This window comes from Triturus cristatus, chromosome 6 (assembly GCF_964204655.1).
Source record: "Triturus cristatus chromosome 6, aTriCri1.1, whole genome shotgun sequence".
NCBI classification, from domain to species: Eukaryota; Metazoa; Chordata; class Amphibia; order Caudata; family Salamandridae; genus Triturus; species Triturus cristatus.
In genome coordinates this window covers 677799803-677871891 of record NC_140589.1, presented here as the reverse complement: position 1 = coordinate 677871891, position 72089 = coordinate 677799803, and positions in this window count along the sequence as shown.

Here is a 72089-nt window from a genome sequence, read left to right as displayed (position 1 = left end):
AACAAGCCATCTTTACATATTCAGAATATGTTTACTTAGGAAATGAGAATGGATTTATGTAATGTGTGCACTAATGATTCATATATTTGTAGAACAAAATGTAGTTTTTAGCAATACTTGCCTATGAGTATTAAAGATGTTACTATATGCCACGTGCAATATAAATCTATTTACTGACAAGTTTATATTCATTTGTGTTTGAATGTGCACACACATATCGAAGGTGCACTATTGAATTAATATTGTGAAGTTTCCTTAGTTAGACCTATTTTCCATTCAGCATAAAATACTGTTTTCCATTTCTACGTGTGGGACTTTTCCATTGTGGGTGCATTCACATACATTGTTCGTTTGAGAATAGATACAACACTGTACTTGTGATAGAGAGCGAGAAAGAGGTTTAGGCAAATTCCCCTGACCCAAGAATACTCTTTACAGAGCTTCTGCAATGCTGACACCTTCACTATTCCCCTTATTTCCTCTTGTTTCATATTTTTCTGCATTTCCCTGAATTTTGAGATTCCTCAGACAAATGAACCTTCCTCTTTGTTTGGACTTTAGCTTAGATGATTTTAGATTTTACTCATAATTTAAGAGCGGACCAGAAACTTTTCGGGGCACCAGATATTATTATTGATCTTTTCTATTGTTGTGACTGAACTTCTTGTTTGTCTTCTACTGGTATGCCTAAACGGTTTTAGGATGTTAGGTTGCCCAGTTGTTATTCTGTATCTTTATAGTATATTGGTAACATTTGTGTACTTGAACTTGATTGTTAATTTGAAATAAACCTTCTGAACTACAGCTACTGATTCCTGGTCCTTATTATGTAGCCAAATGGGTTACACTTTTAATTGAGATTGATTGATCACCTCTCAGTTGGGAACAAAAAGGTCCATCAGAGGACAAATGTTAAGAGTGTTGGCCCAAAGCGCTGCATCAACTTGGTAGCACGTTGGATGGTTTCCCACTGATGTGAGGGAGTCAGTGTGTCTTATTTAGACACTACCCAAGCCCAGCCCAAACCCAAAATCGCATTATTTGGTCAAAGGATTTATAGTGTTCTAGCAGTTTTGAAATGATTTGTAGAAGCGGAGGAGTGTGATCACCGAACAGAGAATTGGGGGTAAAAAATCATTTCCTGGTTTAAAAGAAAAGTCATTTGCGAATTTTGTATATTTTGACAGAAAACAAAATTCTTTAAAGCACTACAAAGTCTAATGAAGGTAGGTGTGACAGTGCATTTTAGAAAGGGGTAAGAGGCACCACCCGAAGGTTCACCAGGTCATATTATAGCAAGAGACATGGGTCTTCACACGTATATTTGGCTCAAACAATGTCATACGATTGCTAAGAAAGATGGTCCCTTGACATTTTCTTGTTATGGGACATTTAATTTGAGAATTATTGAACATTTAAGGAGGACATTGTATGAGTTGAAACTGTCTCCTAGACCAACACAATATGAAACACTAAGGGGTCGATTCCAGTCCTGTATTTTTTATTTTGCGTACGACTCGTATCCGTAATTTTTTCCATAGGAATCGTACAAGTCTCGTCTGACCCGTGAAGTACGATTTGTACGGGAAAAATACATACGGATCGGCCCAATCCGTACGAATCGTATTGGGAAAAGTTGTACGAGATGGACCCGGACACTTTTCCGTACGAATCCTAAAAATACTGTCCGACCGTACAAGTACGATCCGGACCGGATTTCTGATTTACGAATCGTACGGAAAACGTCCCGTACACGGGGAATGACTTTATCCGCTATGAAGCGAACTTTGTACGGGAAAAGTTGTTCCCGGGGTGCGAGTCGTACAGGGGTACGAGACGTACAGGCCCCCCCATGCATATGTACGCACCTTACAACAACATCACGTATGTACGCACCTTACAATAACATCGCGTATGTACGCACCTTATAACAACATCGCGTATGTACGCACCTTACAACAACATCGCGTATGTACGGTGCATACCCCAACATCGCGTATGTATGCACCTTACAACAACATCGTGTATGTACGGTGCGTACCCCAACATCGTGTATGAACACACCTTACAACAACATTGCATATGTACGCACCGTACATACGCAATGTTGGGGTACGCACCGTACATACACAACGCATTGGGGTGTATGCCTGTACGACTCGTACCCCTGTACGACTCGCACCCCTGGGAACGTGTCGGAGTACGACTCGTACCGTGGAGAACATCGCATATGACCGAGTCGGACACACAAAAAAACAGAAGCAAATACAACGAAACTAGTCGTACTGAACCACGGACACTGTAAAATAGCACAAGGACGGTCTATTCAACTCGCACAACACCACAAAACACGTCTACAGTGCACAAAACATCGAAATGACTGACCTGGCCACATCCAAACAGGCAAACAGAGGGGCAAACTCACAACCACCCCTTATAACACACCCACCAAAAATTCTAACTGAGGCCCACCCACAAATGGACCAATAAAAAGGGCCCACACACAAACCATGAGCCTTTGCAACAGACTCACTGCAGCCAGAGAGCACACACCAACAACGGCACCCATCCACCTTAACATATACACCTTCACACTACCTCCTTCACACATACCCCCTCTTCACATTCTGATCCACACCTTCGCATTCAGACCCACTCACCCACAACCATCCACACCCTCACTCCACACCATGCCCACAGACAAGAATCCAAAGTTCACAAGGGAGGAGCTGGAGATCCTTGTCAATGAAGTCATCAGAGTCGAGCCACAGCTGTTTGGAACATTGGTCAGACAGACCAGCATAGGCGAAAAATCATGCCTGTGGCAGAGGATCGTCGATAGGGTGAATGCTGTTGCACCCATCAGAAGGACCAGGACTGAATGCCAAGCCAGGTGGTACGATCTGCGGAGGTCAGTCAAGCGAAAAATGAATGACGACTACGCCCAGAGCAACATCACTGGAGGTGGTGGGCCCCGCAGACCAGTACATTTCCGTCCCTGGGAGGAGAAGGTGATGGCCCTGCTTCCGCCGGTGGGAGTACAGGGACTTCAAGGACTTCCAGAGCCTGGTGAGTACACAAACAACTTATGTAACATGGGGTAATGGCATCCACACCCCAACTACACAAAATGCACGCAACTACCCCCAAGCCCTCACCGGCCAGAACCACAGTCAAAAACAACGCTAATGCCACTAACATGTGTATGCCCCATTGAGAAAGCAAGGCCATGCTATGTCCCATGCTACACGAAGCACTAACCCAAGAATGGATGTCCGGTATGCTGGGAGGGTGGGTGTCACAAAATGCAATGTTGAACTCCAAATTGCCCTCATCCCATATGGCCCAGGTACATACCCATGCACCATGCGCAATGCACAGGGACTGGGAAAGTACTGACAAGATAGCTGACATTTGGCCCTGGTGTAGGCTGCACAAGGCCCTCCTGTGACCAGTGCAAACACAAACACCAAGACAACAAGGTCAGATATCTAGGACAGAAACTCACACTCACTGTCATGGCAACATGCTCCATGGGGGACAGCTACATCACCTGGGAGCCCCAGTGCCAAATCACAATACACCCACCAGCAGGCCCTGTCACACACACCCCTTACACAAGCAGACACCCCCGGGACAGGCAATGGATTTACCCACTGTCACAATGGACATGTAACACAACAAGACCAATACATAGCCGAAGAAGCATCCTAGCCAAAAATCTACATGTCAAAGACTCAGGAGAACATATCAATCTGTCCCCCGCAACATACCCATCCACAAGTGAACATTGAGGAGAATGCACATACAACTACTTGGAGGAACAGTGCCAACTTGAATGTGTATGAAACATGGATGTTGCATTAAACAGCATTAACATTGTCTGTCTCTCACACACAGGGCAACGTGATGAATCTCCCCCCAACAATGGGGGTGAAGAATCACAGTCCCAGGCTCGGGAGGAACCTGATCCCACCAGCAGCAACGCCTCTCAACACTCCGCGGGTGACCCCGACCGACCTGGACCCTCTGCTGTCCAAGCCCCTGCAGCACCTGGTTCAGGAACATCTGTGCCAACCACCACCCCCATTCCTGCCACATCCCAGGAGACACCGAGGAGCCGTGCCCGCAGTGAACAACTGAGCCAGTCTGACCAGGAGGGACAAGGTGCACCGGGCACCCAGAAGGAGGCAGACAACACTGCCACTGCCATCCCTCAGGGGTCCCGTAGACCCGATGTGCCCACAACGGCAGCCCAGGCTCGTGTGGGCAGGGGTGGTGAGAGTGTAGGCAGGCGGAGGCAAGAACCTGACCAGCCAGCTGAAGGGACCGGTATGTCACACATACACAACATCATGGACGCATACCGGCGTGACACCAGGGAGTTCAGCCAGGTAGTGGGGACCCTCACAGAGATAAAGGGGACCATCACAGAGATGAAGAACCAGCAGGCCGAGCAACACGCCAGTCAACAAGAACACCAAGGACGGATGGAGGCAAGACTGGTTGAGCTCCTGGCGGAGCAAAGGGACATAAGCCATTCACTCCGTCGGATCGCCAACAACATGGGCAACCCTCCCTGTGCCATCAGGCGAAGACCACCACCAGCCACAGGGAGGGAGGAGGAGGATTCGTCCGACGGAGCGTCCCAAGCATCGTCAAGGCCTGCATCTGAGGGTCCCTCGAGGAAGGTGGGTCGTCCATGGAAAATACCGTGAGAGGCAGCGGCCCATCCACATCTCCCAGGTCACCTGGCCTGGCACCTGGCCTTCATGTGCGACAGCATCACCTCATTGACTGACATTATCTGCCACATGGACTTGCTGGTCACAGTCTGACCAATGATGCCAAACACTGTGGTCTGGACTCTGCTGACTTCAAATGCCAAGGATCCCATCTCCCCCTGTGAACTTTGGATTCTATGGTCCCTGTATTGCACCTTTTTCTTTGCACAAATCATGCACCAGACCTATAATACAAAAAAGAATAATTGAAATTTTATGTTGCAGTCATTTAGCATGAGTCCACAACATACGTGTGGGGATATGTCAAAGTATGCCTGAGTGTGGAACTAACTCCAGCCATCCATACACTGGGATCTGAGTCCGGTCGAGGACACACATGGGTCACAATGTATCATCAAATACAGACATAGAGCCCAATACTCACCCGTGATGGCCTCAAGCTGCTGAGGGGGGGCTGGCAATACTGCTCGGACAGACAAATTTGGAAGAGTATCATGAAGGCGTAGAGGTCATGGGTCATGTGGAGGTGCCCGGGGAGGGAGTCCCAGGTCGGTTTGGCGAGGTGGGAGAACAATCTCGTCCATGCAGTTGTTCTGTGGATGTGATGAATGGTGGCCAGGGCAAGGTTGGCTGAACGGAGTTGGGCCAGCGGGGTGTTGGATGACAGACGTTCAAGGTCGGTTTTGGGTCTGGGGTTGTGGACTGCCTCCTGAGTGTGGTTGAGGAGTCTGAAGGTGATCCTGCAGCAGACAGTGAGCCATTGTAGCTATCTCAGGTGGTCGGTAATGTGGCTGGGGTGGGGGATGTTGAAGATGAGGTGTGCGGATGCACCCTGGATGTGGACAAGTTCTCCTGCAGTTTTGCTGTTGTTCCTCCGTAGAGGGCGGTGCTGTAGTTGACCTGGCTGGTGTCGTGGACCTGGGGGACGGTCTGTCTTGCCTTGGTGTGGATCTATCTGTGGATCATTTGCAGCATGCGGAGGGTGTTGCAGCATGAGGTACAGATGGTGTCGTGTTGCATGGTAATTGTGAGCGATGAGTCCATGATGAACACCAGCTTGCGTGCGTGGCCACTGGGTGCTGGTGCGGTGCCCAGGCCAGTAGGACACAAGGAGTTGACCCAGTCGTAAGGGGACAATCCTCAGATGATGACCTCAGTCCTGTCCAAGTCCAGCCTCAGGTGGCTGATGTTCAGCCATTCGCCAACGGATCTCATGCCTTCTTGAAGGTTGGATCTGGCAATGGCTGGGTCTTTGGTGAGGGTGAGGAGCATCAGGGTGTCAATGGCATACGAGATGATGATGAGGTCGTGGGCGCATGTGATGGTGGAGAGGGGTTCATGGAGACATTGAAGATCGTCACGCTGAGAGATGAGCCCTGGGGCATGGGCCAGATGACCCCATGTGTACTGCATGCTGAAGGGTGGAGGCCGACTCCCTGGGCCTTGCTGGTGAGCTACTTGTTGATGTAATCCTGGGCCCTCCTCTGGATACCAGTGTTGGAGATGTGTGAGCTGACAGTGTGGTAGCACATGGTATAGAATGCCGTTGAGAGGTCAAGGGGGGTGGTCTCACCATTGTTGAGAAGGGCAAAGTTGTCGTTGGTGGTGGCAATTGTGATGGTTGCAGTGGTGTGATTACTGTGGAAGATGGTCTGGTGCCGGTTGCCTGGAGGTGTTTGCGTGGAGGAAGTTTGTCAGTTGCTTGTTGAGTGTCTTCCTGATGACATTTGCTGGGGAAGCAGGGTGATGTTCCAGGAGATCCTGCGGTACTGCCGTCCGTTGTTTAAGAAGGGCCTGGGTCTCTGCATGTCTCCATCTCCCATGGAATGTGGCAAACTCAAAGAAGACATTCATGACGTGCTGGACGTGGGCTTCAAGGATGGGGAATTATGTGGTTGAGATGTTGTGTGGGAAGGGACCTGATGGAAAGCCAGATGGATGGTGCACAAGAGCCAGGTGGTGTATTTGCTGCTGACGGGAGTCCAGAACCTGAGGGTGGTTTGTCCCGCGGATAATAGTGCTGTCTGCCTCTGTGTGCCAAGGCTGTTGTGTATTGTCCATGAGCTTGCATTGGTAGAAAGATGCAAGGGATTTGATCTGCCATTGCAAGGGTGTGGTGTCTTTTGGATGGAGAGCTGCTGTCAGTTCACTCACAATGCTGATGAGCTCCTTGATGTTGTGTGTTTTGGTGCCTCGGCCCTATCTGAAGGATCTCCACTTGTCCTTGCTGATGATATGGTGATGGCTGTGTGTGGCGTTTTCCAGGGCTGTAAGGTAACTGATGGTTCTTTGTGTTGCAAGGTTTGCACAAGAGTCCGGCTAGATCTGTATGAGTCCAGTAGGTCTGCCTTGTCCCAAGTGGCTTAACTGTTGTTGTGCTTCACAGGAAAGTCTGTCAATGTGGCAAGATTGTTGGATCAGTTGCTGATCCAGTGTGTGAGGCTGCAGGGTGTGGTGGGGGTGTTGGTTCGAGTGTCCCACACAGCTTGTCTGTGGTGACTTACATCAAGCATCTTTGGGGGATCGGTAGCGGGGTGTGGGGCAGTGTGTTGCTTGTCGGAGACGTGGATACAAATGTTGATGGACCAATGATGGATGGTGGTGTGGTTCTCCTCCAGCAAGAAGTTACTGGCCCCCAGCCACATGTAGCCTGTGGAGGTGAGGGCATGCGTGCAGATGTACGTGTTGATGGCTTTGCGGAATTGTGGATGTAGGCCTGGAGATCTGTAGATGAGTGTTACTCTGAGGGTTGCCAGGGGGTTGGTGCGAAACCGGATTTGTGACTCTGAGGGTGTACTTGTGAATAAATTGGAATTCATCTTCCGGGATTGTTGGTGCCGTCCCTGCGGGTGATCTTGTATCCGTCACAGATGGCAATGAAGATGTTGTGTGCTGAGGATGCTTTTATCCAGGTTACTGTCATGAAGGTGATGTGTGGGGCTGTTGTGTTGAGGAGGTAACAGAGTCCAATGGCGTGCTGGTGGACGGAGCGGGTGTGGAGTAGGAGGCACATGACCTGGTTGTTCTGTCAGGGTCTGGTAGGCGGGGCAGCGCTGTGTAGGCAGTTGGAGTTGCACACTCAGCATGCGCAGGTGTTGTGTGTGCGCTTAGGGGTTGCCTGATAGCAGGCGGTTGATTGTCTGGTGGACATTGCTTGGAGGGTGGCTGCAGCATGAGCCTGTTGTGTGACGTGGGTCATGCAAGGACCAGAGGGTCGTGCAATGTGCACGTTGCAGGCGCCGACGGTCCTGCGTTGGCACGGCGTTGGCGCAACAGTGGCACAGACAAGCTGCTGGCTGCATTAAGAATGGGTGGAGGGGGGAAGGGAGGAGAATTTTGGAGGCGTGTGGGTTGCAGAATCAGGGCACTCGGTGGGGCGGTGCCGCAGGTGAGGCAGCAGCAGGCGGAAGGGGTGAGAAACTAGACAAAAAGTAGCACACAAAGACAAGCAGGTCAGAAAGGCATAGTGCAACAGGTGTATGTAAAGGAAGGAGTGTCAGGTTACTCATGGGTCACTCCGAGAAAATGTATGAACAATCACCAAAAATGACGGCCACAGGATCAGGCAACAAAATGCGTAGCTGCGCACAGGAGACACACCGTCAGCAGGCGTTGACGTCCCGTTGTGGGGAGCAACCTGCACAAATACATACACAACCAGGTACTTCATGCACAATAGAGATTATTAGCCATGAAGAACTGCATGCATGTTGCCGAAGTACACATGCACTCATATGCTCAATCTTTGACAATTATGCCATAGATGATGCATGCAAACTGGCAAGAGATCTGCAGTGACAGATATGAGGCACTTTGGATTGTGCTGAATACCTTTATTATACAAACTCACACAAAGGGAAATGCATCCATATGAACAGACTCACAGGTCAGTTGACATAACATGTGGGACATACGCTGGACCCCCCCTTCACAACACGGATGTTGTAAATCCCAATGAACTGTCACACAAGTTAAGGGGATGAGCCAAACACATCCTGCTGCACACGGAGAGGCTGCAATTCACTAGGGGTGGGCGGAATTTGCGAAAGCGACTTTCGCAAATTATCGCGAAAATGTTTAAAATCTCCGCAAACACGAGGAAATATCGCCAAGATGTGGAAGGTTTTTACCCGCCCGTTCGCGGTATTTTCTGCGTGTTCGCAGCTCGCCAACTTACCCATGCGGTTGCTTGCGGGCGCGGCCATCTTGTTTTCACTCTTCTCGTAGTGCATGATCGCGAGAAGATAGACGTGATCGCGCGAAGCCTGACGTTTCTGCGGGCGCGAACTGTCGCGAGACAGCGCAAATGGCTACCAACAATCCAACATCTTGTGGAGAACGCGACCGGATCGGGAGAACTTGTCAGCGAACGCGGGGATTCAGGTAAGGCGATTGCGCGCGCGCGAGAATGTATTATTTTACAGCGCGAGCAAGAACCAAATTATCGCTAAACTGCGGAATGCGGGAATTTTGACATTTTCGCGCTCGTCGCAGAACGCGAAAATGTCAAATTATCGCAATTTCCGCGAGCGGAACGGAAATTTAGCCCAGGCCTACAATTCACCATAGAGCCTGTTGTTGTGATGTCCCACACTATGTCCACCCATAGCATCCGCAATGTTTCAGAGGCAAGGTTTACACACGTTGATGCCTTCATCAGACTCCACACTCCACTACAGATGACTGTCAAGAAGGGTGACTATCATGTCATGGGAGTGATGCTACATGTTATATGCTCCATGGTGAGAAGACATGTATGCATGGTACCACAACATACACAGAAGCAGTCCCCACACATTCCCAACCCATACCACCACCAAAAATCCTTGCTGCAATCCTTACCCAAACTGACATTTCCACATGTCCGTACATGGAACGCTGATTCAGCACACGTTGCAATCCTCATGAGGAATAGCAGGAGGACAAAGATGACTCGAGCAGACAACAGGCGCAAAAACCTGGGAATGACAGACACACAAGAAGTCACCTAAAACATTTCTCGCCACACACATGGTCAGTTACGAAATGTTGGACACATGCAAATTTCACAGAAAGTCTCTCCGCAAAACTGCATGGCATGACATCATCACTCGAGTGACACATCAGAACACACATCAAAGTCACTTTGCATTCAGTCAGCTGGACACACACATTGCAACACATGCCACTCAATGCTGCAATCTTGCAAGCTTGCACCCAGTGACTTACCATTATGAGAAGAAGTTGCGCATGAGCTGACTCCGGATATCATCCTCCTCCTCCTCATCACTTGCCTCGTGACCAAGTCCTGGATCCTCCACGGGTGGATGTTCCTGCTCATCCGGATCCAGGATGAGTGGCACTGCCTTCTCAACTGCCATGTTGTGCAGCATGCAGCACACAATGAAGATTTTGCAGACCTTCTCCAGTGCATATGGGAGGGACCCGCCTGTCTTGTCAAGGCACCGGAATCGGCTCTTCAGGAGGCCAAACGTCCTCTCAATCACTCACCTGGTCTGCCCGTGTGCATTGTTGTACCATGATCTGCAGCTGTTCTTGGGTTGCGGAAAGGTGTCAGTAGCCATTGCATGTTGGGATATCCAGAGTCCCCTACATGGAAACATCATGTAAATAAGTGTGTCAGGAGATGCCGTAAGAGCCAAAGATACCGCAACACACAGGACAAACAGAGTATACCCACCAACAAGACATGCTTGTTCGTTGTGCAGCCATAGCATCATTTGTGGCACCCTGCTACGCCTCATGATGTAGGCATCGTGTGCTGATCCTGGAAAATGTGCACAGACATGGGAAATCAGCATGTTAGCAAGACACACCACAAGGGCATTTATTGAGTGGTAATGTTTTTGGATGCGATAGGCTTGCTCCTGTGCCTGTGGTGGTACCAAAGCCACATGTGTCCCATCAATGGACCCAATGACATGGTACATCCCTCCCAGGGCATATAAATCACCCTTGACATCTGTCAACTCCTCAGGAGTAGGAAATTTGATGAATTCATCAAGGTGCTCCAACATGGCTGCCAAAACATCACGCAGGACACGGCTGAACATTGTCTGTGACATTCCACCATCAGCTATGGTCAATTGAAACGTACCTGTGGCAAAACAATGTAGGGCTGCCATCACCTTCATCTTGGGGGTCAGCGCAGTAGGATACCTGTGTCGCGGTTGGAGGTGTGGTGCCAGCTTGTTAGTCAAGTCCTCAATCAACTGTTGAGTGAATCTGTAACGTCGGATGCAGGCACGTTCCCTCATGGCAGCCAAGTCTGGCACTGGTCTTGGGACAGGCGGTGCCCTGCAGGACATTGTTAGGAATAATGAAGATTGAGAGTCTGCCAACATCAATGTCAATGAACATAGCACATGCTAAACTGCTACTAAACATCAGGTAACTATGGAGTCTGGTGTGTGCAATACATCCAGGACACATAGGCCAGCTTGCTGGCACTCCTACGAAAAGCCAGATATACCTGTTGATTGTCAAGTCTACATCAAGTCTGAAATGAGCTGGGGGCAAGTCTGAGTGAACAGCCAGAGATATTACCGGAGTGACACACATCCACATAGCTGCATTGGAAGGATGTTATCTCATCCAGACAGCTGACTGCAAGGCACACACACAGGTCACATAGAATGTCAAATGTACATATCAAACACATTTCGATGAAGGGGTACACGTGACAACAAAAAAACACAGCCATTGAGAGGACGCAGACATGTATGCCTGGGAAAATATGATGTACGATGCACACAGACCCTACAGCCGTTGGAATCCACATGTGGCATGGTGTGCGTAGATGTGTGCCATGCCCATCTCCACACAGACCCATGCTGGATGCACCAACAGCAGATGCAGTTGACGGAACACTAACAGCAAGCTCATGGGAACACATGACACACACCTGACATAATCACATAGGGGCACACTGATTGTGACATCTCAGTTGATAGAGTGTCCCTGTCCCTGGCATCAGGAGACAGGTGTAGGTGGTGATGACTGTGCCATCCCACTTCTGCTGTGCATGACACAGTTGGACTACAGACACACATGTGGCAAGTGTCAAGGTGATGTGTGCCACATAGTGCCCCATCACACATGACATGTGTACACAGATCATCACACATCAATTGTGCAACTAGATGAGATGACCTGTGCAATATCACTGGCTGACACACCTAGTGCCTGCACATGAAAGTATGCAAAGACAAGTACTTGATGGACATCCTTGTGCGACTCATAGCCCTCCATTCCTGGCGTGTATACGCCTCGTATCACCATTGTAAGCGTGTGTAACGCACCGTACCCCCACATTCATTGCGTGTGTACGCCCCGCATCACTATTGTACTGGTGCTGTAGGGGTATGTGTGAAACGCACCGTACACACGCATTCATTGCGTGTGTTCACCCCGTATCACTATTGTAGTGGTGCCGTGGGGGTACGTGTGAAACGCACCGTACACCCGCATTCATTGCGTGTGTACGCCCCGTATCACTATTGTACTGGTGCTGTAGGGGTATGTGTGAAACGCACTGTACCCACGCATTCATTGCGTGTGTACGCCCCGTATCACTATTGTAGAGGTGCCGTAGGGGTACATGTGAAACACACCGTACACATGCATTCATTGCGTGTGTACGCCCCGTATCACTATTGTACTGTGCCGTAGGGGTATGTGTGAAACGCACCGTACCCATGCATTCATTGCGTGTGTACGCCCCGTATCACTATTGTAGTGGTGCCGTAGGGGTACGTGTGAAACGCACCATACACATGCATTCATTGCGTGTGTACGCCCCGTATCACTATTGTAGTGGTGCGTGTGAAACGCACCGTACCCCCACATTCATTGCGTGTGTACGCCCAGTATCACTATTGTACTGGTGCCATACGGGTACGTGTGCAACACAACGTACACGTCCACTTCCGTTGTTGCAGTACGCAGGGGTTGCTGGCCATACCCCCCCAAGTCACCAGACCCTGGTGGTAATGTATGGGCTCCATATTATAGGATTGGCTTTGGGTATGGGGTATGTTTCCTGCCCTTCACCCCCACCCTGGCCCCTGGATGTTGTTCTCACCTTCTGCGGCGTGTGCGTCGGTTTCGGTGCACCAGGTCGTAGGCTAAGAGGACCGGGATGACACGTACAATGGGGTTCATGGCGTGTACATCGCGTACCGGGGCTCCGTTTGTAGGACTCTGCTTTTACGGCTGTTTTTGGCTCCCGTACGAAAAGAGCCGTACGGAGTGCCGTAGGGACGAATCGTACTTGCTGGGCCGGAAACCGCTGCTTAAATACGTCCGGACGTTGCGTATAGGCTGTTCCGGATCCTAATCCTTGTTTTTTTTTACCCATACGGTCTTTTGTACGATTCGTACGGATATAGGCTTTCTGTACGAATCGTACTTCCTAGGTTGTATGGAAAGTTTACCGGGTACGAGTCGTACGGAGAAAACGCTCCGTGCAACGATTCGTACAGCCTTTTTCCAGGATTGGAATTGGCCCCTTAATGTCTGGAAACATGCAGCTTCTCTTAGGCACAGAGAGAGATTTCAAGGAAGGGTCAAGAAAGCCATATGCACTTTTGCGGATGCCAGATGCGATGCAGAACAGAAATCTTGGAGAACTGCTGTGACCAAAGGAGCTAGATAATATTCTGCATTAACTAGTGAGGAAGAAGGGAAAAGTAAACAAAAGGATACGAATAAGAAGAAAGAGACAGATGATACAGAGAACACAGCTGAAAACAGTGATAGTGATTCTAATAAGGATTTTATAAACAAATTATTGTTAAATCATCCACCACCATACAATGGGGCCCAGACTGGGGGAGCAAGTAATGTACATAATGGTGGGAATTTTTATTTGCCTATGGTTCGAGTAAATCTAAATTCTGTTTAGATGGCAGAGAGATTTCAGAAATGATAGCCCCTTCAAATTCACTTGCTCTAAATGCCCCAGATTCACTGACTGTTCTTGTTACAATTGATCCTGTAATTGTGTTGTGGAACCCTGGTGTGGTAGGATACTTTAGCTGTTCCTACAGGATCATTCCACAGTACCTTAGATAGAAATCCTGTGGGCTCGACAAAGAGTCAAATTAGATAGAACTGTCTCCTTCTGGAGCTGAGGAAGAGGATGAGGATATAGACATGCTTCATTCTCCAACACCAGTGGTGATGATAAAGTATCAGCAGGTGATTGCATAATTTAAATTGAAAATATCCCCTAAAGATATTAATTTAGTCAATATTGATAGAACAACCCAAGAGTCCAAAGAAACAATACATGCTTATTATGAAAGACTGTTTCAGGCATTTAAACAGGATGGTGGAACAGAGACGATTGAGTCTAAAGACATGGGATATTTTGTGTACAGATTTGTTCATGTACAAATGATGATTCAGCAGCACTTGATTTGTTGGCAGAGAGAAATTGTGATATGCTAAATATTGCAGCAATGAATTGGAAATGAAACATAAGAAATTGAAGAAGAAGTTAATGATGGCACCGATAAAAGCTGCACAGTGAGGTCTGAATGCACAGTTTGCTGGGAATGTTGGTCCAATGCAGGGAGTGAATTAAAACGAAGTTCCTGTGATGCAAGGTGGTAATGGGTTTCAACCGCAATCTAGAGTTTGTGATGATACAATTGATCCGAGTACAGGGATTGATGTGGTGACTTTCCAAAGTTGAAACCTTGCCACGTCTGTGGCAAGTTGGGGCATTAGAAGCAGAATGTTGATTTAATACTGATAACATGGCAAATAGGAATCAGGTTCAGAATGGTGGATTTGTGCAATCTCAAGGTAATAACATCGCACAGACATAGCAATTAAAGAGAGTACAAAATTGCAAAGTGCCTCAAGATCCGAAAATGCAGGTTCCACAAGTCCCAATGCCACAACAAAATGCAAATGTTCAGAGAGATAGTTCAAATCAAGTTCCCAATGTAAACACAAATCTTTTCATGATTCTGGGTACATCTCAACAGTACTCCATGATACAGACAGATGAGGCTTAAAGCTCAGGCCTGTCGCAATGGCAGGGCCTGAGAGGGGAGGAGGATTGTGTGCTTGGAGCAATCTTAGAGTTATACCAGAGTGGTCCATTCATGGACGGTGTGGTGAATGGTTATCCATATCACTCTTGATTGACACTGGTTCTACCTGCTCTTCTCAGAACAGCAGACTTACTGAACCTACCCCTCTTGGGTAAAAGAATCTAAGTTGTAAGAGTTCCAAACAACCAAAAATGACTAGCCCCGTTTCAGAAGCAGTACATGTCAAAATATGGTCCTTCGAGGAAAATCACTGATTTGTGGTGTGTGATTTAAGTCTTGTAGATCTTCTTGGACGAGACCTTTTGTGCAAACTAAATTGTTCCATTTACTGTACCCCAAACGGCATAGAATTTCAGACCCATGATGAAGACATTACCTTCACTTTTCATGATCAGAAGACAGAGATCGGACTTTACCCCATGTTGACAAAAAATGATTTGCCACCAGAGCTTAGAGACACAGTGATACCTGAAGTCTGGGGCTTTTCCAGATAGGATATAGATCTCATAAAAGGTGTTGAACCAGTCAGCATAACAGTGAAGCCTAATGCTGAGTACAGTATAATCTGACCCCGGAAACCATTGCTGTGATTACTCCTGTCACTGACTTAATGATTGGTCAAGGCATTCTGAAAGAGGTTATGGGCAGTGCATGTAACTCACCCATCATGGGCTTACAGAAACCCAATGACAAGTAACCCATTGTTCAAGACCTGCAAAAGATCAACTCTGTAATTGTTCCTTGTTGCTCAGTGGTACCAAATCCAGCTGTGGTTTTATTTCAGATTCCATGTGAGGCTGAGTGATTTTCTGTCATTGATTTATGGCAAGCATTCTTTTGCATACCATTGCACGAGGATAGCCAAATCCTCTTTGCATTTTGGTTTGGCTGCCATGTTGTGCCTAGTCCCACAAGGGTACACGGAGAACCCATCAATCTTTATCCAGACACTTAAGAATATTCTGGAGTCCTTGGTAATGCCCTATCACTAAGTTTTGGTCTAATACATTGATGACCTATTGGTGGCATCAAATACTCAAGAGACTTGCAAATGAGACGCAAATGCTCTGTAGAATCACTTAGCTGAGAATGGACATAATGTGTCCCAGACCAAACTGCATTACTGTCAGAAAGAAGTCCTGTAACAAGGACATCACATTGAGAAAGGAGCGAGGAAGGTGTCACAAGAGAGAATTTTGGTAATTCTCTAAATGAATCTGACAACTACCCAGAAAATCAGGATGTTTTTGGAAATGGTGGGCTATTGTCTACAGTGGATTACCGACTTTGTCCTAGTGGCCAAGCCTAAACAGAGGCTGATATATAGAGACATGTTACATCCAGTACCATGGGATGACACCTGCATGTTTTCCTGCTTAGAGCTGAGGGAATGTCTCTGCAGTGGCCCGGCACTGGGAATGGCTGATTATAATACATCCTTTGCTTTGTTTTGCAGTAGGAGGGAGGGATACACTCTCTCAGTGCTAACTCAGATGCACAGGAATGCTTGCAGACCCATTGCCTATTTTTCAGTCACACTTGATCCAGTACCTGCTGCTTTGCCATGCCGTCTCAAAGCTGTGGCATCCACAGGTATCAGTATTGAAAAGTATGAGAGCATTGTTATGAGTCATACTTTGACAGCCTTCGTACTCCATTTGGTCGAGGTATTGTTAACTTGTGCCAGAACCCATTACCTCCCAAACCATCATATCACTAAGTATGATCAAGTGTGGGAATGTCACCCTGAGGAGATGCACGTCACTTAACTCTGCCACACTTTTGCCTGTACCTGGAAACAATGTTACTGAGGGTTAAGTTCAGCATGACTGTCTTGATGTTACTGAACTATGCACCAAGTCGAGATCTGACATACAAGATGTGCCACCACCTGAATCAGATTATGTGATATTTGTTGATGCCATCTGTTTACGAGACCATGATGTAATCCTGAGAGCTGCCTATGCAGTCTGTACTGTTTCAGGTGTGGTCAAAGCCTCCTGGCTTCAAGAAGTATTTTCTGCACAAGTGGCTTAATTGAATGCTCTACTAAGGAATGCCTAATTGCAAACCAGCTGAGAGTGACCATTTTCACTGATAGTTAGTATGGCTTTGATGGTGTTCATGGCTTTTGACAGTTATGGTTGTAACACAGATTTATGTTTGAGGTAACCAATCTGAAATTGTGCAATTGTCCTCAACCTCTTAAAGGCATTACAGCCACCTGCCCAGATTGTGGTTGTGAAGTGAGCTGCACACTGAAATGGCACTGAATATATTACTGTGGGCAACAAATATGCAGATGAGACTGCTAAATATTGTTCCCTGAATGCTTGCACCTTTAATGGGGAATATCAGAATCAACCCCATGATAAAAACAAATTGAAATCTATTGTTTACTACAATTGACACTTGGAAGGAAGAAAAAAGGCAGCAGGAGGAAGTGTCTGAAGCAGAACAGAAAGGCTGGATGAAAGCAGGATGTATCAAAAGAGATAAAGATGACATTTGGGTTGTAAGATAGCTTGTTACCTCCAATGGCAAGACATTATCATGTACCTGCACATGTAAGCAGAGATGCCATAGTGCGATTATTCAAACAAATTTGGCTCAATCCAAAGTTCAGATTTACGACTGTAGGATTCTGTGACAGATGTGTTGGGTGCCAACAGCATAATGTAGGTAGAAAAACAGCAGTAACACTGAGTCACATAGGGAGATCAGGCTGCCCCTTAAATGGGATACAACTGGACTTTTTCAAGATGCCTGTGTGCAATAGGCTGAGATGTGTCTTAGCGGTTGTGTGCATATTTTCACGTTGGGTTGAGGCTTTTGCAACCAGAAGAGATGATGGCCTCATAGAGGCTATGTTTTGTTGAGGTAGTTAAAACAATGTTTCGGTTTCCCGTCTTCTCTGGAGTCAGAACGAGAAACTAAACTTAATAATGAGGTCCTGAAGATGTTGTGCCCAGCATTGCAAGTCGAACAGAGGTTACATTGCCATTGTGGAACAGGTCTACAGAACTTTGAAATCCAGATAGGCTAAAGTGTGTGCTTCTGCATCTCTGAAAAGGTATGATTCTTCACATCTTGTGTTGAGGAGTCTCCCCGGTACTCCGGATAGGAAACAGAATTTTCTCCTCATAAATAAACCATTAGTAGAGCCATCAGTCTTCCAACTGTGCCTGCAAATGCACTTTTGAATATTATTGTTGACATGATTCTTGACTACTGCAAAGGATTTGCTGATGCAGTGCATTCTGTGCCTCACCATGCTGGAGAGGCCACATCCCCCCTTCAAAAGGCACTGCAATGACCTTACTCCCAAGGACTGGGTTATACTGAAGAAGTACGTGTACAAGTCATGCTTGGAACCTAGGTGGCAAGACCCGTTCCAGGTCATTTTGGTTACTACAACAGCTGTGAAGTGTGGAGGTCTCTCCAACTGGGTGCATGTCGCACATACTTGCAGAGTCCTTTGTTCCGTTGATGAGATGCCAGCACCTGTTCCTGAAATGCCTGTGGTTACAGTGAGACAAATGGAACATGCTAGTCAAGCTGTTGGGGATCAGCAAGAAGCTGGGACAGCACTTTTTGGGCCTGAGGGCAGTCTGAAAGAGTCAATAGATGAAGTTGATACAGAAGGGTTTAATGTTGTATTGTTGACTGCACCAGAAGCAGACCATGGTGAAGGGCCTAGTCCAGCAGTGACGCACATTTTGTCTGGAGACTGATGGATAAGAAAACAGGAAAGAGGGAGACACAGTGTGTCTGATGTGCGTGTGCCATACACTATCCCAGAATATACCAAAGAACCTGGCCTAAGTGACAATGATCAAGAAGGACCAGCAGTGAGGACATCAAAAAGAGATGGAGTACCCTGTTGGAGGTACTCCGCATGTGAATGAACATATCTCGCTGTCAATGACTGGGAGAGAGCATTTGGAACATTGTGCTATAAAAATTTGCATTCAATTGGGCCTCCTTGAACTGAACTTTGTGGCTGAACTGAGTTTTGAAATTGCATTGCCACTAAACAGACGGAGTCAATTTACCCTGGATGTGATCATTAGTGATTCTTAACTGAACATTTATAAGAGAGAACTTAATGGATTTTGCCCAAACTACTAAGAAGAGTTCCAAGCCTAAGTCTGCCGAAGGAGCGTAAATTTGTTACTAAGAAAAACATAGAGTAGGACGAAGCCTCACAAAGATGATTTGCATATAATGTACTGAAAGCCACTTAGACTTTGCTCTTTTGTTTGTACAAGTGGAAACAAACTGAAAAGACTGTCCTGAAATCTTCAGTTTAAATGGTCTAACATGAGAGAACTCATGGAGCCTAGATCTAATACTGGTAGATATAGATGTTTATGTGTAGGGGTGTTGTTGTGACATTACAATTGATTGCTTTGCTTGTAATGTTGAGTTTACCCCACCCTTCACGTGTAGAGGAACTTAGGTCTACAAGTACCCCTCAAATACAACTTACTACTGACAGTAGTTTACCTGCAATGGATGAGAATGACTTACACGAAGAAGCCTCTAGAGGAGACTATTCGTTGAGTGTGTATTCTTAAGTTGCTTTATGAGTATGTTGACACTTTGGATGCTAGTGATTGATACGTCTGTATGCAATTGACTGCATCAGTTGCTGAAGGAATTACACACTACCATCTTCCTTTAACATATGGAGTTCCCTGAAGTTTATTGCTGCACTTATTTTATGGAAAGGGTCATTAACAATATTATCACTCAAATCATGACTTAGTTTTCTCAGAAGTTCCTGTTTTGAAGCATTTGAAACGTCAGCCTGATGCTAAAACTTCAGAGATAGTGGGACATTTCTTTAGACCCCCATGACATGGACACCGATTATGTGCATAGACATAATATAACTTGTTCCTTAGCAATTGTAGAAAATAAATGCATAGATTCTGTTAAGGACAGATGAAGAGATATACTGGCTACAGCCTCAAATCATTAAAAGGTATCTCTATGAGCCAAAGAACAAAATGAGCATAGGTTAGTGGGAAGTTTAGCAGCATAATCTCTAGATTGGGATCATACAAGGAAATTATGTATATTCATTAGACATTCCACAACAGACACAAATTATGTAGGAAACTGTGAGTGTGATCATGCATTTGAAGGTTCTGGAAACTGGGGATTATATTTTGATGGAGCAGGTCCTGCTTTTCCTGAAGTTAATTATATTTGTGGGGAAAATGCTTTTTACAGGTTAACAAAGAGATGGTATGGCACATGATATCTGGAAATAGTGTTTCCAAATTTTTAACCTGTGGGTCAACTTGATGACCGAATAGGGCAGAACCTTTGAGTGACCTTGTGATATATGTAAGGCTCATATCAATATCTGTATGAAGGCATTGGAAGGTACTGCAATTGGAAGTTTTGCATGCACCTGCAAAGAAGAGGATCTCTTTATACCATGGCCTTCCTTAACACCCGTCACATCTTATAGAAATTCTGTACAAATAGCATATTCTCTGGGTAGAAAATGTTAATAATGGGTTGTGAAGATGAGGGGAATACATTTTGGTCAAAAATAATAAATCAAGGCGGTAGCTGAAATAGTGGTGCCATTTGCAACCAAGAGTCTCCAGTTTTAGAGGATGGGATGTGTCTTCATGATAAGTGCATTTACAGGTTGCCATTTTCTGGAGTGATCAGTATCCAGATAGGATTTTTGAGGCACCTTATGAAGGTCTTTGTAGGAGGAGCTGCATCTCTGGGGGTGGCCTATGCGCTTTCAATGGGAGATCCATTTGTTTAATGGTTTGATTTATTGTGAGATTTTGAAGCGTAGCATACAGTCTGATGGGTTGGGAAAGCCTCATATGGTGTTCTTATTGATTTGCTTTTTCTTGTAGTCAATTGAGAGAGTTGACCAGTTATTTTAATAGCATATGGATTTGAAAGGCATGAGATTCTATGGCATTTGTGTTATTGCTTTGATTTTGAAAGATAGTGCAGTTACATCGTCTTTATGAGATAACAAAACAATGCTTAATTTATAAATACATTTCATCACCTGGTGAATCTGTTTAGGCCCCTGTATCTTAGTTGTTGTAAATGTTTATGGTCCTATGTAGTGGGTGCAGGACTGTGGCTTGCCTTAGATTGGTCAATGAAATTATGTGCTAGGAGAGTGTGTTGTAATTTTACTTTTTTGTGTAGCAGGCACATAACTTTCTCACTCATTAGCTGATTGATTTTCTATAAAGTTTTAAGCAAATGAGGGACGGTTGTTACTGTTCTTACTTTGATAGATTCAATGGAGCAATGATGGAGACATGAATAGGACATGGAGTAGGGAGTGGTAAGGATTGTGTTTAACAGTAGTGCGATGATCAAACGAGCGGTGTAGATTGTTTTATTTGATAATCAGGGTGAGGCAGCTCTTTATATTGTTGTAGATCTGCTTTAAAATCTAATTTGGTGTTTAACTTACTTCCCTTAAGCAGTTGTTTGTTAGCATTCTAGTTCAGAAGTTAATTTGTTATTGAATTTGCTTTGTTTGCTCAGTCTGTTTTGTACGTGGATCACTTTCATGCATTCTGGATACAATTGACAGAAGGGGAAGATCCTTGTAAGGTCAAGATTTTATTGTTGGTTTGAGATGTTGAAGTAAGTGGTGGAAATGTGCAGGATTTGTACCAGTAAATTTGCAGATTTGTTTTCCATTATCACATTTTTTTATTTTTGAAGCCTGTGACAGTTTTTTCCTGTATGTAGTTTTGCAATTTCTTGCTACATAAAGGTTATTACAGAAGCCGAAGACAAGAACGTAAGTCTTTGTAACATCACTTCGTATTAAATGCAAGTGTTTGTTTTTAAGGTTCTTGGTAGCATTTTTTGAGGAGGCAACAAGAGTAGATGATTTCATGGATTTTGCACACCGTATTCCAAAGTCCTTTTTGCATTTAGTTTTTTTAATGAAGTCAAGATCATGTAAAAACATAGAAAGGAGAATATTCTGTGGTGAGAAGAATTGCTGATTGCTGATCAGCCATAACAGCAAAGATGCATTAACCTGATAGGATTAATAGGTGTTTTTTAAAGAAGTTGGTTTATGCTTAAGCCAACGCAAAAAAATAATTTTGATAGGAAGCAGAGAGGTTTAGATTTTTCCAGAATGTTCAAGAACTTTGCTAAAAGCAGTAACATTTTCAAATGATTAAAATAAATGTTTAAAATAAAAAATGTCATTTGAATTAGAAATAATAATTATTGTCATATTTAGGAATTTGAATTTGATTACATTCAATTCAATTCTCTATTCATGTTTTGGAACTCAAAAGACGTCCACATAAAAAGAGATGTACGAGCATGATTAAAGCACATTTATGCAAATAACATAAAAAAAAATGTTTTAAAAACGTTTGTACAAGTAGCCTCATATTTCATGTTACTAGAAACATTCCCCTAGCACCACAGCTGATTTAATATTATTCTTTAAAATCATGGGACTTAGGATGAGACAGCACAAAGGAGCAATGCAGGGAAAACAAATAGCACATGATTAAAATCCTTGACACCCTTATGACCAAGATATACCACCATTACACATTTTTTATGTTCAATATGTGCCTTTTCCAACATATTACCTGCTACAGTGTTTCCTAGCTAAGGATATGAATGTATGTCCTCTAGCTTCTCTGGACCTAAAACCCAAACATAATTCTTGATCTTCCGGGCTTTTCCATTTTTGAAGATCAATATCTAGCTCTTTGGTACATTATTTTTCAGATAATATAGGGTGGTGTACTGATTTAATGAGACCAGCCTATTGTTTAAGCCCTTGGGGGTTAGAAACAGAATAGCAATATGATCTGCATTCATCAAGCAAGGGAAGGGGTGGGCACCTATCTTAGGAGCATCCTCCTTGTTTGCTAGACTGTCAGACATATCTGAGACATGCAATGAAAAGGTGATGGAGCCAGCAGGCAACCCTGTTTCAGACCATTTTTAGTTGAAATTATTGAGGACAATAACATGTTGGTACAGGTAGAGGAATGGAGAGCAATTAATGAAAGAAGAAACTCAGCCATACCTAACTTCCTTAATTTTTTCCATAATGTTGAAAGGCCCACCCTGTTGATCACCGTTGAAAGATCTATGTATGCCACATGTACATAAGCCCTCAAATTGAAATATACTTTATAAGTTACAACATGCATATGTTATCAAGTGTACATTGTTTCTTTCTAAAACCGCTTATTTAATAGGGAGGATCTTTTCTTCCTCAACCCACTCAGTGAGGTGTTCCAAAATACTACTAGCAAATATTTTCCCATTTGCATCCAGCAAGACCATTTGGAGATAATTACAGGGGAGATTTTGTGGACACTTTTTATATAACAGAATTAAAATGCTTCCAGACCAAGGGCCTGATTTCGAACTCGGCGGACAGGTTATTCCGTCACAGCAGTGAGGATATCCCCTCCACTGAAATCCCATCTGCCAAGTTCTAAATCAGGCCCCAAGTGCCTCGTCTGTGACTCCCCTTTTACTACATATCAGTCACCCCTACGGTAGGCCCTAGCTAACCCCTATGGGCAGGGTGCAATGTAGGTAAAAGGTAGGACATGTGCCTTAACTGTATGGCATGTCCTGGAAGTGAAAACAGCCATTTTGGTTTGTCACTACTGTGAGGCTGCCCGCTCATAGGAATGCATTGGGATTCCCTGATAAATGCTTCAGTGGTAATTCCATAATTCCATATCTGGGAGGAGTAGAGTGGCCAAGTTTGGTATGTCTGGAATAGTGGTAATAAATGCTGTTCAATAGTGTTCGCAGATTTATTATCACTATTTTAGAAATGCCACTTTTAGAAGTGGGCATTTCTGTGTGCTATGTGTCTTTGTGCCTGTCTGATGTGTATTGCATGTCTGGCTCTGAAGTGACAGGGGCTGGGTGAGTCAGCACTAGGCTGAATAGGTCAATCTGCATTTGTAGTGTTGGGAGGAGTTGCACCCAGGACTGAATGGGACTGTGCCTGCCTTCCACAATGCTGGCTGAGCCCCCATGTGGTGTGTCTGGGGCCAGAGCCTACACTGACAAAGGGGCTACTGGTGCACCTTTAGAGAAAGGTGTGAGTACCCCCAGAACTGGTTTGGACTGGGCGCAGAGCCCTGTGGCAGGTGGAGAACAAAAACACTATGGGGTGTAAGTTGTGGGGCTGTGACCCCATGAAAAGGTGTTGTCAGTGCTTACATTGGAGCTGGAAGAAGAGGGCTTCTGGGTGCCAGGAGCACCTGCCACTAGGGGCTGATCTGCTGACCCTGTGTGCTGGCCTGCCTTGGCCCAGCCCTGTGTGTCTTTTGTTACTTAGTGCCAGGCGGGCGCTCTATTGATACACTGAACGTGTGGTGAGCGCTCTGCTTCTTGTGCCCTGAAGTGCTCTGGGGTGCGACAGCACATGCAGCCCTACCCTGCCTGTGGGTACCCTTTTTTATTATTGGCAGTGGGAGAGGAGCGCTGAGGAGACCCACCCTCTGCACTTTCGGGGCCTAGAGGTGAAACGCTGGAGGTGCAGGATTCATGCAGTGCTGTTGTGGTGAGGCACCCCTAAGTTCTTTGGCCAGCGAGTTAGGAGTGCCCTTCAGTGGCCCCCAGGAGGCGCGTGGCAAGCGCTGTAACTTTTTCCTAGGTCCCAAGGAAAGTGATGGAGGAGCGCTGTCTGCGGGTTCCCATTAGAAATAGAAAGCCGGGCAGAGAGAACGGGCTGCGTGGCAGTGCCTGGTTGTGGGCAGGGCCGGCCAAAAGGAAGTCGAGAGAAGACAGGAAGTATGGCTTGTTTGTGCCTGACGGTGCGCGGGGCTGGCAGCACGATCAAGACAGAACCTCTGGGGATCCGTGTTCATCCCAGGACAAACAATGAGAGAGGAGCTGCCTGGTTGTTAGAGGGGAGGCCCACGGAAAAACCAGAAGCCAGGCAAGCCTGCACCTGACTGTAGGCGGGGCCTCCCTGTGAAGAGAGGCTAGAGGAAGCCAGGCAGAGGTGCAGCCTGGTTGTGGGTGGGACTCCCGTGTCCACGAGGAGCCCCGCGTGCTGCCTGAGCCCACTGGAGAGCTAGACCAGTCTGCATGTTTTGGGCAGCAAAAGAGCAGAGGCTGAACAAGGACGCTGCAGTTGGCGGCGGTGCCCCAAGACCAAGGAGTCCTGAGTAAGAGGGACCACGCCAGGAAGAAAGACGTCCGGTCAGGTCTGGTCGCACCACAAGAAGATAGCTTGGGTGACCAGGTTCAGAGGAGGCGCCCCAGGCAAGTGGAGGAAGTAACAGGGGCATTACCTGGGGCAAAATGTATCCTCCCGCCCCGGTTTTGGTGTGCTGGGCACCTGGGACATTCTTTGTGGGGTAGACTGGGGTGCAACCTTGACAGAGGGCCCCCCACCCCATGTTATCTTGGGGTACTACAGACTTGGGAAGCCTCGGTGCAGTGTTTGCAGCTGCAGTGCTGGATCACGGGCAGCGGCACGAAGGGATCCAAATATTAGCCTAAGCCCTACCATTAAGACGGGGCATTCAAGATGATGGCTGTGGGTAAAGTCCTCTGTTAGGCACCCTTATTTTTGTTTATGCCCAAGAGAGGCATGATGTGCAGGATGGGCTATACTGCTGACCTGGATTTTACGCCTATGGACATTTAGTATGTATCCCATTGCCCTGCTAATGATTGATGTGTTATGCAGTGGTCTCATGACTTACATGCCTTCTTTTTGGGCAAGAGCCTAGTTGCGGAGTGATTTATCCTGTGGGTCGCAGGCCCTGAATGACAAGCGCCTAGTGGTGCACTGATTTATGCTATGCCTATGGTCTTGTAGAAGGTGGGCAGGAGGAATGTGTGACATGTGCCCACTAATAAGGTTTGTACATGCCGTTCTGTTGGTATTGATGCCATCCTGTAAGGGGTGATTGCTTCATGTGTGCCCAGCTATGAGTGGGTACTTTAGCATACTGCTGATTAGGGGTTATGCCTAATGTGTGCACTCCGCTGATGTAATGTACAGCAATAATGTTTATGCCTAAGAGGGGCATGATGTGTTTGGGAATAACACATTGCTGCCCGTGATTTATGCCTAATGTGATTTATGCAAAGTGTCTGTACCAGTAGTTACTGGTTGTTTACTACTTACCTGTTCTGATGGACAGTGGCCCGATTGGTCCTGTCCTGTATATAATCCCCAGTAAAGTTACACCTCAGTGCCAGATGGCACAGTGTATATTTGTGATTATGTTCTAATGTGTTTATGGATAATACAAAGGCTATTTTTGATATAACCTTGTGTAGAGTATTTTTCGTGGTGTGCCTAGTGTGTTGCTGCTGTGTGTGTGTGTGTTGCGCAAACACTTTACCCATTGCCTCTGGGATAAGCCTGACTGCTCTGTCAAGTTACCAAGGGGGTGAGCAGGGGTTCTCAACGGTGTGTAACTCCCTTGCCCTGACTAGAGTGGTGGTTTCTGCCTGGATTAGGCGCTTGCCCTAGCCAACCAGAAATTACATTTCTAACAACACTCCCTTCCTCTTCACCCCTGTAGTAGTTACTAGCACCTTTGACTCCCTCTGACTTTACCTGGCTACGTCAGAAGCCTCCACTTCTGAGATGCCAGGCTGTGCAGTACGCTATCCCACTCTGAAGACAGGCGCCCAACTGTGCCTTAAAAATGTTAGGGCCATGCAGCACGTGCGGCTGGGCCAATTCCATGGGCTCAGTAGCAATGGGTGATCGTATTAAGGACCATGGGCTTTCACAGATGCCGGTTGTGTATGGAGGCAAAAAACAGACCCCTAGACACCTCACTATTTCCAGTCCAGCCTCGCTCACTGGTGCTAGTATTGCACTGCAAACAGATCCAATGTTCAGATTACTGATGGGAGAACGTGCAGTAGCAGCCAGAGCCAGAAATCCATAGGTCCAAAGGGCCACTTGCCCAACTCTCTCTACTTGATCCGTGGTGGGCCACTTCCCTCCTGCCACTGCTGTGACCACCATGGACACAGTGAAATTGTGGCAGGGGTTCTTAACTTACAGCCCTATTGTGCTCTCCGCTACTCTGCTGCTGCCGCCGACCCACTGTCTTTGCCTGGCAGCATGGTTATAATTTGGCAGTTGGTGGATTGGAAGCTTGAAACATGGCACTTTACTTAGAAACACGGCTCCGGCAGCAGCTGCCTATGGCTCCGACCGTCCATTGCAGGAAGTGGCGACATCCGCTCACCAAGTAGCTCAATGAGGAAGGCAGGGTTGGAGTAATTCAGGGAGTTTCTCTGCTCATCCGGGTTCTGAAGAAGGCCAGCAGAGGGAAAAAGGTACCTGGGTTGTGGGTGTTACCCCTTGTATATATACAAAAGGAAATGTTTGGCCGGAACTTTACCATGGAAGGGACATCTACATATTGCCCTCTTCAGTATACTTCCTGCAGCAGGAGATCCTAAAACTTGTTTTTAGTATGGTGCACTCTACAGAACTCAAATGCTACTAGATCCCTCTAAGACATGTGAGGCCTTTTGGCCATATAGACCCCGGACACAGTGGTGGATGCCCCATTGTATTTATGTCAGGACATTTGCCATTGATTTTCCTACTGGACCACCATGTGAGTATTGGCGAACCTCTACAGGGCCAGAGCAAAATGCCTCATACAAGCAGACAGCTATGCTATCCAGCACTATATATATATATCATGCAAATTTAATGTGTGCTAATTGGCCATGTCATGCAAGTTGCTTAACAAATAGCATTTGCAACACCATTAATTATGAAATAGATTATTTTCAAGGAGGGATGTCAAGTTCTCATTAGGGATAATTTATTTATGTAACGACGGGGACCTGACACAGGAAAAGTGGACCTCTGTGTTCTGTTGGGTCATGTGCCCATGTGCCTGAATTAGGCCCATGTAACTTAACTATACAATTTCTGCCATTGTCCTCTTTTTGCACAATAACATTACTGCTGTGACCTTTTGCACATATTCGTATGACTGACAATGTTGGATTAGTTTCTCTGAAACTACTTCTGTTTATACATCTGGCTTCGTATAACATTATTAAGATGCCTCAAACATCAAGTACAAGGCCTTTACGCACAATGTACAAATGTCGTTCTATCTTTATCCATGGGGCAACAGGGCTGCCTAAATATCCATAACATTGCTAATCGATACGTACATCACAAGGTTTTATTTTTATTTTACATAGTAAGCATCTCAGAGGAATAGCAGAGAAGGAACTTCAGCTGAGTGAAAGGGTCACTGCATTCTGAAACATCACCACGCTGCGGTCTGAAATATCCATGAGGGGTATCCAGTTCATGGCCAGGACAGGGTCCTTCCTTCTCTACCGCTGGTAATGGGGTTGGATCCTCAAATGGGGGGATTCTTGGCTGTCCACCTACATACACTCTAGACACACACGTAGGGATTACATAGTAGGAGTACACCTGATTACTACCTTGTATTATGTGCCTGCATGTTTTAGCACCATGGTTAAACTGTATCTGCTATTTACTCTTTTGGTAGTTGTAATCACTTTTATCTGCTTCTGTTCACTGATTATCGCAGCACATGTATTCTATACAAGAATAACGTTGGTTCAATAAATATATTGAAAACGTCCCATTGTGTATTCTCTTTATATTTCTCTGAGAACAAGTAAGCACGATTGACTAAGTAGAAAGGTTCTAGATCTATTACCTCGATCTCTGAGGTGTCAGGGTTGTCATGTTCAGTGGTTGCCAGAAACTATTCGCTCCCTATTCGGGTTAGGGAGCTGGTGGTGGCACTGTGAGCTAGCAGGTCTCTAGGCCAACATATTTTGCGGGGATGCCCGGAACCAGTCGAGGCACCTAGCCAAATGTTTATTTTGTCCAACAAACGCGCAGATCCTACAGATTAGTGGGAACTACAAAACAGTTGATGGCGATGTGTAGAGATCATTAGATAGTTGATGAGAAATACAGATATATTAAGTAGCAATAGTCAGTGACAGTAATGACATTCATTCAGCATACAACATTGAAGTAAGTCAATAGATTCCTTTGCTGGCTTCTAGTACTTGGTTGATTTAACAGGTTAGAATCACTGATTGACGAGCGAAGATATACAGAATCATAAATGGGTAACAGGGAATTATGGGGATGTTTCTCACGGAGGGGCATATTTACAAGCCCCTATCGCCACAGGAGCATCACTTATAGTGATGTTCCTTTGGTGATAAACTCTTTTCCTTATTTACGAGGCGGCGTTCACGCCGCCTTTTAAATATGGCCCCCTTTCACACTATAATTAGTATGAAAGTGGCGTAAAATAGGTGTTTTGGTGGGCGTTCTGCTGCAACACCCATTGATTTTGACACTGGCCCTATTTACAAGGGTGCTGTAAATTGGAGGCAGCTCCAAAATTAAGACCAGGCAAAACCTGCTCTTAACATGGCGAACCAAGGAGAAATGTTTTGTTTCTCCTTGCTTTTGCTATTTCTAAGTGTGCTGCATTGTGCAGCACACACAGAATCAGCAAATTGCCATGAATGATTGTTCATGTGCAGGAAGGTGTCCCTTCCTGCACAGAAACAATCATTTAAAAAAATTACAATTTGAAACTTCTATGTGTGCTGCACAATGCAGTACACATAGAAGTTACAAATTGCCATTCTGTATTGTTTATGTGCATAGACAATCATTCCCTCAACGCAGGCACCCTGGCAATATGGTGCCAGGCTGCCTGCGTTGGCACTAGACAGCTGACTTTAGTGCCAGCACAGGGTGAAACGCAGAGGTACACCATATTTACAATAATATGGTGCACCCCTGCGTTTCACCCTGCGCAAATAAGCAACAAGAGTGAAGCTCGAGTTGTCACTTAGAACCCAGAGGTGAAAACATCCCTATAATTCACTTTTAACCCATCTGTAATTTTACCTTATATATGGCCCACAAAATCATCTGTGCCTGCTTTTAATTGTTGAGTATCTCGGATGGGGGCCATGCATAACTTGGCCTCTCCTCCCTGACACAAATGTGAAAAAATACCTTTTCTGCCATTCTTAACCAACTTCCACCACCTTTCCTGCCTTACGTCTGCCACCTGCAGCTGTGCTTTCTCTCAAAGCAGACAAGCAGCACTGCATGCACTGACAAGCTCTCAGGAGCCCTGTCACAGTGGCATTGGAGGCCTTTATGATGTAGCAACATGTTCAATGTCATAGCAGTGAATTATCATATTTAAGAATCTGATGTAAATGATGGAGACTTCTTATGAAAGCTAAGCATAACATATAGTATTATAGATGGGAATCAGTGGATTGTGAGAATTTTTTTCACCGAGGGGTTCTGAGTGACATCAGTTGGACAATGAGAACAAATTTTAAGTTGTCTATGATGTCATTCAGAGCACCAAGGTGAAAAACTTTCCTGTAATTCACTTTATACCCATCTATAATTGTATTTTATGTATGACCTCCAAAATCATCTGCCCTTGCTTTCAACTGCTACACAGTGGCAGATGATTAATGGGGAGCCCTACATAAATAACATGGCCTCTTTTATCCCTGTCCACATAAATAACATGGCCTCTTTTATCCCTGTCCAAAAGGTTAAAAAAAAACTCGCCAGCCTTTCTTGACCAACCTCCACCACCTTACCAACTTCCTTTTCCCTCCTGCAGCTGCTGTGCTTTCTGCTTTCAGTCAAGCTGTACTGCACTGACTGGCTTTCAGAGAGCTCTACCAGCCTGCCCTGGAAGGCCTTTATGAAATCACAACAGTAGGTAACCAGTTTTGTTATCAACAGTTGCTATGTCATAGCAGTGGATTATGACATTTAGAAACTGAAATAAACAATAGAGGATATCATAACAAAGCAATTACCTTAAGAAGGCACCCACACACACACCTCTGAAATCATTGGCCATGCCTATCTTGTCCTAAGGTATAGCTTTGTGCCAATGCCTTAGATACAAGCAAATGCAAGAGGAGCGCATAATCAATTAGGAAAAAGAACATTCCTCTTAAACTTGGAGTTCTCTGGGATTTTACAAATGAGGATTCGGCACACTGCAGATGAATGCATCCACACTGTTCTCAGAGTATAAATGATTGATTTTGGTGCTGAACCCCCTGACCGCAGTGAGCAGAGCAAAAGCTGTTCGCTAAATGAAACCTCTCAATATCTTTTATTACAAAGAAAAACTAGCTTTGTACAATATTGGACACAAGGGTAAATAAAAAGACAACACAATTTATTTCAATTGATGGTGCTCATTGCAGAACGAATGTGATTCTGGAAGGCAGTTTATCACTGGGCTACACTATTTATGAAAGGATTTTATTGCAAGTGTCTCAGTGTGTTACCGACCCTTGTAAAGACCAGCTGGCCAGAGGACAACATTCTGACCAGATGAAAACAGCGGACACAATCAGAATGTGAAACAGAGCATATACAAGGCCATTTTCAAAGAAAGACGGGGTTTGTTGAAGAACTCTTGGGGCCAATGTTCTGAAATTAACACAACCTTTTGGCTAAGGAGAGTTATTAGCTTTCTGAAAGAAACACAGTATAAGGCAGAAAGCTGAATATCTCATTACCTCACCTACAAAAGGTAAACCGTATGTGCTGTCTGCTACTGAAATTGGTTTAGCATGCTAATCTTCGCCATGAATCATTCATTCATATAAGGTAATTCAGAGAATACAAATATGTGTCTCTGATACAATTTAGCAAGCTCACTACACTGTGAAATCTGAATTGCTATCTTTAAATCACAACCCTTGACCAGATCCTTAGACTGTGTCCCACTTTGAGTGAAATCATTCCTCAATACTTGCCTCAACACAATAAAACACTGAGCTCAGAGCTAAAGCCACCTATAAACTAAAATAAGGTACTTTCATCTCCCCCTAACATAAAAAAGTGGTTCAACCTCTTAATCTCTGAAAAGTCAGATAGTATAGGTGCCTTATTCGCTAGCCTCGCAAAAAGACCCATGGTCCAGCTCAAAGTCAATCCTGACTCAGCTTTTTACCTTTTGTTACCAGAATCAGATCTTATAACTGGGAAAGTGTCAAGTTATGGGATTTTACCACGCACAGTCTTGTCATCAATGATGTAATTTCAAATGTTGCAATCATGTCATCAATAATGTTATAGAACATATCATGAGTAATGTAATATGTGGGGTAATTAGGTCTGCATGGCGAGGTAATGAGTAAATGACATTAAGGAATGAGTGTTAATTACTTGAGAAAAGTACAACTGATAAATTTCAGTGATCTTTTAAATTAAAATGTTATGGTGTCAAGGGAACTTTCACCTAACTATACTATCACTTTAACCTTTCAACCTTTGTGTTTTTTAGTGAATTGCCATGGTTTTTATTACCATACGTAAGCCAACATGCCTTGTGTTCAACGCCTCGGGCAGTTATGCGGTGACCTGAGGTGAAAGCAGGGCCAGGCCTGTGTTCCGGCTCTGAATCCAACCTGTTGTGAGCAGCGAACGCCAGCACAGCATTCTGGCATGTGCAGGGTATGGTTGGTCTTGCAGGCGTTTGCCACACTTAGGGTGACTTATTTACTTTCTAAAACAGTCTCAACACCAAAATAAAAAAGGCAAGCCTGATGGCTTTCTCAAGGGTTGTGTGTGCCAGTATATATAAAGCAGATCTATCATCTTTCTTAAAAAATTACCAACATGTTTAATCTAACATAGATCTCAGTAATCTACACAATGCAATATCTAATAATATTAATAATTGATAGTATAAAAATGGGTAATAGACTTTTAATAAAAAACATGTCTGTTAGTCTTTCTTTTAACAGTTTTTACTAGAGTATTTTGTGAGCTAAAACATGTTTTGTTTTGTTTTTAAAAAAAGAAGCAAATATCTAAATCTTTCTTTTAACATTGATTCAGGCAAGTAAATACAATCAGAAAAATAACCACAAGAGGGACTTGCACTCTAACTGAGCGCAGAGAGCTCGAGCTAGGAGCACTTTAACCCCTTCAGTGCCCGCCCCTTTCCCCGCCCAGTGCCGGCCGTTGCATTAGCGGGCGGGGTCTATGACGAGCTGGACTCGTCATGGGCACAGCGCCACCGCGGCCCATGACGAGTCCAGCTCGTCATGGGCACTGAAGGGGTTAAAAAAATATGGCAAGGTCCCCCCGGGTCATGGATTTAACGACCCAGGAAATAGTTTTTTTAATGTTACTGGTGATTTGCTACACACCTTACAGCTATGCTTTGCTCGCGTACCTTTCTGGGAAAAATCCAATGAAAAGCCATATAAATCAAATGTGCAAGTCCTAACTATAACTACCTACTGGTGAATACCAGTAGGCAACATAAGTATATATATTTTCACTGAAAAAACCACAAGTTTCAGGGACGTTATAGTTAATTGGATATTTCACTCATACAAAACCAGACACATTCGGCTGTTATAGTTAGTTGAGCTAACTCTAACATGTGCTGCCGCAAAATGGGTATGTAAGTGGGTGCATGAGTATCTGACTGGGTATGTGACTGGATGTATAAGTGTTGGAGTGGGTATGTGAATGGGTGTATAAGTGTCTGAGTGAGGTTTCAGGGGCCTTATAGTTAGTTGGACATTTCACTCGTACAAAACCATTGAAATTCCACCGTTATAGTTAGTTCAGCTAACTATAACTCACGTGCCCGCAATGCACTGCTCATGACGTCACATAATACATCACTCATGACATGGTCAGTGACATCACTCATGACATCAGTGATGGCATCTCAAATGACATCACTGATGACATTATCCTGTAAGTGTGTGTTTCTGAAAAAAAATAAGTATGTTTTATATATATTTGTGATAAGAAAGTTTCAACTGCGGACTTATGACTCTGCACCTCATGCAGGTTTCCTCAGGTAGTGGGCCTGTACACTTATACCCCAGCACCAGCTGTTGCGTGGCACCTCTGTGTTCCAGATCCTGAAGAGAGCAGCTACAAATGAGGGTGCACCAGGCAATGAAGTCCAAGACACTTATGTTGTATCACACGTCTTTATTTCAACTCAGTTTTTTCCATAAGTTAATAGCCCCCACAGTTCAGCCAACGTGTTTTGTTTCCACAAGGAGAACTTCATCAGGGCTTAATAACACGAAAGTACAAAATTCTGTGTGATTTAAGTCCAGAGTCGATGATTCAGTGTATTGCGCTGGATGCAAGGGGGACATTCCCAGGGCTAGGTAACGCCCAAAAACGAAAATCCGTATCCTCAGTCTGTAAATATGCATCCCAGTAGGTGTATTGTAGAATTAGTGGGTGTATGAGTGACTGAATGGCTGATTTAGTAGGTGCGTGGCTGACTGCATAAGTGAGTGATTAAACATGTCTTACTAAATGCATGGGTGAGTGACTAATCTGTGTAAATGTCTGTATCAGTCTGTTAGTTGACACGTAAGTGGCAGTATGGGTTGGTGAGTAGCTGCATGAGTGTCTATATGGGTTAATTAGTGGTGGTGTGTGTATAACTGTATGAGTAAATGGCAGTGTGATTGATTCTTTCGGTGACTGACTAGGTATGTGAGTAACTATGGGTGAGTGGCGGTATGTGAGTATTTATATAGGTTTATGAGTGCATATATCAGTGGCTATATTGATGAGTGACTGCATGTATGAGTAACTGTATGGGTGAGTGAATGTGTGTGTAGATCTATAAATCAGTGACTGGGTATGTACTAACTGGAATTGATGTGTCTATGGTTTTGAGAATGGTAGTTTGTATTTTAGAGTAGGTATATGAAAGGTTGTATTAGGGTTTGAGGAAATGCATCAGATATTAACTGGATGGTGTCATGAGTGATGTCATGAGTGATGTCATTTGAGATGTCATGAGTGATGTCATGAGTGATGTCACTGAGCATGTCATGAGTGATGTAATATGTGATGTCATGAGCAGTGCATTGCAGGGGCATGAGTTATAGTTACTTCAACTAACTATAACGGCCGCTTTTCTCTGGTTTTGTATGAGCGAAATGTCCAACTAGCTATGACGTCCCTGAAACATTTTGGTTTTTTTTTAGTGAATTTCCAAGGTTTTTCAAATGCTAATTTCTAACTATAACATCCCTGAAACCTGTTTTTTCTGTGACTTTTAAAGGTTTTTCAATACTAATTTTGAACTATAACGTAGTAGTCACATTTGCAGAGTGGTGCAGAAAGGGGCCTGGGCCTCCGACCAGCGCTCAGGAATTCCGCTGTGTAGGACTTACAGGAGGTACCAGGAGGGCTACTTAGCCACCAAAGTAGCTAAGGAGAAAAGTGGACTTTATCCCCCAACCAGTACTGTATTATTCCCCCTGCATGTACTGTGGCAGGAGGCGCGTTTGCAGAGTGGTGGAGAAAGGTGAACGTGGCCTCCGAAGACCTCTTAAAAATGTCACTGTGTGGGACGTACTCGAGGTAACAGGAGGGGTAGTTGGCCCCCAAGGTCTACCTTGGGGGCCAACTACTGCTCCTATTCCCTCCAGTAAGTCTCACACAGCAGGATTGTTAATTCTCATAGCAGGCCACTCCCCCTTTTCCCACCACTCTGAAAACACACTCCCTGCCAAGCTCTTGGATGGGAATTAAAGTCCCCTTTGCTGCTGGGAGTCCTTAGGGTCCAACTAGCCTATCTGATACCTCCAGTATGCCCCAGATAGTGGGATGGCTGACAGGTGGACACAGGCAATGCCCTTTTCTCCACCACTTTGCAAACACACCTCCTGGTGTGCTCTTGGTTGGGGGATTAAGTCTCCTTGAATTGCTAGGGTCCCTGGGGGCCCACTAGCCTATCAGGTACCTCCAGTAAGCCCCACACTACTGGATTGCTGAGAGTGTTCTGAGGCCATGCTCCCTTTTTACACCACTCTACAAACATGCATCCTGGCACACTGCTGCTCGTGGGATGAAGTCCAATTTAGTCCTGAGATCCCCAGGACACAAGAGGACCGCTTTTTTTCCTTAATTTTGTTAGAAGGGGGCTGTGTGGCTCCCCTTCTCTCAATATTTTGTGGGCTCTGGGGACCCCATTCTCCAGGGCCTGCGACATTTAAAAAAAAAGAAACAAAAAAGAAACTGGCCACGGGGACCCCATCCCCGGGGCATTGCCTGGTTTCCTTTTTTTATTTACACGAAGAGGGGCCACTAGACCCCCCTTCTTTGGGCCACTTTTGGCCCCGGGACCACATCCTCCGGGGCCTAGCCTCATGTTGGGGACCCCGAGGGAAACCCCAATGCCCTTGCGGACCCAGCCAGCTCCCCATCTCCTGCGGGAACAGGCATTTCTTTTGGACAAGGGAGCTGCTGACATGCAGCTCCCCTTGTCCAATAGCAATTCTGCTTCGCTTCATGGAAGCGAGAGCAGGTTTCCTGCTCTAGCTTCCATTAAGCGAAGCAGTGTTTGCAATGACAGGGTGACAGTAGTGCTCCCACCCTGTCATTTCAAACTGCAATGTCCCGGGGGTTGGCACCCTGGGATATTGTTGGAGCCGGCCCTGGGGATGACTGTCCCCAGGGCCATCTAGGGCTACTGGAGGGAGGCTGCACGACCCCCTCCTAACTTATTTTAAAGCCCCGGCGAGGTGTTTGTCCCCAGGGCCAGGGGTCCGTAATGGACCCCAGTATTAAAATAAAGTGTGCCCCGGGGAGGTGGGAGCCCTCCACACTTAATATTAATATTTAAAGCCGCGGGGAGGTGGCAGTACCCTGGCTTGGGAGGGCCTGCGTGGCCACTTGCATGACAGGAGCACCCATCCTGAAAAGTGTTCAGCGGCCATTAGTGGAAATTGTTGTGGAATGTTATAAAAATATTCCAGAACCGTTGTAACCTGGACTAATGCCACACCTGCCTGTATGACCGGGGCATTACTAAATGAACAGATATCTGAAACTAAACACGAACGCCTGCAGGTATGTGGCAAAAGAAAAGGTAATAGCGGCTGAATGAGGGAGACAGAATGCTGCGTATTACTCCCAAGAAGGTTATTAAAAGTACTTTAATGTCCCAGCAATTAATTTTGTGCACTGGATTGTTCAATGTGAAGAGAAAGACTACTGGAGTTGTACCATGCTTACTATACACCTTGTTTGACTAGTGAAGAGCAGTCTTTCATCTGTGATGACTATCTACCTTCAGTGGGAGTGTATAAGAGATTGATATGAAAGACGTGTACGACTCTTCATGTTACCAAGCATTGAGAAAGGTAAGGATGCCGAAATGTGTCTGTTTGGGAAAATAAATCGAATTGGCAATTCTGAGACCAGTGAGTGCTGCTTACTCCTAGGAGTGTTGGTGTTGATGTGTTTACGTGCAGCCACTTGCAAGACAGGAGCACCCATTCTGAAAAGTGTTCGTTGGACATTAGAGGAAATTGTTGCAGAATGTTATAAAAGTCTGGCAGAACCTTTGTAACCCGGACTACTGCCACACCTGCCCATATGAAGGCGAAATTACTAAATGAACAGATGTCTGTTACTAAACTCTAACGCCTGCAGATATGTGGTCAAAGAAAAGGTAATAGCAGCCAAATGAGGGAGACAGAATGCCGCGTATTTCTCCCGAGAGGACTTAGTGACTTTAACGTGCCAGCAATTTATTTTGTGCATTGTGTTATTCACATTGAGGAGAAAGACTACTGGAGTTGTACTATGCCCACAATGCACCTTGTTTGAAACTATCATTTAAATTTGCAGAACTACAGCGGTATTCTGGTAATTGATTGGACTGGTGAAGAACAGTCCTTCATCCGTGATGACTATCTACCTTCCGTGGGAGTGTATAAAAGATTGATATGAAAGACGAATACCACCCTTCGCGTCAGAAGCATTCAGTAAACCAATGATGGTGAAACGCATCTGTTTGGGAAAATACATCGGATTGGCAATACTGAGACCCGAGAGTGCTCCTTACTCCTTGGGAGTATTGGTGTGTGTATATATATATATATATATATATATATATATATATATATATATATATATATATATATATATATATATATATATATAAATATATATGAAGAATGGAGAGCCGACAGCTGTGACATCCTCTCTTGCTGACACTTTATTTGGAATGTGCATGGCAGCATCAACTCTTTTACCTTGCGCGTTTTCGAGCGCATGCGCCTTGTTCACAGGTGAGTATCACAATAACCCAGTGGTCTTCTGGCTCAATTAAAAACCACCTTACCCAGAATGCACCAATATTCAAAATTAGTATCACGGAAAGTCCTCTGTGTTTCACGATGCACTCGGGTTATTAACATTTCAAGCATAGTGCTCTTAGCTGCCACACACTAAAATACTTGCTCGAGATGAAAAATCACAGTCTGTCAGAAAGAGGAAAAACCTCCTTCATCTCCCCTTCTCTTAGCCATCACCAAATCAGTTTGGAAGTCCATTAGGCTGGTGTGGTATCGAGCGAGTCATGCTCCTCCATTGAATCACCACATGTTTCTCCACTTTACCGGGGCCACCAACTCTGCAGGACAGGCTCTAAAGCAGGAATGGAAAATCCTGTTAAACAACAACACGAAGAATGGAGAGCCCACAGCTGTGACATCCTCTCTTGCTGACACTTTATTTGGTCTGTGCATGGCAGCATCAACTCTTTTACCTTACGCGTTTCGAAATATGTGGTGATATATATATATATATATATATATATTCACTGAAAAAAACATAGGTTTCAGGGGCGTTATAGTTAGCTGGACTTTTCACTCGTACAATACCATAGAAATTCCCCCGTTATAGTTAGTTCAGCTAACTATAACTCGCGCGCCCGCAATGCACTGCTGATGACGTCACATATTACATCACTCATGACATGGTCAGTGACATCACTCATGACATCTCAAATGACATCACTGATGACATCACTGATGTCATCATCCAGTGAATGTGTGTTTTTCTGAAAATTACATATGTTTTATATATGTATATCTCAAGGTCGATGGAAGAATGAATGGGTATATAAGTGTCTAAATAGATGATTTGTTTTTGAAAAATTGATTGTATAACTGACTGGTTAAGTGTATCTTAGTGAATACATGGCTTAGTGAGTAATGTTTAAATATGTAGTTGGTGGGTTGGTGAGTAGCTACATGAGTGTCTATATAGGTTATTAGTTGTTTTTTGAGTATCAGTATAAGTGTCTGATGTCTGTATGGTTCGGTGGGGGTATTACGTAGTGCATAGGTGCATGAATGAGTGACTCACTGTTTGTATGTGTTGAAGACAGCATGTGTGCAGGACTGTATGGGTGGATGAGTGTGTGCATGGGTGTGTTAGTGAGTGAATGACTGTCTCAATAGTGTCTCTATGAGTAACTACATATGTTTTAAACTAGTATATGTGACTATTGGTGTATATAAGTGAGTATATGTGAGAGTGAGAGATTGAAAGAGTTCCTATATGAATAAGTATGTGTTTCTATAAGTTATTGTTTAAAAGACTAAGTATGTGTAAGTTTCTGTAGAAGTAAGTGTGGTGGTGTGTGTATAACTGTATATGCAGGTAAACGGATGTTTGATTCTTTATTAGCATGAGTGACTATGTGTGTGAGTAACTTTATGGAGGAGTGGCATTGTGTAACAGGATGTACAGGTGTATGAGTACATATGATGAGTGAGTACATGTATGAGTGACTGTATAGGACTGTTGGTGAATGAGTGGATGTGGATGTGGATCTTACAATTACTAAGTAGGTTGTTGTAACAGGTATTGGTATGTCCATTGTTTTGAAAAATTTAATTTCTATTTTTGAATGTGTGTATCAAATGTTATATTAGGGGGAGAGGAGGTCTGCCACTCTATCACAAGGATGATGGCATCAATGATGTCATCAGTGATGTCATGAGCGATGTCACTGACCATGTCATGAGTGATGTAATATGTGACGTCATCAGCAGTGCATTGCGGGCGCGTGAGTTATAGTTAGCTGAACTAACTATAACGGGGGAATTTCTATGGTTTTGTACGAGTGAAAAGTCCAGCTAACTATAACGCCCCTGAAACCTATGGTTTTTTTCAGTGAATTTCTAAGGTTTTTTAAATGCTAATTCCTAGCTATAATGTGCCTGAAACCTATGGTTTTTTCAGTGAATTTCAAAGGTTTTTTAAATGCTAATGCCTACAGAAATAGGACATGTGAAGAAAGAAGGAAAAACGCACAGAAAGAAAAAAAAGAAATGCAGAAAGAAGCAACAGAAGTCCTCAAAGACGAAGAAAAGTGCAGGAAGAAGTATAACGTGCAGAAAGAACAAACAGAAGAGCAGAAACAAGCCTTGTTGCAAAATCATCCTGTACCCTCAACTTTTTCAGATGGATACTGGTGGTAACTGAGCCTGACTAACCAGTGCTATGTTAAAAGACACTCAGAATACAGTGAAAACACCTACATACACTAGGGCACACTATGCGTTGGGGTCCCCCTGTGATTAACATGACCTCCTCTGTAAGCCCCTAGTATATAATAGGGCAGGGGATGAAAACTACCTTTTAAAACGCACCACAGGGCGTGTTTGAACACGTCACCTCATGCCCCGTCCCCTCCCTTCCCCACTGTGTAAACACACCCTGTATCCGTTTTAAGTTGGGAAATTAAGTCCCCTTGCATCCTGAGGGTCCCTAGGGTCCAACTAGACCACTAGGTACCTCCAGTAAGTGCTACAGAGCTGCGTTGCAGAGAGGTGTAAAAAGTGGCACGGCCTGCACCACCTCTCTGCAACGCAGAGCAGTGGTGCTCACTGGAAGCACCTGGTGGGCTAGTTGGACCCCAGGGTCCCACAGGATTGAAAGGGAATTATTTCCCCAACTTAAAAACGCGCCACAGGGCGTGTTTGCACACGTCACCTCAGGCCCCGTCCCCTCCCTTCACCACTGTGTAAACGCGCCCTGTGGCCGTTCTGAGTTGAGAGATTAAGTCCCCTTGAATCCTAAGGGTCCCTAGGGTCAAACTAGCCCACTAGGTACCTCCAGTAAGCACCACAGAGCTGCGTTGCATGGAGGTGTAAAAAGGGGCGTGGCCTCAGAACACCTGTCTGCAACGCAGCTCCCTGGCGCATACTGGAGATACCTGCTGGGCTAGTTGGCCCTCAGGGACCCTCAGTATTGAAGGGGAATTAATTCCTCAACCTACAACTGGCCAGGGGGCGCGTTTGCAGAGTGCTGCAAGGAGGGGGCGTGGCCTCCGTCGCGATGCCAGTCTTTTTTTTTTTTTTTTTTAGAAGGAGGGCTGTGTGGCCCCCTTTCTTTTTCTAATTTATTAGCCCTGGGGACCCCATCCCCCAGGGCCTGCACCCTAATTTTTTTTGTTGAAAAAAATTAATTTGGCCCTCCCAAGGCCTTAATCGGCCCCGGGGACCCCAACCCCTGGGTCATTGCCTATTTTTATTTTTTTATTCTTTAGAAGGGGGCTGTGTTGCCCCCTCCTCAGGCCACTTATGGCCCTGGGGACCCCATCCCCCGGGGCCAGCCTTTGATTTTTATTATTTAAAAAAAATATATATTTATAGAAACACCTAGGACATGCTGGACAAACCGTATGTACCTATCACCATGACGATTTGCGTGATATTCATTAAAAGGCGACTATGCATACAATGAATCCACGTAGAATGTATTCACACCGCTAGTGGAGCTCTGACATGTCTGACACCCTACCGTGCCTAATCCCGGCGCCCCCGCTGGTGGGTACTCTCCAAGTAGACACCCTTGTTGTTTATTTATACAAGCATGGGTAGGAATTCACGGGCACATTTAATACACATGCACACCAAGCCATTCAAAGGAGATTCGACAAAAATTCGACCAAACTATGCAAGAAACCCTCTCACGGTTAATAAAACACACATCCACCGCCGGATGTGTAATACTTTTTATTTTACTCTCTGGAAAGGAGACAAACCTCACTTGAGAGTCACAGCGTGCTCCTGGCTGAGCCCAATGCTGTGTTACACCCACCAGTGCCCGCCGAGTGCCACACACCTCTGTGTTGTATTCCACCAGCTAGTGCGTATGCTATGACACTCTCTAGCCCATGTGCACTGTAACACCACCCAGTGAATATGTCATGCCACACTTGCCTTCGCACGGGTTATATTGCCCCATCTAAAGTGCCTTCCTCGATGCCTATGTTAAAAGCACAGTGCTATGCCATACATATTATAATCTGGGATCCATATCTTTGTAACAGTGCATATGCAATGTTACACTACCCAGCACATATTTTATATTTCAACTTTAGAGACTACTTAGGTTACACAACACTACCCTGTGCATATAACACTCCAAGGCGCATATCACATAGCAAGCGCTAGTGCCTGTGCTATCTCGCACTCTCCAATGAATCTGTCATTGCGCACAATGTATTGCATATTATATTTCAAGGCCCGGTTCATCTTATATCACACTTTTTGGTGCATAGTTTATACCATATACTATATCTAGTTTTCATTTTCAATCGTGCTCTCAGGACTATGTTCTATATAACACTGCGTCCACCTACCCTTTTCACGGGCATTACATTTTGCGATGGGGGGTGGAGGGTCAGGGGATGTTTCTGCCAAGTGAGCCCGGAGTCACAGTCCCAAACGTCCTCTTCTTCCTGAATAAAAGTGAGATTATGCTGCATACTTGTTCATATTTTAAGTAGTTCGCACAGACACACATTTTAAAAACAATAAAGTTCCTACTAGCCACCTTCTATGAACAGTTAGCTTGCTGCCCCATCCACCTCCTCCCTATCCTCTGTTGTCTGAATCCATGGACTAGCCTCTTCCCTCCTGCCATGCATGGTCTGATGTGCTGCCACTGCCCTCCATTTAGCATGATGTACGAGTCCACTCCTCCTGCCCTCCATTGCCCAATTCTATTGCCCATCATTGACCTCCTGCTTAGCCTCTGTGCTTAGCTTGCTGCCCCTATTCTCCTTCCCCTGCCCTCCGATGTCTTTGTGCATGCCCCTGCTCCATCCTTTTTGACCACCATGTTCCATGGACCTGCCACTCCTATCTACTCTGAGTGTTCTGTTGAGCTCCCCTCCCACCTGCCTAGCATTGTCAGATGACTGTAACCTGTCCCTGCCACCTCCACCCTGCCTGTCCACATGCCATGCCCCTATCCCCTTCCTCCTGTCCTCCATTGTCAATTTTACTGCCACACCCTTCTGCCCTCCCTGGTCTGTTGTGCTGCAACTGCTCCTCCTGCCTGCCCCGCGCGGTCTGTTGTGAGGCCCCTTCCCCTGAACTCTCTTGTCTGTGCCCAGGTCCTGACCCTCCTTTCTATCCTCCATGGTCCTTTGTGCATGCCCCTGCACCCTCCTTCTTGCCCATCATAGCCATTGTGCTGCCACTTACCCTCCCGCTTGCCATGCATGGTCTTCTGTGCTGCCATGGCCCCTCCCACCTTCCCAGTGTGGTCAGCTAGCTGCTCCTGACCCCCTCCCACCTTCCCTCCATGGTCTGTGTGTATGCCATCATAGTCTCACTGTTGCTCTCCATGGTGTGTCTTGTTTCTAGTGCCCATCCTGCCTGACCTCCATGGTCATCTTGCTGCTCCTGCCCTGCCCCCTTGCCCCCAGCCCTCTGTTTCCATGTGCAGACCCCTATTCCCTCCCTCCTGGCTTGTCGGTTCCATTGTAATGCCCCTGATCCGTCCCTCCTGCCCTTTATAGTCTGTTATGCTGCAGCTTTCTCTCCTGTCTGTCCATTATGGTCAGCTAGCTACCATTGCCTCTTTCCCCTCTGTTGTCTGTGGTCCTGTCCCCTCCTTATTGCTTTCTATCGATTGTTGTGCTGCACTCCCGTCCCGCATGCCCTGTGTGGTGTATTGTGCTGCTGCAAACCCTGATGCCTGCCCTGTAGGGTCAGTTTGGTGCACCCCTCAATGTCCCTCCTGTCCTCTGTTATCCGAGTCCATGTCCCAACCCCAATTCCTCCTGCCTACCATAATCCAATGTACCATACTTGCGAACATTTATAACTTGGTAAGAGGGAGATTTTGAAATAAAAATGGGGTATTGATTTTCCCCTTTGAGTTACATTGAAAAAGAGAAGATTGTAGACAGGAAACAGATCAAGTAAAGCCCATTTGAGCTTAAAAACATTGGACGTTTCCTGGCTGAAACGGGTCTGTTGGCATGTATGGTTGTATGACCACTGCCTCTTCCTTCTGCCCACAATGGTCTATTATATTGCCACAGCCTCTCTTGCCAGTCCTGTATTGTTGGTTTGTTGCCCCTGCCCCCTTTCCACTGCCCTCCATAGTCTGTTGTGCTGCCACTGCCCTTCCTGCCTGCCTAGTGTGGTCAAATTGTGGCCTCTGCACTCTCCTACCTGCCTTCAATTTTCAGAGTCCGTGCCCCTGGCCTCTGCCTCTCAACAGTATCCCAATGAACAACTAGATTGCTAACATTCTATATTTATTACAAAAGTGTGGAACGCCTGACGTCATCTTGATGTAATCAAAACTGTAATGCCTAGAGCATTTCCTTTAGAAATTACATATATGAGAGGGTCTTATTTGCATCAAAATTATGGTTAGTTCTCTAAAAAACTAAAATGAGGACATATTTTCTGAGTTTTCAAATAGCGACAAAGAACTTTTAAATTATTTGTAATCTTAGTTTTTTTATCCAGTTGACCACTTGATTAAATGTTGCATCCAAGGGGAGAGGGTGTGGTGTTACTTCCAGAGCTGCAGACTTTGCAACTGGGGAACCAGGTTGGAGTTTCTGCTTCAGCTCAACATTCTGTGATTCTGGTCAAATCACTTAATCTCCCCATGTCTACAACCAAAATGAATTTGATCTTGTGTGATGTAACCGATGCTCATGTAAAGCACTCCAATACCTGACAAGTCTGCACTATATAAAACTGCAAATACACAAAAAATAAGTGTTTTGCACACTTCTGTCATTGGGCTACATTTGGGCTACATCTGGGTGATATTTGGGCTACATTTGGGCTCTTTTGTCTCTGGTGGCCATTTTAGGAGATTTATTTGTTATGAAGTTTCCTAATTTCCTCATTTACTGCAGTCTCCTCAGTAGGAAATGCTTTCAGTTTTTTACTTTGATTCCATCAAGAAGGTATTCAGATATGTCACACATTTGCCATAAATTCTGAATGTTAGCACTCTAGTTGCTCATTAGATCATTGTAGTAAAGCTACTGCTCACCACGGAAGTCTGCTGCTAGTATTAGAAGTGCATGTTTCAGTCTGCATATCAGAATTTTTTAATGAAATAGAAGAGGATTTGAGAAGTCACTCAAAATGTGCCCTAATTTTTCTTTCTTCAGCACTAATCATAATTTCTATGGCAAAATGAACCCCCTCATTGTGTTCCTTTTTAAATTAAATGTTTTAAGTGTTACCAGTTTATTCCAATCAAGATGGCTTCAGGTGTGCCATACTTTTGTCATAAGTAAGACAGTAAGCGTTCTAGTTGTTCTTAAGAACACTCTGGGACATTCTGTCATTGGGCTATACTTGGGCTACATCTGGGTGATATTTGGGCTACATTTGGGCTCTTTTGTCTCTGGTGGCCATCTTGGGAGATTTATGTGTTATGAAGTTTCCTAATTTCCTCATTTACTACAGTCTCCTCAGTAGGAAATACTTTCAGTTTTTTACTTTGATTCCATCAAGAAGACATTTAGATGTGTCACACATTTTCCATAAATTCTGAATGTTAGCACTCTAGTTGCTCATTAGATCACTGTAGTAAAGCTACTGCTCACCAGGCAAGTCTGCTGCTGGTATTCAAAGTGCATGTTTCAGTCTGCATGTCAGAATTTTTTTATGAAATAAAAGAGGATTTCAGAAGTCAAAATGTGCCCTAGTTTTTCTTTCTGCAGCACTAATCATAATTTATATGGCAAAATGAAACCCCTCATTTTGTTCCTTTGTAAATTAAATGTTTTAAGTGTTACCACTTTATTCCAATCAAGATGGCTTCAGGTGTGCCATACTTTTGTCATAAGTAAGACTGTTAGCGCTCTAGTTGTTCTTTAGAGCACTCTGGGAAGCTGCATTAGAACACAAAGGAATCAACTGACAGTCTCTGCCCGTGTTGGATGTACATGTTTTACTGAGAATGTCAGACTTCATTCTTACATGACTGAGAAAGATAATGTGAATTTACAGAAAATATGTTCTCAGTTTAGCTTATAGATCACCTTCCAAACCTCTGTGGGAAAAGCATGAGAAAATAGTTTTCTCTCAAACATGGTTCATGATAGCACAGCAGAAGGCTTTTTCACATGGTAAAATCACCTTAGAACACACTACAATTCCTAAAATGAGTATGGTACCATTAACAAATGATTTATAATGTAACTAAAGTCTTAAAACCTTGTATTAACTGCAATGCTTTTTAATGAGGTGCTATCATGTATATTGGTCCCAAGATGGCTGCCAACACTTCTTGGATGAAGTACTGACAGCCAATCAGATCTCACGATGAGATGCGTCGTTAGGCTCCGCCCAGATATATATGTGATTTTACTTTTGATTTTCTCAGGAACTACTGAACAGATTGACACCATATATGCAAAAGGCACATCCCTGAGCTGAGGACTACCTCTCTGCCAAAGTTCAAGTAATTCTGTTCAGCCGTTCGGGCTGTACCTTGGACTAAAGGTCCCTATGGAAAATTGCATGGGAAAAATGCGTTTTGGGACCCCCCTTTTTTCTCAGCCCCCGCTTGACGAATCCCCCGAGACTTTCAGGGTAGGAGCGGAGCGGAGCGCCCCACCTATTTTGAAAATTTCGCGAGGATTCGTCAACCGGCGCCAAAGTTATTCCAAATAGAATGTTGCGGATTTTCTATGGAAACACGGTCCTAACTATAACTATCTAGTAGATAATATATGTATATATATATATATATATATATATATATATTCACTGAAAAAACCATAGGTTTCACACATGTTATAGTTAGCTGTACATTTCACTCGTAAAAAACCAATGAAATTCCCCCGTTATAGTGAGTGCAGGCAACTATAACTCACACGACCGCAATCCTCTGCTGATGCTAATACTGTATTTAGACACTTATTTGCCCATGTCTTCTTCCATTAAATTTTAGCTATACATATATTACAAATATTTTTTTTTCATAAAGACACATATGTCATCAGCAGAAGATTGCGGTCGCGTGAGTTATAGTTGCCTGCACTAACTATAACGGGGGAATTTCATTGGTTTTTTACGAGTGAAATGTACAGCTAACTATAACATGTGTGAAACCTATGGTTTTTTCAGTGAATTTGCAAGGTTTTTTAAATGCTAATTCCTAACTATAACGTGTGTGAAACCTATGGTTTTTTCAGTGAATTTGTACGGTTTTTTAAATGCTAAGTTACTTTACGCCATTCGTGGCGTGCGCGCCCAGTTAACGCAGTTCGTTCCGTGCGCGCACGGTGCGCTTCGCGCACCTTGCGCGCACAGTGAGCACGCGGTGCGCTTTGTGCACCGCGCGCCCACTTTACGCAGTTAGTGCCATGCACGCATGGTGGTCACGCGGTGCGCTGCGCGCACCGCGTGCCCACGTTATGCGGGATGGGCCATGTACGCACGATGCGCTTCGCGCACCGTGCGCACATTTGTTAATTTCATACCGCTTATATGCCATGCACAAATGGTGCCCTTCGGGCACCATTTGCACACGGGGTGGGGAGAATGTGGATATTTTTTTTAAAAAAATGTTTTTACCGTACGTGTACGGTAAGCGTAATCGGCGATTTTCCGAAAAAAAATTTTTTGGGGGGGGGACTTGGGGGTTGTTTGGGGACCCCTATATCAATGCTGGGTGGTTAGGATCTCAAGAAACTGCCTCTTTAGACATTTTTGGGCTTCGTTTTTGCTGCCCAACTCAGAGAGCGAGAGAGAAAATGGCGGCCGCCGCTTCCTGGTTTCGACCGATTCGAATGTTTACTAAGATCTAAGAGCCAAACAAAATCGCGCTCGCGCACGCCACCGTACGCGTACGGTAAGCTTACGGTAAGCGCACCGTAAGCGCACCGTAAGCTGCCACAGATATATATATTGATTTAAAGGCTATTTTCTCAGAATCTACTGAACAGATTTACACCAAACCTACAAAAGGCACTTCCTTGACCTGAGGACTACCTCTCTGCCTAATTTCAAGTAATTCTGTTCAGCCGTTCGGGCTGTAGCTGTGTCTAAAGGTCCTATGGAAAAATGCATGGGAAAAACGTGTTTTGGGCCCCCCCTTTTATCTCAGCCCCCGCTTGACGAATCCCCCCGAGACTTTCAGGGTAGGAGCAGAGCGTAGCACCCCACCTATTTTGAAAAATTCACGAGGATTCGTCGATCGGCGCCAAAGTTATTCAAAATAGAATGTTGCGGATTTCCTATGGAAACGTGGTCCTAACTATAACTACCTACTGGCGACCGCCAGTAGGTAATATATATATATATATATATATATGTGTGTGAATATCCAAAAAAAAGCCCACTCCGTTGAGAACAGGTAGAGGCCACTCGGGGGAGAACGTTGGAAGATCTTTATTTCGTGACAGCGTGTGCATAATGCATTTCAGCCCTTCGGCCTTCCTCAGATGCTGCTGTTTGCAAAGAGTAACTCCACCCCCACCTATAAATGTCCAGAGTCACTACTATTGGCGGAAATCCGCTGACCATAGGTCACATGTTTGCAACTCCACTGCAGTTCTGCCACAACTACAGCTCCCAGAATGCTGTAGAACCGGGTGAGTGTTGCTTGGTAGTAGCTGAATATGATATTCCCTATGAATATAGGGTAATGTGCTGGAATGGTGCAGATTGTTCAAATTATGAGTCTTTGCTGTATAATTATCGTTGATCTTCCTCCCGTCCCCTTCAATGCTCCAGCATCATGCGTGTGCCGACCGTGAGACAGAGTTACAGTGAACCTGTCTCCTCGTCAATGACAAGCTGCGCCACGCAGCGGTCCAGGGTTTAGGCATGCACTTCGAGGCAGGCCGGAGTCTGTTCAATCCCTTGAAACACTAAGAAGCTGCAAGCAGCGGGTGCCAGTGAAATACCGGCCACTTGTTGGAACGGGGCCTCCAACGTGCCTCTGGCTGGCACGAACACATAAAAAAAAGCCCACTCCGTTGAGAACAGGTAGAGGCCACTCTGGGGAGAATGTTGGAAGATCTTTATTTGTGTGTATATGTGTATGTATATATATATATATATATATATACATATATTCACTGAAAAAAACATAGGTTTCACACACGTTATAGTTAGGAATTAGCATTTAAAAAACGTTGCAAATTCACTTAAAAAACCATAGGTTTCATACATGTTATAGTTAGGTGGATATTTCACTCGTAAAAAACCAATGAAATTCCCCCGTTATAGTTAGTTCAGATAACTATAACTCGTGCGCCCGCAATCCACTGCTGATGACGTCACATATTACATCACTCATGACATGGTCAGTGGCATCACTCATGACATCACTGATGACATCATCCTTGTGATAGAGTGGCGGCCGCGCGAGTTATAGTTATCTGAACTAACTATAACGGGGGAATTTCATTGGTTTTTTACGAGTGAAATATCCACCTAACTATAACATGTGTGAAACCACTGGTTTTTTAAGTGAATTTGCAAGGTTTTTTAAATGCTAATTCCTAACTATAACGTGTGTGAAACCTATGGTTTTTTCAGTGAATTTGTACGGTTTTTTAAATGCTAAGTTATGTATGTATTATTATTTTTTTATATATTTATTTTACAATAAACTACGTATTAAAAAAAAATAATTAATTATTTGTTTTATTTGGTGTTTTTCACCGTGCGCGCACGGTGCGCGCACCCCCGCGATTTAAAAGAAAAAAAATTAAAACATTTTTTCTGCCTTCGGGGTCCTTCAGGGACCCCCTGACAAAGGCTAGGGGGTCAGGAACTCTCTACCCTGCCCCCTTTTCACATTCGCCACCTTCCTTTTTCACTCTCGCACTGAAAACAAACAAAATGGTGGCCGACACTTCCCGATTTCGACCGATTCGAACGTTGACTAACATGTAACCACCAATCACAATTACGCTCGCACACGTTAGGGTGCTCGCACGGTGCGCGCACGGTAGACGCACGGTGCGCGGCTATAGATATAGATATGTATGTGCTTTTAACTGCAATTTTCTCAGGAACTACTGAACAGATTGACTCCATATATGCAAAAGGCACATCCCTGAGCTGAGGACTACCTCTCTGCCAAATTTCAAGTCATTCTGTTCAGCCGTTCGGGCTGTACCTTGGACTAAAGGTCCCTATGGAAAATTGCATGGGGAAAACGCGGTTTGGGACCCCCCTTTTTTCTCAGCCCCCGCTTGACGAATCCCCCCGAGACTTTCAGGGTAGGAGCGGAGCGGAGCACCCCACCTACTTTGAAAGTTTCATGAGGATTCGTCAACCGGCGCCAAAGTTATTCCAAATAGAATGTTGCGAATTTCCTATGGAAACACGGTCCTAACTATAACTATCTACTGGCGACCGCCAGTAGATAATATATCTATATATATATATATATATGTGTGTGTGTGTGTGTGTGTATATATATATATATATATATATATATATATATATATATATATATATATATATCTCTTGTCTACTGGTGGTCGCCAGTAGTTCGGACCAAATTTTCCAGTTGCTTTTTGTTTTGCCAATAACTTTGGTGCCGCTTGACGAATCTCCCTAAACTCTTCACAAAACTTCTTCTTTTTGATTCAGCTGCTATGCTTGAAGCTGAGTCCCAGAAAAATAGTAAAAAATAAAGAATAGGGGGCAGGGTAGGAATACCCTGACCCCCAGATATGATGCCGGGGAAAAAGCATTTATTTTTTATTTTTCCACGGACTCGCAAGTGGATGCACATATCTGCGACAACATTTTTAAAAAGCAAGCACGGGCTCCTGCCCTTACTGTAGAATAGCCCCCAGGTGGGCTAAGTCCTGGGGGCATCTGATAAATATAGGAGGGGGCAGACGGGGCCCCTCTCCTAGGGCTATCAAAGCCCCAGAGATATCCACCTCCCTGGGGCACTTTTAATTATGTTGCAGAGCTCCCCTGCCCTGGGGATTGCCACTTACCAGGGCTCTATATCTTTGTGTTGAGGGGCCTCGCTGACCCCTCAGGCCCTGGGGACCACAAGCTCCCCAGGGCCAAACTCTAAATGGGAGGAAGGGTGCATGGCCCCTCCTCCCGAGCCATTCTTGGCCCCAGGGACCGCCACCTCCCCGGGGCAGGCGCCCAGTCAAAAACTGAGTGAGACTGCCACCCCCAGGGCTGGCTACAACAATGTCCCATGGTGCCCACCCCGGGGACATTGCCGTTTGCTATGGCTTGGTGGGAGGACTGCTCTTGTCAAGCCATAGCAAACACCACTTTCAGCAAGAGAAAGAAAATGCTGTCACTTGCTAAAATTGGAGCATGTCTGTTTCCCTGCCTGCTGTCAAGCGAACAGGGAAACAGACAAATTACTTTGATATCCAGGGAGCTGCATGTTAGCAGCTCCCTAGGTCTCAAACTAATGCCGGCTCTCGCAGGAGGCATGGAGCTGGAGGGGACTGAGGCGGCATGGCCCTGGGGTCCCCAGGGCTGATATCTGCCCTGAGAGGGGGGCCGCGTGGGCACCTCATCCCATTTTTGAAAAATACATTATGGCCTGGTCCTGGTGAAGGGGGTCCCCAGGGCCGCAATTGGCCTCAGGAGGAGGGCCATGCAGCACCCTTCCCTTTTTGTTGAAAAAAATGGTTTTTAAAAGAGGTAGGCCCTGTGGGATGGGGTCCCCGGGGCTGAAAATGGCCCCAGAGAAGTGCTGCTCAGCTCCTCTCCCATTCAATTATAAAAATAGAAATAAAGGCTGAGCCCTCGATGATGGGGTTCCCGTGGCCTGAAATGGTCCAGGGAAGCCCCTACTCCTAAAACATTAAAACAAAATTAAAAGCCGGCATCTCGCCAGAGACCCCGCCCCCTTTTTCCACCACTCTGAAAACATGCCTCTTGGCACACTGCTGGTTGCTGGATAAAGTCCCCTCGGCTGTTGAGGATCCTTAGGGGCCAACAAGACCACCTTTTACAACCAGTAAGCCCTAGACCATGGGTACTCACAAATATTTCTCCCGGGGCCACAAAATACTGTCTATGGCATGCCCGAGGGCTACACTGATGCCAACAATGGGAGGGTAGGGGTGATGAAAGGTGAGCGTAGGGGGACGCGAAGCAGATGCATGATGTGGACAACAAACCAATTCTTCACATGACTTCTGTCTGCCACCTATGCTCTATTCTCATGAAACAAGAATGAAACTCAAAGCATTAGCTTATAATATAAAACATGAGAGGGAAAGAGATACTCATCTGGTGCCTGAATTGCAATTTGTGAAACCAGAAAACCTGGTATCAGTTCTTGCTTCCCCACTTGATGAAATTGTGTGATCCTAGGCAATTTGTTAATTTCACTTTGCCTCCAATTTCTTCATTAACGCATATGAGAGCCCCTTAAAATACATAAGCTCAGGAATAGGATATGTACAGTACAAAACCTTCTTGTGTTTTATTTAATAAACCATAATGGTGTCCCAATCATATAACAGCCAAGGCAACACACAAGGTGCACCTGACAAATGACTTACCTCTTGGTTCACTAATAGCATTCTTTTCAGAATGGGGGCAGCATGAACGTGTTTGAAAACTATCAATGCTATTAAATGCCTCTCAATGCACGGACTATATCATCTACTAAGGTAAAACTCTCATTCATGTTAATAAAATACACTTGTTTGAAGAGAATTTAAAACTAAAGGTGCCTTTAAAACTTAAGGTGCTCCTAAAGATAAATTGTCTAGGGCACTTTCTTTTCTTCTTCATGGTTACATTAGTTAACGTGTAAAACGTGTAAACAAAATATGTCCATTTGTTTTGCAGCTTTCCAAATTTTCCTGCTCTGTTAAGTAAACAACAGCTCAGTATTGCTATAAACCCAATTCAAGGCACATGCAAAGCACAATCAAAATTGTAGTTCGTAGTTATCTTTTAAACACAAAAACGATGCTGTATTTCTTGTTCTTCTCTTTGTTCTTTTATTTCTTTATAGCCTTGCGCCAACGCGTTTCGTCGCATCGGGAGTGTGTCCCTTATGACTCCCTCAGTGCTTCTAGGCTTTGGGTGCTAAGCGTAAGGTATCCTCCTGTTATCGTGTACAATACAGAGGATAAATCCAGCCTGCTCTTAGCCTCCAATCGATCAAAAAATGTTTTTTACTCTTAGTAAAGTCTGAAAACCCAATTGTGGTATCAGTGACCTGTAATCGGGCCGAGGACGTGTTATATTTTAGAAGCTAGATATACTTACGGCATTTTGACCCGGGATTGGGAGCAAATGGTTAGCTCCTCCGCACAACAGTAGATAACTGTGGGAAGAAGAACATGTATAAGTACTTCATACGGTGCTTTCACTGATACCACAATTAGATTTTCAGACTTTACTAAGAGTAAAAAACATTTTTTGATCGATTGGAGGCTAATAGCAGGCTGGATTTATCCTCTGTAATTGTACACGATAACAGGAGGATACCTTACGTTTAGCAGCCAAAGCCTAGAAGCCCTGAGGAAGTCGTAAGGGTCACACTCCCGATGCGACGGAACGCATTGGCGCAAGGCTATAGAAATAAAAGAGCAAAAAGAACAAGAATTACAGCATCGTTTTTGTGTTTAAAAGATAACTAAGAACTACAATTTTGATTGTGCTATGCGTGTGCCTTGAATTGGGTTTATTGTTGTTTCAATCACTTGATTGATAATTGGGAGGAGCGGGGTGTATCTCCCCCTCAAGAGCAACGCACAAATTTGAGTGATTGGTTAATAAGTGGTGTATTCCATGTACAGTGCCAGAAAACTCGTACACCAACAGCTCACTACTGCAGTTCACCAGGGGCTGCAATTAAAGGTCAGGAGGGCCGCATGCTGCCCCCGGGCCATACTTTAAGTATCCCTTCCCTACACAGTGGTATTGCTGAGAGGTGGTCATAGGCCATGCCCCCTTTCTCCACCACTCTGCAAATGCATTCCTTAGTGCAGTGCTGGTGGGGGAATGAGCTCCCCTTGCCTTCTAAGAGCCTCAGGACTAAAGTGGACTTCTTCTCCTAACCTGTAGTGTGCCAGGAGATGCGTTTGCAGAGTGGCGGAGAAAGGGGGCATTCCCACCAAACACCTCTTAGCAAACCCACTGTGTTGGAGTTTCCAGAGGTAACAGAAGGGGTAATTGGCCCCCAAGGACCCTCAATAGCCAAGAGGACTACATCCCCCTACTAGTAGTGCACTAGGAGGCATGTTTGCAGAGATATGGAGAAAGGGGGAGTGACCTCCTATTAGGTCTCAGCAATACTGCTGTGGCGGACTTACTGGAGGTAACAGGAGGGGTAGTTGGCCCCAAGGACGTCCTTCTTGTTATCGCCAATAAGTCCCACCCAGCTTGATTGCTAAGATGTCTTCAGAGGCCACTCCCCCTTTCTCCACCACTCTGTAAACATGGCTTGTGGTGCACTATTGGTTGGAGGATAAAGTCCACTTTACTCCTGTAGGACCTTGGCGGCCAACAGCCCTCCTGGTACTTCCTGTAAGTCCTACACAGCAGGATTCCTGAGAGCTGGTCAGAGGCCCAGCCCCCTTTCTCCAGTACTCTGCAAACGTGACTACTAGTTAAAAAAAACATAGAAATTCATTCAAAATAGCAAAGGTTACAGGGACGATATAGTTAGGAATTAGCATTTAAAAAAACTTAGAAATTCGCTGAAAAAAACAAATGTTACAGGGATGTTATAGATAGGAAATGGAATAAAAAAATCTTAGAAATTCACTGAAAAACTAAAAGGTTATTAGGTTGTGTGAATGTCTGTATCTGTCTGTAAATTGGTGTCCAAGTGGCTGTATGGGTTGGTGAGTGGGTACAAGAGTGGCTGTATGGGTGATTGATTGGTTTTCTGAGTACCTGTATGGGTTTATGAGTATCTGTGTGGATGGGTGAGGGGGTGTAAGACTGCCTGCATGGATGAGTGAGTGAGTGAGTGAGTCAGTAGCTGTATGGGTTAGGGAGTGCATAGGTACGTAGCTGTATGGGTGACTGAGTGTGTGTATGGCTGTGTGGGTGAGTGAGTGGATATAACAATGGTATATGGGTTAATAACTGCTTATGTGAAAGGCAGTATCTTTTTGAGATGTCATCAGTGATGTCACTGACCATGTCATGAGTGATGTAATATGTGAGGTGATCAGCAGAGCGTTGCAGGAGAATGAGTTATAGGTAGCTCAGGGAACTATAGCTGCTGAATTTCTCTGGTTTTGTGTCAATGAAACCTGAGCCTAACTATAACGTCCCTATAACCTTTGGTTTTTTCAGTGAATTTCTGAGGTTTTTAAATGCTAATTCCTAACTATGTCCCAGTTATCTTTGTTTTTTTCAGTGAATTTCTATGGTTTTTTAACTAGTAGTCATGTTTGCAGAGTGGCAGAGAAAGGGGACAGGGCCTCTGACCAGCTCTCAGGAGTCCATCTGTTTAGGACTTAGAAGAGGTACTTGGAGGGCTTATTGGCCCCCAAGGTCCCTCAGGAGTAAATTGGACTTCGTTCCTCAACCAGTAATGCACCACGAGCCGTGTTTGCAGAGTGGTGGATAAAGGGAGCATGGCCTCTGAAGACCTCTTAGCAATGCCGCTGTGTGGGACTTATTGGAGATAACAGGAGGGGTAGTTGGCCCACAAGGACTTCCTTGGGGGCCAACTACCCCTCCTGTTATCTCCATTAAGTTCCACACAGCAGGATTACTGAGACCTGGTAGGAGGCCATGCCCCCTTTCTCCACCACTCTGCAAACATGCCTCCTGGTGCACTACTATTCAGGGGGTAAAGTCCCCTTGGCTATTGAGGGTTCTGGGGGGCCAACTATCCCTCTTGTTATCCCCAGCAAGCCCCACACAGTGGGTTTGCTGAGAGGTGTTCAGTGACCATGTCCCTTTTCTTTACCACTCTGCAAATGTGCCTCCTGGTGCAATACTAGTTGGGGGATAAAGTCCTTTTGGCTCTTGAAAGTTTTTGCGGGCCAACTTGCCCTCCTGTTACTTCCAGTAAGACCCACATGGATGGATTGCTTAGAGGTCACCAGAGGCCACACCCACTTTCTCCCCCACTCTGCCAATGTGCATCCTAGTGCACTGCTGCTTGGGGGAAGAAGTCCACTTTAGTTTTGAGGACTCAGGAGGCATGGAGACCTCATCCCTCCACCAGCAGTGCACCGAAAGGTGCAGTTGCAGAGTTATGGAGAAAGGGGGCATGGTCACGGCACGCGACATCACGCACATGACATCACAGCATAGGACATCATGGCGCAGGACAGCACATGTGACATCACAGGAATTGAGATCATAGAAAGTGGCATCAAAAGTCACGACTTTTCAAGAAGTGGCATCACAAGAAGTGACATCAGATCTAAAGCCCTCACATATATGTTTAGCAGGTCTATCTCATACGTTTGAGGCCATTGCGAGGATAATAGCACAGTAAGCTATGGAAGATGATATGTGAATTCTACACCTTGCAGTTCCCCAGATATATGTAACACATCCTGTACATTCATTTACAAATGTACATAATTTATTGTACATGTAATATGCACGTGGTGATGTAAAGCGCTCTGATACCCTGCATTGGAATGAGTAGGGCTATACAAAAAAAATAGTGATACTTAAATTATTTCAACGTCTTCTCAGGGGAAGTAAGCTCTATATAAATGCGTTTTGCTTTGTGTAAATACTGGGAAAGACCAACACATCTGATATTCTTACAATGCATGCATATCTTCTAAACAGGGACTGGACAAAGTGAAAAGCTGCCTCTTTTAAGTATGTGTGAAGTGTTAACAAGGTGTGAGCCTTTGTTATCCCTCTGCTTCATGTGCATCAGGTGTGAGGCTCCTTACTGCTCCCAGCCAAGAGACTCGAACAAAAAGAGGCCTGATGACCCCTTAGATTGGACCTTTGTTATGGGTCTTAAATAAGAAAGCCCTGTCCCCACCTGCACATTGTTGCTTGTTGCAGATGGAAGGAAGAGAAAGTGCAAGCGCTGCTGAAAGTATCCCGGTGTTTAGAAATTACACTGGGACGAGTTCAGCACATTATTCAGTGGTGCCCAAATTCTTGGCAAGATGGACGGCGTTCACCCTGTGAAAAAAGTGGGAGGACACCGCCCACCCACGTGTATCCCTGACTCGTGCCCTGGGTGCATCCATGAGTGTCTGAATGGGTCTGTGATTGAAAAGGAGAGTGTCTGGGTGGGTCTGTGAGTGGATGCATGAGTCTTTGAGTGGGTGAGTGAGTGGGTGCATGTATATCTGAGTGAGTTTTTGAGTGGGTATGTGAGTCTCTGAGTGCATGAGTGAGTGACTGAGTGCATATGTCTCTAAGAGAGTCTTTGACTGAGTGTGTGAGTGACTGTATGGGTGTGTGAGGAGATGCATGAGTGTCTGAGTGGATCTGTGACTGGGTGTATCAGTGTCTCACTGGGTGTCCCAGTGGGCCTGTGAGTACATATATGAGTGTATGAGTGGGTCTGTAAGTGGGTGCATGGGTCTCTGAGTGGTCTGTACAAGGGCATGTGACACTCTACGTGGGTCTGTGAGTGGGTGAATGAGTGCCCAGGTGGGTCTGTGAGTGGGTGCAACAGTCTCTAAGTACACGAGACTGTGTGCCTAAGTCTATGAGTGGGTCTTTACGAATGGGTATGTAAGTGGGTGCATGAATATCTGACTGGGTATGTGACTGGATGTATAAGTGTTGGAGTGGGTATGTGGATGGGTGTATAAGTGTCTGAGTGAGGTTTCAGGGGCCTTATAGTTAGTTGGACATTTCACTCGTACAAAACCATTGAAATTCCACCGTTATAGTTAGTTCAGCTAACTATTACTCACGTGCCCGCAATGCACTGCTGATGACATCACATATTACATCACTCATGACATGGTCAGTGACATCACTCATGACATCACTGATGACATCTCAAATGACATCACTGATGACATCATCCAGTGAATGTGTGTGTTGGACTTGGCCCTTTTTTCAGGGTCATCCCTGAACTTTTTGCCTTCCTCCTATATTTGTTCTGACCTGTTGTTGGCTGTTTTATGACTCTGGGCACTTTACCACTGCTGATCAGTGCTAAAGTGCATATGCTCTCCCTATTGAAAATGAATGTATGAATTAGTGATACCATGATTGGTTGGTTTGGTTTACCTGTCAGACCCTAGTACAGTGCACCAGGAGTGCCTAGGGCTTGTAAATCCAAATGCTGCTGGTGGGCTTGCAGCACTGGTTGTGCCACCCACAGAAGCAGCCTGTAAAAGTGTGTCTAAGGTCTGCCATTGCAGAGCCTGCGTGCAGTCGGGTACTGTCATGCTGACTGGGCAAGTGCACCCACTTGCCTGTTCCTAAACCTTCCCTTTTCTTCATATCAGACACCCCTATGGTAGGCCCATGGGCAGGGTGCATTGTAAGGATAAGGTAGGACATGCCCTGGTGTGTGTGGCATGTTCTAATAGTGAATTATAGCCATTTTCTTTTTTCACTATTGCAAGGCTACCTGTTCTCCTTAGGCCAGAATGGGCAGTTTGGTTATTACATCTTATAATCTTAACTGACTCAGGGAACATGGTAGAAATTTGAATTTAGTATTCCTGAACTCAGAATGATAAAATACATCTTTTAGTGAAGTTGGTTTTAACTTTTAGAAAGTAGGTATTTTCTTGTTTAGCCATTCAAACCTGCCTTTGCTAGGCTGTGTAGTCCCTGTCTGGAGTTTGAGTGACAGGGCTGGGGAATTCCAGGAGACAGGGTAGTGTCCCAGTGGTAAATAGAGAGATCAGCATCCAGATGGGTGGGAGGAGTTGCACCTGGGACCTGAATAGGGCTGTGCCTTCCCTCCACAATGCTGGCTCTACCTTCTGTGGTGCGTCTGATGTCTCTGCCCTGCACTCCGAAAGAAAAGAAGGAGTCAGGTAAACAAAGTGCTCCAGGACTGACCAGAACCAGTTTGAACAAGGCAAAGGCCCCTCTGCCTTCAGAGGACAAAGGATTTTGGGGTATAAATATTGGGACTCTGATCCCAAGAAATTAGATCACTTTGGGAAACAAGAAGAAACTCTGCTGAGGAGAGGAACCAAGAAGAAACTGAGGAGAGACTATCCCTGAAACTGGATTGGCCTGCTGGGGTTGCCTACTGCCAAAGAGAGGAGAAAGGAACTTTGTGTGTACTTTTGCTCAACTTGTGAAGGATCTCCAAGGGCTTGGAAAAGAGCTTGCCTCCTGCTGAAGTCTCAGGAACAATAGACTTTACCCCCCAGCTCCCCAGAGTTCCTTGGAAGTGCCTGTTGCTGTCTTTGGGCCTTCTGAGGGACTGCGTGTCGCAAGGAGCTGGAAGCGCGACTCAAGAAGGAGAAGCATGCCGCCATCGGAGCTGTTGACGTCGCATCGCGTAAAGTGTGTCGCCGCTGCAGCTGTCGCATCGAGTGGAAGCATCTCGCATCATCGAAGAAGTGTCTCACAACGCCGAAGAAGCGTGTCGCCATCGCAGCCATCGTAGTTGTCGCATTGCACCGCTTCAAGAAAAGGGCCTCGCATCCATGGAGAAGCGTGCCGCCGTCGGAGCTGTTGTCGTTGCATCTCGTAAAGTGTGTTGCCGCTGCAAGCTGTCACATCGAGCAGAAGCGTCTCGCAAACGTGAGAGAAGAGTGTCGCCACCAAGGCCGCTGTCGTCGCATTGCGTAAAGGGATGTCGCCGCTGTAGCTGACACATCGAGTCTTCTTGCAACATCGGAGAAGCGTGCTGCATCTGGAAGATCTTCACATCTTTATTTCTTTGCACCAAAATCTTCAACGCATCAACATCGTTGCAACACTTTCATTGCCCTGCGTGTCGCATTTAAAAAGGTACATTGACTTAAAGTGTCGCATTTAAGAACTAAAGAGAACTAAACTAAATTCTACCATCCAAAGTAACTGTATTGTGTGTTTTTGTCGTTTAATGGTCTTGTGGTAAATCTTTATAAAGAATACTTATTGTTTTGATATAAAACCTGTGTGGTGTCCATCTGTAGTGTTGTCACTTGATTACTGTATGTGTTCACAAATGCTTTACACAGTGCCTCTGAGATAAGCCTGTCTGCTCGTGCCAAGCTACTAAGGGGGTGAGCAGGGGTTATTTTAGGAGTGTACCCCTTTACCCTGACTAGAGGCGAGGGTCCCTATTTGTCACAAGTGCATACCTGTGCCAACTAGAGACCCCCAAATCGAACAGTGTGTTTTTCTGAAAATTAAATATGTTTTATATATGTATAGCTCAAGGTCGATGGAAGAATAAATGGGTATATAAGTGTCTAAATGGATGATTTTATTTAATGAAACATTAATTGTATAACTGACTGATTAAGTGTATCTTAGTGAATACATGGCTTAGTGAGTAATGTTTAAATATATAAATATCTGTATCAGTCTCTCACTTTGTGTATAAGTGGCTGCATGGGTTGGTGAGTAGCTACATGAGTGTCTATATGGGTTATTACTTGGTTTTTTGAGTATCAGTATGAGTGTCTAAGTGTCTGTATGGTTCAGTGGGGGGTATTACTTAGTGCATAGATGAATGAGTGAGTCTCTATTTGTATGTGTTGAAGACAGTATGTGTGCAGCACTGTTTGGGTGGAAGAGTGTGTGTGTGGGTGTGTTAGTGAGTCAATGACTGTCTCAATAGTGTCTTTATAAGTAACAACATATATTTTAAACTAGTATATGTGAGTATTGGTGTATATAAGTGAGTATATGTGAGAGTGAGAGATTGGAAGAGTTCCTGTATGAATAAGTATCTGTTTCTATAAGTGATTGTTCAAAAGAGTAAGTATGTGTAAGTTTCTGTAGAAGTAAGTGTGGTGGTGTGTGTATAACTGTATATGCAAGTAAATGGATGTTTGATTCTTTATTAGCATGAGTGACTATGTGTGTGAGTAACTCTATGGATGAGTTACGGTGTGTAACAGGATGTATAGGTGTATGAGTACATATGATGAGTGAGTACATGTATGAGTGACTATATAGGACTGTTGGTGAATACGTGGATGTGTATGTAGATCTTGGAATTACTGAATAGGTTGTTGTAACTGGTATTGGTGTCCATTGTTTTGAAAATGTTAGTTTCTACTTTTGTATGTGTGTATCAAAGGTTATCTAAGGGTGAGAGGAGGTCTACCACTCTATCAAAAGGATGATGTCATGATATCATCAGTGATGTCATTTGAGATGTCATCAATGATGTCATGAGTGATGTCACTGACCATGTCATGAGTGATGTAATATGTGACGTCATCAGCAGTGCATTGCTGGCGCGCGAGTTATAGTTAGCTGAACTAACTATAACGGTGGAATTTCAATGGTTTTGTACGAGTGAAATGTCCAACTAACTATAACACCCCTGAAACCTATGGTTTTTTCAGTGAATTTCTAAGGTTTTTTAAATACTAATTCCTAACTATAACGTGCCTGAAACCTATGTTTTTTTTCAGTGAATTTCAAAGGTTTTTAAATGCTAATTTGTAAGTATAACGTGCCTGAAACCTATGGGGTTTTTCAGTTAATATCAAAGGTTTTTAAAATGCTAATTTCTAACTATGTGTACAGAGATAGAACATGTGAAGAAAGAAGAAAAAACGCACAGAAAGAAAAAAAAGAAATGCAGAAAGAAGCAACAGGAGTCCTCAAAGACGAAGAAAAGTGCAGTAAGAAGGAAAACATGCAGAAAGAACAAACCGAAGAGCAGAAAGAAGCCTTCAAAATCATCCTGTACCCTCAACTTTTTCAGGCGGATACTGGTGGTAACTGAGTCTGACTAACCGGTCCTAGAGCCAGTGTTATGTTAAAAGACACTTAGAATACAGTGAAAACACCTGCATACACTAGGGAACACTTTGCGTTGGAGTCTCCCTGTGATTAGCATGACCTCCTCTGTAAGCCCCTAGAATATAATAGGGCAGGAGGATTAAAACTACCTCTTAAAACGCGCCACAGGGCGTGTTTGCACACATCACCTCAGGCCCCGTACCCTCCCTTCACCACTGTGCAAACACGCTCTGTGGCCGTTTTAAGTTGGGAGATTAAGTCCAATTCAATCCTGAGGATCCCTAGGGTCCAACTAGCCAACTAGGTACCTCCAGTAAGCGCCACAGAGCTGGGTTGTAGACAGATGTAAAAAGGAGCACGGCCTAGTCCACCTCTCTGCTACGCAGAGCAGTGGCGCTTACTGGAAGCACCTGGTGAGCTAGTTGGCCCCCAAGGGCCCTAATGGATTGAAGGCAAATTTTTTTCCCAACTTAAAACGTGCCACAGGGTGTGTTTACACATGTCACCTCAGGCTCTGTCCCCTCCCTTCCCCACTGTGTAAATGCGCCCTGTGGCCGTTTTAATTTGGAGGATTAAGTCCCCTTGAATCCTGAGGGTCCCTAGGGTCCAACTAGCCCACTAGGTACCTCCAGTAAGCACCACAGAGCTGCATTGCAGAGAGATGTAAAAAGGGACACAGCCTAGACCACCTCTATGCAACGCAGTGCAGTTGCGCTTACTGGAAGCACCTGGTGGACTAGTTGGCCGCCAGGGTCCCTCAGGATTGAAGGGGAATTATTTCCCCAACTTAAAACGTGCCACAGGGCGTGTTTGCACACATCACCTCAGGCCCCGTCCCCTCTCTTCACCACTGTGTAAATGCGCCCTGTGGCAGTTTTAAGTTGGGAGATTAAGTCCCCTTGAATCCTGAGGGTGCCTACGGTCCAACTAGCCCACTAGGTACCTCCAGTAAGCGCCACATAGCTGCGTTGCAGAGAGGTATAAAAACGGGCATGGCCTAGACCACCTCTCTGCAACACAGCGCAGTAGTGCTTACTGGAAGCACCTGGTGGGCTAGTTGGCCCCCAGGGGCCCTCAAATTTGAAGGAGAATTTTTTCCCCAACTTAAAACGCGCCACAGGACGTGTTTGCACACATCACCTCAGGCCCTGTCCCCTCCCTTCCCCACTGTGTAAACGCGCCCTGTGGCCATTTTAATTTGGAAGATTAAGTCCCCTTGAATCCTGAGGGTCCCTAGGGTCCAACTAGCTCACTAGGTACCTCCAGTAAGCGCCACAGAGCTGCATTGCAGAGAGATGTAAAAAGGGGCACAGCCTAGACCACCTCTCTGCAACGCAGCGCAGTTGCGCTTACTGGAAGCACCTGGTGGACTAGTTGGCCGCCAGGGTCCCTCAGGATTGAAGGGGAATTATTTCCCCAACTTAAAACACGCCACAGGGCGTGTTTGTACACATCACCTCAGGCCCCGTCCCCTCCCTTCACCACTGTGTAAACGCGCCCTGTGGCAGTTTTAAGTTGGGAGATTAAGTCCCCTTGAATCCTGAGGGTCCCTAGGGTGCAACTAGCCCACTAGGTACCTCCAGTAAGCGGCACATAGCTGTGTTGCAGAGAGGTATAAAAACGGGCATGGCCTAGACCACCTCTCTGCAACGCAGTAGTGCTTACTGGAAGCACCTGGTGGGCTAGTTGGCCCCCAGGGGCCCTCAAAATTGAAGGAGAATTATTTCCCCAACTTAAAACGCACCAAAGGGCATGTTTGCATATGTCACCTCAGGTCCTGTCCCCTCCCTTCCCCTCTGTGGCCATTTTAAGTTGGGAGATTAAGTCCCCTTGAATCCTGAGGGTCCATAGGGTCAAATTAGCCCACTAGGTACCTCCAGTAAGCGCCATTGCAGACAGGTGTAAAGAGGGGCACGGGCAGCACCGCCTCTCTGCAACGCAGCGCAGTGGCGCTTACTGGAAGCACCTGGTGGGCTAGTTGGCCCCCAGGGTTCCTTTGGATTGAAGGGGAATTATTTCCCCAACTTAAAACGCGTCACAGGCCATGTTTGCACACGTCACCTCAGGCCCCGCACCCTCCCTTCACCACTGTGTAAACGCGCCCTGTGGCCGTTCTAAGTTGAGAGATTAAGTCCCCTTGAATCCTAAGGGTCCCTAGGGTCAAACGAGCCCACTAGGTACCTCCAGTAAGCACCACAGAGCAGTGTTGTAGAGAGGTGTAAAAAGGGGTGTGGCCTCTGAAAACCTGTCTGCAACGCAGCTCCCTGGCGCATACTGGAGACACCTGTTGGTCTAGTTGTCCCTCATAGACCCTCAGTATTGGCACCAGTGGCGTGGAAGTTAAATACCATAAGTAGGCTGCAGTACGTATTTACATCACACACAAATATATGACAAACGTTTGTGGCTTCAGAGATCACCATTTGGATTTGACTGGACTGCAGTTTAAAAGTCCTTGAGTGACACATGAAACAAAAATAACATTTGCCTAGAAGAAGAGCATACTTTTATTTATTAGCTAATTCACAGCTACTGTGCACCTTATAGCCCACAAGGATGGCTGCTTAACACATAACAAAGTGGGGCAAATTTCAAATTGGGAAATGTATTCCCCTACAGAAACTAGTTACCAAAGGCTATTTTCACTGTGTAGTAAAAGCTATGTTTTATACGAACAGGCCCAGATATGAATTCAATCATTTTCTCTTTAGGCATGGGAAAATACTATAACAGTCATTAAAAGTTATTTTCCATTTGTTTTTAACTATCTAGTTCACTGGTAATGGTAAATGTTTAAATGTTTAACTTTAGTAGAAAAATAATTTCCGAGAAGTGTTCTTTATGTTGCTTAAGAGTAAACTAGTTTGGAACTGATTTGACTGAGAACCCTGTGCCAGAGGCTGTATACACATCGCTGTATGACTCTTCTTCTAGAAGACAAAACCTTAGTCTCTAGCAACAGAAAGGCCAAAGTTGGGTTAACATAGCCACTGATCAGGGATTAGGGATTTAACAGAAAGAAAGTGGCAGATGGCAAGACAAAGGGCACATTGTACAGCTCTTTCATTGAAAAAGGAATACCAAATGGGTCTGTTGGGAAATGTGACCATTGAGTCACCCTAGAATTTCTATCTGTGTCCTCAGCAGGGGAGAAACCTGTTCCACAAATGAGAGAGGAGAGGAAACTTCATCTCCACAGGGAAGGGACCAGAGAAAAGGCTAGTGCACCTGAAACTGTGGGAACATTTGCAGTAATCTTAGAAAGCAAGTACTACAAACGTAGGTTGGATTTCCCTGACAGTGTAGCTAGATTTGACTGCAGGGAATTCTCCACTCACTGTTCTCCAAAGGTCAGGTGGATGGTGTCCATTTATCTGCTAAGCAGACATAAAGTATAAGATCTCCTGACTCCAAAAAGGCTCATCTGACACTATGGAAGGTCAGGAGACCTGGCTGGTGAGAGACCTGAGGTCAACAGGCCTGTGGTGTAATCCTGAAGGCAGCAGAAGAGACCGTGAAGAAATTTCCCAGCAGCTGGAATGATTTTGGACTTAGTAATGTTCTCCATTTCTGGAAAATTCAGAAAAGCTTCTGATGTTTACCGACAGAGCGTGCAGTCTTGGCAGGCAAAAAGATCTGCTCTGAATATTTTGTGATGCAGAAAACATGTTCTGCAGTTCCTCACAGCAAAGGTTTATGACTTTGTGCCTTTCTGCCCAGATAGGGTTTCCAGCATTGCCTCACTGGTGTTTTTGGAGAAAATTAATAAATAACTCAAAATAATCAACAAAACCTGGATACACATAAGACTCGTTCAGCTGCAATTTTTCTTAGAGCTTTTTATTGTAAAACATTAAAAATGTACATTCTCTCTGCCCCTGGTTTTAATCATTTTGGTGTCTTTTTGGTCACTAAAGTTATATCTATGGGGGATATTCACAAGGATCTATCGCCGAGTTAACAGCCAATCACAAGCTGGTGTTAACAGCCCACAGCACCAGTTTACCCGCAATAGCAGCCGCAAAAAACATCGCCACAGATGACCCCCACAAATATCGCTAATGAGATGCAGAGTAGGCGTTCCGGTGCCAAAAGCCGCAACAACACCACTCCACAACATTCACAACGACCAGCCAGAACTGCGATAAGAACACAAAACAGGCGATAAGGCTCATTAGCAGCAGGAAAATAACACCTGCTCTGACCTGGTGCAAAGTCGGACCACAACCTGCACCACAAAAGGGAGCCCAGCCCACAGCCACACCTGAGGAACAACAGATGCACCCAGGCAAGTGAACATGCAGCCCGGAGGGATGAAAGGGCAACAACACCTGCCACCACCACCCCTCAGGACCCCCCACCCCGGCACCCCCCAACCAATAACATGCCACATCAGCTACACCTAAACATGTACAAAATAATCAGCTTGATGTCGCACAAGCACAACTGGTGACATGCCTGTGTCGTCACATAAATGAGCATCACACATTCACTTTCGAAGCAACAAATGAAACTTTATTAAAATGAACACTGAAATGAAATGAAGATACATGGCGGCTCCCCTTGGGACAATCCGTAGGTCACAGCCTGCAAGACAAAAATCATGATGCCTGCGCACATCAGAGGACAGAGAGAGAGCGAAGGAGAGATAGAGGAAGAGAGGGAGAGAGAGAGATAAGAAGAGAGGGGAGAGAGAGAGAGAGAGAGAGAGAGAGAAGAAGAGAGGGGGAGAAAGAGAGAGAAGAAGAGAGGGGGAGAGAGAGAGTGAAGAAGAGAGGGGGAGAGAGAAGAAGAGAGGGGGAGAGAGAAGAAGAGAGTGGAGAGAGAGAAAGAAGAGGAGAGGGGGAGAGAAAGAGAGAGAAGAGAGGGAGAGAGAGAGAGAGAGAGAGAGAATAGAGGGGAAGAGAGAGAGAGAGAGAGAGAGAGAGAGAGAGAAAGAGAGAGAAAGAGAGAGAGAAGAAGAGAGGGGGAGAGAGGGAGAGAGTGCTGCCTCTGCGCATCCAGGCCACACTGCTCACCTGCTGCCACCGGTGTGTCTCCAACCACTTGCCGGTATGTATAGCAGTACACCAGGTCACCACACATCTGAGACAGAGCCGTCATCTGAAACAGAGTCCAGATACATGACTGGCACAGTACACACAATTACACAAGAAAACATCGCCTGCCCGCACATGCACACCCAGGCAGAGGTACCCCAACCCCTCCCTCCGCCCATCGGAGCATGCCCGCCCATGCACACCCAGGCCTCACTGCTCACCTTCCACCACTGGCATGTAGACAGGAGGTCCCACCACGTGACGCTGCAAGCCACAAGCCCGGGGCCCGCGGACATGCCACCCTCCACACCATGCAGCCCCACTCCGCAGGCCACCAGGTCTCACGTTTGGTGCTGGGTCTTGATTGCTCCATGGCATAGGACATACCAGTGCACCCGGCATCATCGCAGGCTGCACACCCGCTCAGCCCAATGGGTGCCACTAACTCTGGGATCACGGAAGCAACGCCACATGGCAGTAGGCCCGCACTGGCCGCTGGCTCTGGCCTACAATGCGGTCCAGCAGGGCACACAAAACCTTAGCTGTCTGGGACGGGGCATCATCGCAAGCTGCACACCCGCTCAGCAGCTTAAGGTGCCACTAACTCAGTGCACCTAAAGTCACCGTCCCGTGGCGGGGTGCCTGTGCCAGCCACAATGCTCTGGGTGCCACTAACCCTGTGCAACCCCAGTCAGTGCCACGTGGTGGTAGGCCCATGACGGTTGAAATGCCTTGGGTGCCACTAACCCTGTGCGCAACAACTTATGGGCCCTTTATGATTGAGAACCGTGGAGCGTCAGTCATACAGTCACCACCGGCAGAGTGGAATGTGACGTTGTCGGCCCCTTATGTTGGCGGAGTCACATGGCCTGTGATGCCTGTGCTGGATGGGTGTGGTGTGCATGCAAACCTGCCCTCAGGGAGTGGCTGTGACATGCTGATAACTAGACCAGTGACCTGCACACCACCAGTGAGTACGCCTGCGACGGGTAGCAATGAGGGCCCCCCTTGGAGCGTAAGCGGAGTGGTCTGGCCTGCCGTACGCCGGACCAGCGCCGGGCTTGCAACATTGACTCGTGGGCTCTGGACGTGGTTCAGTCCATGTCCGGACATGGAAGTGACTTATGTGTGTGATCTGTTGTAGTGGTCACGGGACCAGGTACACAATATGCAATGTAGCACCATCTGACTGGCATCCAAAAGGATGAGCATCATTGACGCAAGGAATATCACTGTTCCTATATTCATCCACACATTCATACATGGATGATGAAAGACATGACACAGCAGTGCGTCACTGGATGTTTATTGCACATCCAGTGCAGTTCTGTAGCTGGAGCCGTACAGGGCAATGCCGAGCACACCACACAATGTGGGCCCATGGAGGGCCAGCCAGAGTCCCTCCGGGGAAGAGAAGTACTGCGGAAGAGGAAGGGTACAGTCCGCAGTCTGGTCGCCATGTCATTGGTCATCAAACAGGATCTGGCAGTCCATGTCGCTGTCCAAGGTGAGTGCATCGGAGTGTATCGGGGGTCAGTGAAAGGTCATGAGGCCATGTGCGGCACCAAGCAGAAACAGGCCAGGTGGCGGAAATGAATGCTAGTGCCTCCTGATCACAAACCCATCCACGTCCGCATCCCCGGATGTGTGCTCTGCCCCACATGTGGGCGTTGCAGTACCGGCTGAGGCACTGTGTGCCAATGACACATCAGGTGCTGGAGAGGATAAGTCTGCTGCACTGTGAGGCAATGGCACACCAGGGGCGGAGATGTGGATGGTGTGGGGGCAGCAGCATTCATCAGCGCCTCGCCTTGTGGCAGCAATGCCATGATGATGATCTACAGGGCATGGTAGATCCCAGCTACATTTCGCTGATGTGCAGCGGTGGCTGCCAGCCTTTCCGCCTCCATCCGCACCATGTCCTCAATGAGTCTCCGCATGTGTGCCAGCTCACGGCTGATATCGCTGGTGCCCTTCTGAGCAGACAGGTGTTCTTCTCTCCGCGTCAGGACTCCAGCGATGTCAGTCAGGCTTCATTGGAGACCACGGATCAGGCCTAGACACCCATGGATGGCGTCCAGTTTGGTGGCCATGAGGTCGAACCCCACCTGCACCTGCTCAGCCGTCTCCCTCTGGGCCGCCAGAACACAGTGTTGGAAGGCTGTGTGTTGTTCTAGTGGGTCTTGAGAGACTGTCAGGGATGTGGGTGCCTCCTGCTGAGTGGTTTGGGTGGTGGGTAGGGTCTATTCGATGCAGCTGGTCAGCCCTGATTGCTCTGCTTGATTGTGCATGTGTGCCATCGTGGGCATCTCCACCCATCCCCCCAGTACCTGGTGGTCACTCACCCTGTTGCGGCTGTGTTGTGTCCTGTCGAGCAGTGTCCAGTCCCCCAACTCCGGCCACAGTATCCACACTGATGACTGTCAACACTAGCTCCTCCATGTCATCCAGCATGAGCTGTGGCACTGGGCCCCCACCTCCAGTCTGCATTGCTGCCTTCTGGTTGGCTGCGAGTTTCTCCTTGGTCTTCCGTTTCATGTCATTCCATCGCCTCTTGACCTCCTCCATTGTCCTTTTGTGCTCTCCGACGGCATTCACCTTGCCCACGATGTCCCGCCATATTCCAGTTTTGGAGCCCAATGACACGTTGGAGTTGACAAACAGTTGTTATGGGTGTTCCATCACCTCCGTGACTGTGATCCTGTTTGCCTGCGGACTGAACGCCGTTTTCCTCTTCTTCTTGTCCTTGCCCTTCCCTGTCCCCGAGGTCCCGGGCTGGTCATCCGGGGTGCTTGTGGGGTTGCACTCGTCCTCTGCGCCTGCTCTGGCTGCCTCCATGGTGCTTGGGTGTTGGTCAGTTTGTGTTTGGGTGTTTTTGCTACTTTTATGGTGATTTTTCCCACCTGCCAGGTGTGTGTTGCATGTCTGGTGCTGCTTATCGCTGATTTCCTCATCGCGCTTTGGCCCATCGCAGATTTTTTTGTGTTGTAGTTTGTGGTTTTATCTCTATCGAGGTGGTTGTATCATGGACATTGTCCGCGGTTTCGGCAGACTATCGCACGGGACTACCTTGTTGTGAATTCCACGTTGACACAGGGTTATTTTCCTGCAATGGGATGGGATATTGAGAGTTGCGTTAAGCTACTCTTGCGGTAGTTATAACACGTTCTTGTGAATATACCCCAATGTTTTTAAAATTAGTTTGCTAGTTGTGGTCTGGCCTTCACTTAAAAATGATTTGTTATTTTTCTAATTTAACAATGGGCAATGTCCTGAAGCTTGTGCTACAGTTACCCAGGTTTGAGCAGAGATTCTCTGAGAATCATGTTGTAACCTATTCAGAGTGTGTTCATCAAGTTGATAGGTACTCCTTCCCAAATTAATAACCTGATTTCTGACACCAGCCATGTGCAAAAAATCCTTAGTCCTGCTTCAACTTGGACCCCTGTGTTCACTGTGTCATAGAACCCAATTCACACCTCACTGAGGAGGCACAAGTAGTTTTAAACAGGATCTCATCTGGTAGGTCAGGCTGGTCTATTCTTATGGGAGTATGATCAAGACTGATTTGCATGTGGGTGGTTCCTCTCTAGAGTGGGTGAAAAACAGTGAACTGGAACCGCCAATGACTAAAATCATGCACTCCCTCCATCACTTTGTTTTTTGTTGCTTAAGTCCTAAGATATGTCCCTTGCTCCAACATATTTCTCTCATGTTTTCTCTGTGATCTCTACTGGCTTCCGATTAGGTCTCACCCTCAATTCTTTCAAGTCATCTTAGTTTGGTGTACTTGAAATGCTGATCTTCCAAGAAGTAACAGTCAGTTTTGCACAGGACATTTTACCTAATGTGAAGGCTCTCTCGGGTCAGTTTCTAAAGCCTGGCCCTTTCTTTCAGGAGCACGATGCCCAGAGTCCCCAGCTCTAACAGGAGACGTGTAAGAATAATTTCACTTCTTGGCAGGTTCCTGAATTCAAATTTTTGTTATTATGTATTTATTTCAGTTTTTTTATTATTAATTTGGCGCATTTCTCTGTAAGGGCAATCCAGAACAGAAGTCAAATATTTAAAATAAGGATGCTAAAAACACAGTAAATTTATACCTACAAACTAAATATAATTAAACCCCCACAAATGAAATGAATTCACATCACCTATACTAATTTTAGAATTTAAAGTCAGCTGCCACACTGCTAAGCTGCTTATATGGCAACATTTTTTTTGCTACATATTTCATTGTAGAGCCTAGGAAGTGGATTATCACCTAGAGATAAATATGTAATTGGAAAATGTATTACTGATGCTGTACTCTGCAGCAATAATGAACACATACATTTTTGAAGTTCTCTCATCCCAAATTAAGCCTTGTCAGAGGCTGGAGGACAAGATTGCATTGTGATGTGCGATAATGGCAATGGCTCAGGACACACACGAGCCACTGTTGTCATTAGCAGAAAAAGAGGACTGCTCAATGCTCCCAGCTGGCTAAACTGCAGAAATGGCATGACTTAACTAGTGTTTTCCTGTAATAATGGGCTCTATTTCTTATCAGTCTGTTTTATGCTTAAGGCAACATTGACATTTTATTTGGAGATATTTTGACATCTCTATCATGTCAGCATTTATACTCTGCCAATAAAGGTCATTCTCAAACACATCTGCCTGGAATGCAATATTCTTTCGTTCTATTCAGTGATTTAAAGGAATAACACAATGTCCACTCACAGGTGGACAATGCAGATGATACTGTGGATGGTTATAGTCTGGTGTCCACTTACAATGGGCAGGAGTTGCACAACTGAGTTTTAGGCAAGAGCTTTGCTCTGGGGCATTTGCCGATGTGGTGGAATATCTTATTGCTACAAACCTAGCAAAATATACTTTGACATATTGTAGATCATTTTGGGCCCCTGACTCAGCAAAAGTTCAACACAAATAGAGCATATCAAGAAAACATGCCAGGAGATGGTACTTGCACCATCTTTGCTCAAATGAATGAAAGATATGTCACAGATTTAACAAGGCTTTGTGTTGGTGCAGTGTCACATGAAGTGATCTAAACCAGCGCAAACTTTTGTGGTGGAAAATAGCCCTTAAGCTCTTTGCGCTACTTTGTGGCAAGGGGGAATCCATGTGAGGTACCTGAGTGCTCCCGTGCAACCACCTATGGATTTTGATGTAAAGCAATTTCACCTACAGGAATAATACAGGGCTGAAAATGTTTGCCTCCTCCAAGAAGGCATAGCATT